The sequence below is a fragment of the Anolis sagrei genome, chromosome 1 (assembly GCF_037176765.1).
Source record: "Anolis sagrei isolate rAnoSag1 chromosome 1, rAnoSag1.mat, whole genome shotgun sequence".
NCBI lineage: Eukaryota > Metazoa > Chordata > Lepidosauria > Squamata > Dactyloidae > Anolis > Anolis sagrei.
In genome coordinates this window covers 175,593,125-175,665,213 of record NC_090021.1, presented here as the reverse complement: position 1 = coordinate 175,665,213, position 72,089 = coordinate 175,593,125, and the positions used below count along the sequence as shown (strand labels likewise).

General features: G+C 42.5%; 1 long non-coding RNA gene and 2 pseudogenes across 1 annotated transcript; 1 reads left to right on the top strand and 2 right to left on the bottom strand.

Annotated features, from left to right (window-relative positions):
• Positions 1-12,542: 12,542 nt before the first annotated feature.
• LOC137095934 (uncharacterized) lies at positions 12,543-19,829 on the bottom strand. Its single transcript, XR_010909081.1, has 3 exons — positions 19,762-19,829; positions 14,373-14,424; positions 12,543-12,590 (listed from the first exon to the last, which is right to left on the bottom strand). It is a non-coding gene; the product is annotated as an uncharacterized lncRNA (long non-coding RNA).
• Positions 19,830-35,580: 15,751 nt separating this feature from the next.
• Positions 35,581-35,921, top strand: LOC132761953 (NADH dehydrogenase [ubiquinone] 1 beta subcomplex subunit 1 pseudogene; annotated as a pseudogene).
• A 28,675-nt stretch (positions 35,922-64,596) lies between these two features.
• Positions 64,597-66,465, bottom strand: LOC137095933 (LETM1 domain-containing protein LETM2, mitochondrial pseudogene; annotated as a pseudogene).
• Between the last annotated feature and the right edge of the window lie 5,624 nt (positions 66,466-72,089).

Genomic DNA, 72,089 nt, shown 5'->3' with positions numbered 1-72,089 from the left:
TTCCAATGCCTCCCATATAGCATTCCAGCTAAAATAATAAAGAAATGGGATAACTCAATTAAAACATGGGCAGTAGGTTCTAGTAAAACCGGAATTGCAAATTCAATATTCTTTACTCCACAAGAAAATGAAGGAATTGAAAGCCCAGCAACAAAGCTCAACTAAAACTGTAAGGTATCTTTATGCTTTATGTGCATTCATTTTGACCAATATTGGTATGGAAGTATTTCTTCTAGTGTATAGTTTTACTTACTGGTGGGATGATTCTTTCTTCCTTGACTTCTGGCTCCGGGGCCGGCTTTGGTTTTGTAGGTTCTGAAAATCAAGAAAAACAATATCACTGCATTTGGAGTCCCCTTGACTTAATCAGTCCTCCTTCCTTAATCAGTTAGAAGAAGCTAATATGGCTGGCCAGGCCTCAGAGGGACAGAAGAAAGCAGACACAGCTCTATCATGCCCAGGCCAAGAAGCTGATGAAAATCTTTCCCATATCCCAACTGTCATTGTTCTAGACTCAGAGGAAGACAAGAACCATTATGTTATGTACCAGAAGCAGATGAAAAGTCCTCCATCCATTTCAGTTCCTGCTGCCATGACCTCAGAAGGAGAGAAGGCGGCAGTAGCTACTGAACTCAATTCTCTACCTTTGCCTTTTGTTTCATGTCTAAATTAGACTGTAAGCCTGTAGATAGGGGGACTATTTTCTTGTTCTCTTAAAGCATCAAGTACTATGCTGGCACATCATCATCATCGTCAACATCATCACCATCATCATTTGCACCTGCATCTAGAATGCAAGGTGGCAATATTTCAAATTTTTGACTTGTATTCTGTCTAGATGGGCACACTTGAATTTTGCACCTTTCCTCGGCTCTACTTAAGAATTCATTGCACTACCTGAGCCTAGACCCATCCTGATTCTGTTTTTCAGCCATGATATCGTTGTCATGTCATTGTTGTTGTTGTGATTGTGTTGTGTTTTTATCTGAATGTTTTTAATGCTGTTGTTTTAAATCTGTGATTCTCGGACTTGTCCCCATGTATTATTATTATTATTATTATTATTATTGTAACTCACTGAAACTCTGGATTAACACATGGAATTGATTAAGTTTAGTTTCACAGAAAGAAGGTGGCAATTGAGATTATAACAAGCCTGGGCCTACTTGGACCTCCAGGCATTTTGGACTTCAACTCCCATAATTCCTAACAGCCATGCTGTTCTGGCTGTTAGGAATTGTGGGAACTGCAGTCCAAAACGTCTGGAGGGCCCAAGTAAGCCCAGGCCTACACACATATACAAACAACACACACATGCACATATCTACACAAACACATATCCACTCATATATACATACACATACATAACACATATATACACATGCACACACATATACATATGCACATACCTAAACATATACACATACATATATATACACATGCAAACCACACATATATACATATACACAAGCACACACAACTATACACATATATACACATGCACACATACATACAGGAAATCTTTGTGGGGTGGTCTTCCCTAGCCCGGATTGCTTCATGTCCGCGATTCCTGTTTCCTGAGGCCACAGCAACACGTGCCACAGGAGACAAGGTGGAACTGTCTTCTGCCACCCCCCACCCCTTCTTCATTCTGGCCCAGAGCAGCAGTTGCATATGTCCCCAACGATGACATATGCAGGAGACAAGATGGAACTGTCCCCTGGCCCGCTTTCTAAATAAAAATCTAATGTTTGTTTGTGGGATTAACGTAACTCAAAAACACTGCACACCAAATTTGGACACTATACACCTATCAGGCCAATGAGTGACCACCACTCATTAAAATATTGAAAAACGCAGCAGAAGAGACTATAAAAGCAAAAAACAAAACAAAACATTACAACGCATGCGCAAACTACATATATACACAAACACACATATACAGAAATATATACACACGTATATGCATATATACACCATATACACAGAAAGCAAGGAAGTAGAGAAGGAAGGAGAGAATGAAGGAAAGAAAGAAAGGTAGAGAAGGAAGGAAGAAGGGAAAAAAGTGAAAGAAGGAAAGAAAGAGAGAGGGAAGAAAGGACAGAAGGAACGAAAGAGAGAAAGAGGGAGGGAACGAGGAAGGAAAGAGACAAGGAAAGATGGAACCAAAGAGCAAAGGAAAGGAGGAAAGAAACAGGTAGAGAAGGAAGAAAGAAGAAGGAAAAGAAAAAGAGGGAGGGAAGGAAGGAAAGAGAGAAAGAAGAAGGGAGGAAAGGTTGGCCACAGCAACACGTGGCGGGTACAGCTAGTATTTAATAACAGTGTATCCCAAAACAGCTAGTGCATTGTACTTACTGTCCATGATGTTGCTCACTCCCCTTGAAACAGGCACTACTGGCTAAAAGAAAAAAGAAAAAATGCCTGGCATTATTTATCATGCCGCTAAATAATCCATCTGAATGACGCATACATGTTCTTTTTAGTGGCTTTCTTTTAAAAATGAAATTAACTTTCTTGCTAAAGCAATTGAAATTCCCATTACAAGTGCATACTGAATAAAATTAATATTACAGTAATTTGATTTTTGTGAGTACTTTACAAAATGGAACTTTTTTCCTTATTAAAGTTGAAAAAAGCCTATTTAGCACATCTTAATAATTTTCTTTACAGTCTCATTGGTAAATCTTTAAACTTAATTTCTTTCCTGATTAGTATACTCAAGGAACCAGATTAATTGTTTACCCTTATTCCCAACACAGGTACATTCCAAAATATAACTAAATGTGAGCACCAAAGCCTAAATACCATGAAGGAACCAGATCCATCTGAACTTGGAAGTGAAGCAATGTTAGCCCTCATTAATATTGGGACAAAAGACCAACCATGAACACCAGGTATTTCATGCTTTGATTCAGTGGGAGGAACAGGCAAAACCACCTCAGAGTATTCCTTTACTCAGAAAACCCTATGAATCAAGGGATCACCATAAGTTGCCAGGTACATCCATGCAGCAGTAGCAGCAAAAGCTGGCAGATGATTCTGCCAAAACTGTCAACCCAGAAAGCATTTTGGGATATCAGTTACAAGAGGATCTGTCAGTTCTATATTCGATTATTGCAAGGCCATTTATATCCTGTGTCATGCCTTTCATGTTATGCCATCCAGGACATCACTTTATAACATTGGAAATGCTCCGTGCTAATTGTCACTTCTAGTTTGGGGAATGCCACTGACACGCATCAATGCAAGACACAAAGCAGACAATAGAAGACTATTGAAAAGACACTTAGAGGTTTTGTTACTCTCCTGAAGCATTTGCTGCCGTCTGTCATGGAAATCTTTCAATTTATGCAAAATAGATGTGAATATCAGACTGTAAGCCCAGGCATCCTTGCGTGGAAATATGTCCCAGTGGAAGCAGTGAGAAGAATTACTTCCAAATCACCTTGATTTATGTATTTAGAAGACCTATACCACCCAAGGCTAAGAAGGGCTGCCACAGGGGTTGAGAGTGGAAAGAGATCCACACCTCTCTGTTGCACATTGACAAAACAAACCAATATGATCTAAATGATTCCATTGTTACTTGCTTTTTATCTGTTTCTGTTACAACTTCAAGTAGGTTTCCATAACATGTTCACCATGCCTGATAAATCTGTACAGAAACCTTGAAGTATCTACTATGTTGTTACTTTCTTAGAAGTACAAAAAGAGAAAAAGATGTAAAGCAAGGCTGGGGGAGAGCTTGGTTAATCATAAAGCGGTGGAGATCTGACTCCAGGAGTAATCCGTGCCTTTGCCCTCCTATTGATACCTGCTTTTCACTAACCTCTACCACATCGTAACAGCCCAATGGGAGCTCACATTATTAAAGGGAAGAAGGGATGTGTCATGCAGACACGGTGGTGTCTTTCTGCTAGCTGTCCGTGTTTGTTTACTCAATGTCTTTATAGTCATATTAGTCATTTTAGCTCATGTAGATGCCAACTATAGATCAGGAACTCAACTTGCTATGTGTCTTTTGACCCCCCCCCCAAAAACCCCAACAACATAAGTTCTTAGCAGCTTGTTGAAATTTGTTTATATATCATATTTAATGTGCCAACAAATGTAATACACATTCCAATTTTGAAGGTGTGATTGCACAAAAAGGAAACGTAATGGGGCCAATGATGTAAGCATAGCGCATCAGGGAGGCTGGCAGCATAAATGAGGCCAGTTGGGAAGCATGCCCCTCCGTCAGGCTGAGGCTGACAAACACAAGGGTCTCATGCAGTTCCCAACTGGCCTCATTCATGAGGCCATCAAACCTGAATGGGAGTTTTTGAAGGCCTTGTGAATTAGGCTACTTGGGAACCACAATGAAAGCAAGATGAGAGGCCAAGCCCTGGTCTAGAGGGATGTGGCAAGGCTGATGTTTAATGCTCCTTTGACCAGAAAGAGCTGAAAGACTTCCTGGTGAAAGCGGCTAAGTGCAGGAATGATTGGGTCACCAACCAGGAGTTCCTCCTCTGGGTGCCGTGGAGCCCTGAGGCTGCCACCATCACCAGAAACAGCCTCTTAGGGCCCTTCCAGACAGGCCCTCTCTCCCAGGATCTGATCCCAGGTTTTCTGTTTATCCCAGATTATCTGGCAGTTCGGAGACATATAATCCAGTCTAAAGCAGAAAATCTGGGATCAGATCATGGAATATACGGCCTGTCTGCCTCCCCATCCAGCCTCTGGAGTTCCTGGCCTTTTCACAGAGGTGGGTTTACGTGTGCAATTCTAACATGCCATCAAATCTAATGTGCACTTCAATTTTAGTGATATAATTTAGCCAAAAAAAGGTGAGCATTAGACTCTTTTTAAGATGCATGTCATATTTGGTATAGGAGACACTTTAATAGATCAGAATACAATATCATACCATTTTATTTTAATAAAAAGTACACATCTCCTACACCAAATAGTTTTGCTCTACCTTATATCTTATCACTTGTCCATCGTCTCCAGGGATTCAGAAAGGAGTAAGAGCTTATCCATTCCCTGGTCTAGCAGCTCAACAGGAGGCAGTTGTGTCTGCTCAGCTCTCCCAGAGAATTGGCCTCATATACTAGAACTGGTCATCATCAGTGGACTTTAGCAGGTCTCTACTTTGAGCCTGGGCAGGGCTCCTGCTGTAGGAGCCAAGCTTATGCAAGCTCTCCCCATGGTTTCTACTTTTCTAGTTCCCATTCATAGCTGCCTGATTTTTCTGTCATACTGGACACCTGACTTTCTTGGCACTCTTTGAAAGACTTGATTGTCTCTGAAATATCTTCACAAACAGACCTGTATTTTCTAGATAAAAGCTTTCAGATTCACCTTTATAGAATCAAACACACTCTGTCTCATGTCCTAGCCCATGTCTGCTCTCTGACATGACGTCAAACATAAGAGCCCTGCTGGGTCAGAAAACATGCCGTACCAGTGAGCAGACAAGCAATGAATAGCTTGAAGGCTGGCTGGCTGGCTAGCTATAAGATGGGGACATGGTGATGCTGCGGTGACGTTTTACAGATTTCACCATGGGGTGATTGGCTGACATTCAGTGTCCCAGTTTGGGAATGGGAAGATTTCTGGCATGACATCTAGAAGTGTGTTGAGATATCTGAATAGTCAAAGGCCATGCCCCTCCACAGACCTATAAGCCCGGAGAGACCACAGTGGGCATTCATAGGATGGGGAGATGTCAGCCATCCTGCTGATACCTGCCATTTTTATTGGGATCAGACTTGGGAGTACATCAAGCTGTTGAGTCATAGCTTTGAAGCAGACCCAGTTTGGATTCTATAAGGCCCAATGTCCAGTTTATCATTATTTTGGGGGGGAGGGGATATTTGACCTAAATAATAATAATAATAATAATAATAATAATAATAATAATTTTATACCCTGCCTCCATCTCCTCTAAGGGACTTGGGATGGCTTACAAAGGGACAGGACAATAAGATAGCATCAAAACCAACCCAAATAAAAACATATCACAATAAAACATAACATCATAAAAACAGTACCATACAGAACGATAAAAGTGCTGAGTTCAGAGGGCTCTGGGTTTGTGCAAATTCCTAGAGAGAGCGAAGGGAAAGTGTATGCCCACATTACGGCACGAGGCCTCTTTAGAGCATTGTGGGTTGGCCTTTGGAACTCCAGTAGTTCAGTCGGCCTCCCCCATCACCTGAAGTTACGTGTAAAGGAATAGCTCTTGGCTGACTTGCGTCCTGCCATTTCATCTCATTCCCCAAAAGGCAGCATGGAATCAAAAGACAAGGGTTTCAAAAAGCAACAGCTGCTGAAGTTCCTGACTTGGAGGTATCCATCATCTGAGGTTGTTCGGGGATTGTTAGACTTTAGTGGCCATTCTGGTCTAGCTTATAAAAATCCAAGGCTTTCCAAAAGCCATCACTTCCTCTTCCCAAAAGGGCGCCCGGAGTATCTAACAAATGGAGGATCAATAATCAAATCTTTGCTGCTATGATACCTTAGAGAGACAGGGACAACACAAGGAGCCCACAGGACCCTAATGATGATGATGCCGTGATCGTAGTTTCATTAAAGGACTGCGCAGAGCCACTTAGACCTCAAGTGGCTTTACATAATGTTGCTGATCTGTTCTTCATTATAGCAGGCCCTGGGGATCATGAAGTGCTGGGGTAAGGCACCTTAATATGTTGGGTGCCAGCCAGGCATGTAGCCGGGGGGGGGGGGGGCTTGGGGGGCTTGGGGGGCTTGAGCCCCTCCTGGAATTCTCATGGTGGTCCGCGAAAAGGCCTTACTGGTACATTATTTTAACTGTTATGTTTATTCATATCATGATCTGATCACTATGCTCAATATATCTCATATGTATGGGGGTATTGGGGTAACAAAACAAAAGGTTTGCTAGGGTAGACCCTATTTCACATAGACTCAGACCCCCCAAATCAAACTCAGCTCCCCCCGAATCGAAATCCTGGCTACGGGCCGGGTGCCAGCACTTCTCCAGGAGCTTCAGGGATTGAACCAAGCACACAACCTGCTTGGGTATGGGCTTCACCTCAATGGGTACCATCAAATAATTAGGCCCTAGAATAGCAACTCAAGCATTGCAGGGTAGGGACTGAAGAACTAGGGTCACTTCATTCAGCAGACGACATAGAAAAGTTCCATTTTTGCCCATTAAGTATCTTGACCAAACACTCACTTTTAGTGATCATCTCCTTGAATCTACAAGGGAACTGATATTGCAAGGAGAATATATATATTTGTGTTCACCCTACTTTATCAGGCGATAGAGAAGAAAGTTAAGGAAGAAAAGAATTACAAGGAAGGGGAGAAGCTGAGATGGATAAGACATAGGCAAAACGACTGACCACCTTTTTCATTGTTCTGCTTTTATTGTTAGAGCACAGCCTATGCAAGCCTTTTCCTTTAGCAAGTACATAGATATTATTTATTACTCAGATTTGTCTTTCTTCAAAAGCTTGCATAATGTATTTTCTGATTCTCTCTGACTCAACTCACCTTGAGCGAACTCCACCACTCCAAATGGTGCTCAACTGTCCTAGCAAAGATCGGGGAATTGGGCTATGACAGCGATTTCCTGACCCTACTATCTTTTCCCGAGATTTTTACCCTCATCAAAAGGAGGCTGCTAGAAAGGGACCACAACCAATTGTTGAGCTTGGCAAACAAATCCTGCTCACCCATTAACATGGCAATTCCATACACACAGGGAAATCCAGCCTTTTACATCACAGAGCTCACCAACCCCTCTTACAGAAGAGCCTACATGCTGGCTAGATTTAACATCATGCCATCGCCGCTCCATAGAGGAAGACTCAATGGCCTCCCGAGCGACAAGAGCAGGGGTCCTCAAACTTTTTAAACCGGGGGCCAGTTTACTGTCCCTCAGACCGATGGAGGGCCGGACTATAGTTTTTTTTAAAAAAATCAATTAAAAAATTCCTATGCACATTGCACATATCTTATTTTGCTGTGTGGAAGGACTCTTAGAGGGGGTTCTTTCTAGACCTCTTTAGGCAGTAATTCCAGGAGCAGAGAATGGGAAATCTTCCTATTTCTAGTCTGAACAAAATCTAAAATTATAACTGTAAATAAAGAACAACACTCAAACATAGGGGAACTCCAGACAAGAAACAATCAGGGCCAGCTAATCACCTCTCAACAAAGGATTCTCCCTAAAAACTGTCAGGCTATGAAATGGCAATCAAGGTGGCCAATTGAAACATTCCTACCTACCTCCAACAGACAAGAGTTCTTTCTCCCACCCTGGATCTTCCAAGATTTTCCTGGTTAAAGGTTTTCCTCTGACATGAAGTCCAGTCGTGTCTGACTCTGGGGTGTGGTGCTCATCTGGATTTCTAAGTTGAAGAGCCAGCGTTGTCCGTAGACACCTCCAAGGTCATGTGGCCAGCATGACTGCATGGAGCACCAGGGCAGCCTCCCTTGGACAATGTGAGCCTGCCAAGGGAGGAGCTGGCCCGCGCGGCTTACTTGCGAGTAAAACACCTCGCGAGGTGCTTTACGCGCAAGTAGACCACGCGGAGCAGCCTCCCTCGGCTGGCTCAGGCTGTCCATCAGACCCGATGGACAGCGTGAGCCTGCCAAGGGAGGAGCAGGCCCGCGCGGCTTACTTGCGAGTAAGGGAGGCTGCTCCGCGTGGTCTACTTGCATGTAAAGCACCTCGCGAGGTACTTTACGCGCAAGTAGACCACGCGGAGCAGCCTCCCTTGGCTGGCTCAGGCTCCCTTGGCTGGCTCAGGCCCGATGGACACCGTGAGCCTGCCAAGGGAGGAGCTGGCCCGCGCGGCTTACTTGCGAGTAAAGCACCTCGCGAGGTGCTTTATACGCAAGTAGACCACGCGGAGCAGCCTCCCTTGGCTGGCTCAGGCTGTCCATCAGGCCCGATGCACAGCGTGAGCCAGCCAAGGGAGGCTGCTCCGCGTGGTCTACTTGCGCGTAAAGCACCTCGCGAGGTGCTTTACACGCGAGTAGACCATGCGGAGCAGCCTCCCTTGGCTGGCTCGCGCTGTCCATCGGGCCTGACGGATAGCGTGAGCCAGCCAATGGAGGGGCACTGTGTGTGGGGGGGGCGCTCCTCCTCCGCGGGCCGGATCAGGGCCCTTGGCGGGCCGGAAGTGGCCCGCGGGCCGTAGTTTGGGGACCCCTGGACAAGAGGGTCTGTCTCTGCAGCACAGGACAGCTAGACTCCATACCGCATATTCTCCTGCACTGTCCACTCTACCAGGAGCTAAGATCCAGCCTGCTAACACAAGCCATAGATTCATTGAAGAACCGCAGCGATTCTGACAAAGTGATTTTGCTTTTAAATTGCCAGGACTTTAGCTGCTGCCTTTCAGTGGCAAGATTCCTGAATGAAGTCTGCAAACTGAATGTGTAGCAAATGAGAAGCCCTTTTTTATTACGTGTACTATGTTTTATACTCTCTGCCATGTTATGCCAATAAAGGCTTTTGTATTGTTGTATCCTAATATGATCTGTGCATCACTTGGGAAGTGCTCTCAATATTCCTATCTCCACAAAAACAAAAATCTGTTCTAGAAGTGTAATAAAGAGAAGATGCTTATAGACTCTGATATTATCTATAGCAAAATATAGCTAAGATTGATTAATCGTTTTTCCACTTTTGTAAAGGACTGATACATGATTTTAGCCTCAGAAAATCTAAAGGGCAAAGTTGATGAATTTGTCTACATACATTACAATTTTTCAGCTTACACATGTCTTTGCCAAAATGTGGATAACAACATAACAACGTGTGTAAACTAAAGGACATTGTTGTAATGGTTCAGGATTTCCCCCCTTGTTGCTCACTATTGGACTGCTCTAATAGCACAGGGTTTGCATGTATAGTTAATATGAATGACAGACAGCTGCCCAGATAAAGCTTCTTAGAGAAAGAGATATGTTTGTCTGTACTTAGAGGAGGAGCCAATAATGAAATCCGGTTTGACGTCTCCTGAATGACAGGCAGCAGAATACATTCCCAGATGTTTGTACCAGACAGCTAAAGGCTGTGAGTGAGAACAAGATTATTCCCTACTGAAAGGTTGTATCATAAGCAAGTGTTACACCTTGTATCGCCAACGATCCTAAAATGAACTCCGGTGTCAGTATTATGCTACTGACATATCCGTCAGAATTGCTTATTGATTCTTGTGAATGCTATGGCCAATATCCGATTATTATCTACCAGTTCTGTCAAGAATCTCAGTGTAGTTGTTGATTTTAACAACCTATAAGGAATACATTAAACGGTCCATGTCAAAAGCTGTTTTCTCTATTTTGGAACATTACCCACTGGAGACCTTGTCCTTTTGTTATGGTTACAATTGATTACTGTAATTCTCTGTAGGCTGGATTCCTAGATCATGTTCTGAATCATTTTGGCTCGCATCTAACAATGTTGTTTAGTAAAAAATAAAAACAACAACAACAACAGGTACTAAGATTCATCTTGGTCTGATTTATCTAAAGCATCCTTAGCAATTTCATTTTTTTACATGCTGCCAGGACTGAAATTTCCCATTCTTCACTTCTAAGTGGACTGATTTGATAGATGGAACTTGTTTCTGAGATGCTGCAGAAATATGCCAAAGTCCACTGTGAAATTGAGTTTTAAAAAGAAAGGAATATCTTAAAGCTCTTTTTGAGCATGACAGTCAAAAACCCTTGATGGGTCTAGGTGACTATGTCAAATAAGACTTTTAAAAAATAGAAGGTGGGATAAAGTAAAAAACAAATTGCCCCATTTTATTTCATAGAATCATTGAGCCTGAAAGGACTCCGAGGGTTATCTGGTCCGAATGTCTGATACAAATAAACACACAATTGAATCACCCCCAATATGGCCGATCAAGCTCTACTTAAAGATATCCCAAGAAGGACACTCCACTGCTTTCTGACGCACTCCGTTCCACTGGAAAACAAGTCCTTACTATGAGAAAGTTATTTCTAATACTTAAGTGGAATAGTTTGTCTTGCTATTTCCATCTTTTGGTTCAATGGATTGGTTGTTTCGATGGGGGAAGGAGTCAGGTCTCCTATTACTGGATGTGCTTGTTTTTCTGTTTCTTGCTTTCTTAATAGTTTATGTTTGTCACTGGTTTTCATTTTTTCAGTTTTGATTATTTTCACATTCATATCAATTGTTGTAAACTACCTCGGTTCAGGAACTGGGGGAAAGCTGGAATATAAATAAATAGAGAAGGAGGAGCTGCTGTTTTTCATGTGAGTATGTTCCACCTCCTATGTTATATCCCTTCTGATATTTCAACATGACGATCATTATCAGCTCTCAATCTTCTCATTAAACTGGAATGGACGAGGATTGGAATGAGAGGATATAGCTCTTTTTGAATTGTCATTGCACTGTCTTTTTTGTATAATTGCACTTAACTGTTTTTGCTTTTGTATTATATTGATGGCATGGTGCCGATATGTAGACCGCCCTGAGTCGCCTGCGGGCTGATATGGGCGGGATATAAGTGATGTAAATAAATAAATAAACTACGTATCAAAGTACTTAAGCCATTCCTTGTAGAGCTTGGTTTCTATATTATTGGCCATTTCCCCCTCTCCTCTAAAAGTATTCTAGTTTGTCAGTATCGTGACACCATTACTTTCCTTGATTCAGATGCTGTATTCCTTACATGTATACATCCTGGATAAGAATAGAGTCCTTCTGACCAGACAATGTATACTGGTCTCTATTTCAGTGGGAGTTTTAATTTAATGATATTTTTTCCCCAAAATTAGAAAGATTTTGAAATGTGAAAAAGAGCTCTGGTATATTAAAAGAAAAGGAAGGAAGGAAGGAAGGAGAAGGGGAAGGGAAAACATATTGATTCACCTATGCCAAAATGGGGCTGAGAAGGAACTTTCACTTTTGCTCACATTTAATTTGGGTTGCTTCTAGTAGCAATATATGGATACAGAGAATCACAGTGAACAATTTAGCTGGTCCTACCAACCACCTTTAAAAATTAGCACATGATAAATTTAGAAATCCCATAAGTTCTCACTGCATTTTGAGAGGAGCTTTATGGCAAATCAACACAACAGAAAAGCGGAAGCCAACTAACCATCTTGTAAAACAGGGTTGAGCAACTTTAGTCTGTCATCTGGAAGGCTACGCCCTCACACCCAGGAGACCTTGGCGGGTACGTCTCACAGCTCCAGCAAAGAAAACAAACTAGATGTGTACTGAAATACTCTCTAGGGGACATGAGGAGCACTCTCTTTGCAGTTTGGGGCCTTTCTCTTCCATCTTAGACCCTAGAGAGACCCTTTTCCAACAATGAGAAGTGGCAGAAGTCCCTTTTTGTTCCCTAAAACTCACAATTGCACAAACAAATGAATAAATCAATTGAAAGCCCAGCAACAAAGATCAACTAAAACTGTAAGGTATCTTTATGCTTTACCTACTTTCATTTTGACCAATATTAGTATCAAAGTATTTTTTGTAGTGTAGGTTTTACTTACAGGTGGAGTGAGTGTTCTTTTGAGCTGGCCTACTTCACCCTGCTTTGATGTTTCGGGTTCTGAAAATCAAGAAAAACAATACCACTGCATTAGAGTCTTGCTGACAAACAACATAATTTGTAAAAGGTGTTAAAAATTTTTCCCATGGAGAATTTTCATACACAACTGAAGTCATCAATTTAAGCAATGATCTTTTTGAATAGCCAAGAAGTGTTAGGCATCATAGGCATCAGTGACACACCTGGATTGGAATGAACAGATTCGGAATCCCCGAATCTTGAATTTTGCACCTTTCCTCAGCTCTCCTTAAGAATTCATTGCACTACCTGAGCCTAGACCCATCCTGATTCTGTTTTTCAGCCATGATATTGTTTTCATGTTGTTGTTGTTGTTGTGATTTTGTTGTGTTTTTATCTGAATGTTTTTAATGCTGTTGTGTTTAATCTGTGATTCTCGGGCTTGTCCCCATGTAAGCCGCCCGACTTCCTTTGGGGAGAAGATGGTGGGGTATAAAAATAAAGTTGTTGTTGTTATTATTATTGTTGTTGTTGTTGTAATTCACTGAAACTCTGGATTAACACATGGAATGGATTCACTGCTCCACTCTTATTTCCAATGGTGTTTAAGTTTAGTTTCACAGAAAGAAGGTGGCAATTGAGATTAAAACAAGTGTTAAATTCAGGTGTTGTCCAGATGTATCCTTCACTTTCCTATCTACTGTATCACACTAGGCATATTAAAACTCAAGACAGCATGCAGCCTCACCCATGAGAAATATCTGAAAGTCAAAGTCTATTGGATTACTATCCTAGCAGCAATTGGGAGATCCTTTTCTCTAGACCAGGACAAAAAATAATCTGGAGAGCAGGCCTTCCTTCTTTGAAATGCCCTTGACCCTGCTCAGTCAAACGCTAGAGCCCGTTCTGCAGGGACAATTTTAGGGAATGGAGAGGAAGAGCTTCCGGCCACTTAAGAGAAGGAAGAGAGCTGAGGAGTATAAAACTGCTTCTAATAAAGATCCAGGCCAAAAGAGCAATGGACTGTTAGAAGATGCGGCAAAGAGACAACATGGAATCACAGAGGATAATTTGCCAGCTCTGGGTATATTCAGAATCAGATTTGACATTGCCAAGCATGGATGATTTCTAGCTAATTAAATTCCTTCTGGCATGAGAATGGACTGCCTGAGTCAATACAAGAACTGGCCCTTTGTCTCAGATAATGCGTTTTGAATCAGAATCAGCTTTGTTTTTCTTGACATGAACAGGTACTTCCCTTATTCTCCTATCAAACACCATTTAATATTTCAATGGGGTCTGGGGAGAGGGATACTCTTCACCAAGTACCAAACTTTCTACCATTATGTATGACTTTTGGAAAATCACAAAGCTGCTCTGCATTTTGCAGATTTTTTGTGGTTGTGCATATTCATGTCATGGATTCAGTAACAAAACATGAATTAAATACAACTGAAATTTAAACTGAGCAAGCTGATTACTCAAAATACAAAGCCAGTGTTGGCTCTGGAATTTGGAAAGGCAGAGAAAGAAGGCTGAGTATCCCTTATCCAGAATTTCAAAATGTAAAATACTCCAAAGCATGGCTGGATGGTGGAGAGAACGAACCCCTTTGGTGGTTCTATGCACACTGACTTTGCTTCCTGCACAAATTTATTGCAAACATTGTAATAAATGATAGAAATTAATTTCATGCCTTGTCTTTGATCCTGTCTCAAAAGTAATTCATTATGTACATATGTGCAAATCCAGGCATTCAAATATCCAGAAAAATATAAAAAAAACAAAATCCATAACCTTTCTGGTCCCAAGCATTGTACTTACTCTTATCAATGATGCGATAAGGATAAAATGTCCTGTTTGGGGCAGGAATGGGCTGAAAAGAGAAAAAAATGCATGACATTATTTATCATGCCGCTAAATAATCCATCTGAATAAATAAATGACCCATACATGTTCTTTTTTAGTGGGTTTCCTTTAAAAATGAAATTAACTTTCTTGCTATAGAAATTAAAATTCCCATACTGAATAAAATTAATATTAATTTGATTTTTGTGAGTACTTTACAAAATGGGACTGTTTTTCCTTATTAAAGTTGAAAAAAGCCTATTTAGCACATCTTAATGATTTTCTTTACAGTCTCAATGGTAAATCTTTAAACTTAATTTCTTTCCTGATTAGTATACTCAAGGAACCAGATTACAACACAGATACATTCCAAAATATAGCTAAATGTGAGCATCAAAGCCTAAATACCATGAAGGAACCAGATCTATCTTAACTTGGAAGTGAAGCAAAGCTAGCCCACATTAATATTAATATTTGGACAAAAGACCAGCCATGAATACCAGGTATTTCATGCTATGATTCAGTGGGAGAAACAGGCAAAGCCACCTCAGAGTATTCCTTGACTAAGAAAACCCTATGAATCAAGGGATCACCATAAGTTGCCAGGTGCATTGAAGGCATGTACACATCCATGCAGCAGTAGCAACAAAAGCTGGCAGAGGATTCTGCCAAAACTGTCAACCCAGAAAGCATTTTGGGATATCAGTTACAAGAGGATCTGTCAGTTCTATATTCGATTATCGCAAGGCCATTTATATCCTGTGTTATGCCTTTCATGTTATGCCATCCAGGACATCACTTTATAACATTGGAAATGCTCCGTGCTAATTGTCACTTCTAATTTGGGCAATGCCACTGACACGCATAAATGCAAGACACAAAGCAGACAATATCAGAACAATGAAAAGACACTTAGAGGTTTTTGTTACTCTCCTGAAGCATTTGCTGCCGTCTGCCATGGAAATCTTTCAATTTATGCAAAATAGATGTGAATATCAGACTGTAAGCCCAGGCATCCTTGCGTGGAAATATGTCCCAGTGGAAGCAGTGAGAAGAATTACTTCCAAATCACCTTGATTTATGTATTTAGAAGACCTATACCACCCAAGGCTGCCACAGGGGTTGAGAGTGGAAAGAGATCCACACCTCTCTGTTGCACATTGAAAAAACAAACCAATATGATCAACCTAAAAACCAAGACGGTCGACTACACTATGTCAACGTGTGTGGGAAGGAAGAAGTTGCAGGGTCGCGTAGCTTCCGGTTTTGTTGTTTCCTCTTGCGACCAAAAGAAACAGTTCAAGTTGCCAGACCTCATTGAGTGTTCGTCCATCCCTCGGAACAAAAAGCAAATTGTTACCCGAGAAGTTGTGGAGGCCCATCCTCATCTGCGAAGGCTGAAGAATGCCATGCCACCTTTTCTGCCAGATGTGGACATTGCCCTTTTGCTTGGTTCGGACTGCCCGAGCTTGTTCTGCGTGAACGACCAAGTTAAGGGACCTCCAGGTGCGCCTATTGCACAACTGCTGCCGTTGGGCTGGACAGTTATAGGCCCAGTGTGCATAAACCAGATGCACCCTCCATCATCGTTGGACTCCAAGCAAGCACACGTGCTTAAAGGTGGACGTCCCACGATCATGCACAGCTGTCTGAGCCACATCTCAGTTTACTGTCAAGGAATAACGCCAGAGTATTCCTCCATCTTCGAAGTCTCTGAGAGGGACGACGCCACAGCACTCTCAAAGGACGAACAGAGGTTCTTGGACATCATGAACTCTCAAGTCTCTCGAAGTCCAAAGGGAAATTGGATAGCCCCTCTGCCCTTTAAGTTAAATAGGCCCACTTTGCCTAACAACAGGCACGTGGCAGAAAAGAGACTTTGGTCTCTAAAAAGAAAGATGCAAAAAGACCCCAAAGTTAAAGAACAGATCGTTGGCTTTATGGAGGACATGTTTCAGAGCAACTATGCAGAGGCCTCTAACCAAGGTGAGGACGGGGAAGAACATTGGTTTTTACAATTCCATAAAGTCACGCATCCCCAAAAGCCTGATAAGGTCCGAATTGTTTTTGATGCCAGTGCCACATGTCGGGACGTTTCACTTAACAATGTTTTGTTAAAGGGACCAGATCTCTTAAACAGTTTGCTCGGCGTCATCTTGAGATTTAGAGAAAAGGAGTTTGCTGTCATCGCGGACATCCACAAGATGTTCTATGCCTTCTTAGTCCGCCCTGATCATCGCAGGTACCTCAAGTTTTTGTGGTATGCTGACACCCAGAATTTGAGTGATGTTCGAGTCTTCCAGATGCGCGTACACGTCTTTGGAAACACCCCGTCTCCAGCCGTTGCAAACTACTGCCTCAAAAGAACTGCAGACGAGTTTGGTCACCTGTTTAGTCCCGAGGTCGCCAGCATAGTCAACCACAATTTCTATGTAGATGACCTTTTGGTTTCTTTTGGATCTGTCAATCAAGCCATCCAAATAGTACACGAGGTGCAGACTTTGTTAAAGGGTGCCAACATTCGCCTGCACAAACTGCTGTGCAGACAAATTTCCCTCAGAAGACCTGGCGGAAAGCAATGTTTGTGAGTTATTTAAAGAGTTAAGTTCCCAGTCTAGTTTAGGGCTTCTCTGGGATGTGAAAACGGACCACCTTTCTTTGAGAGAGTCCAAATTTCAGTTTGTGAGCACTAAGAGACAGATGCCTTCTGTCATCAACGGGGTATTCGATCCCTTAGGCATAGCTGCCCCTGTTCTGATCACTGCTAAGCTTCTGTTCAGACAGGTGATTCAAGAAAAGACAGGATGGGACCAGGAGCTGACCCCATCAGTGAAAGCAGCCTGGGCAGACTGGACTTCCCAAGCTGAAGGACTAGAAACCATCACCGTTCCCAGACAATTTGTTCCCTGCAAGACGATGATAGAACCTACCACAGAACTTCACATCTTCTGTGATGCATCTGAGCGAGCCATAGCGGCTGTAGGATACATGCGGCAAAGGGACAAGGATGTTTGCCACGTTGGTTTCATCATGGCAAAAGCCAAAATAGCTCCTATGGGGACTTCCATACCCCGGCTGGAATTGTGTGCAGCAGTTCTTGCAGTCCAGCTCTGGCGCATCATACAGCAAGAAATAGGAGATTTGTTTCAAGACTTTCATTTTCACACAGACAGTACGGTTGTGCTTGGCTACATCAACAACACAACCAAAAGATTTAAGGTATACGTGGCTAATAGAATCAACAACATTCTATCTAGTTCTGCGCCTAGCCAATGGCATCATGTCGGCACCAGCGACAACCCAGCGGATATCGCTTCCAGAGGAGCTTCAGCTCAACGTGTTTTATGTTCCAGTTGGCTAACAGGTCCCAAATGTTTGACAGATGTCAACTTTCCGTTTGTTTTTGCTCCCTCAGAAAGCGTAGAATTGCCAGAGTCTGTTCCAGAGATAAAGGCCTGCAAGACGACCGCAGAGATTCAGTTGGGCCAAAGATCTTGCCTGGAACCACACCGTTTCGAGCGTTTTTCGGAGTGGCATAGTCTTCAGAGAGCAGTTGCTAGACTCATACATCGTTTAGCTTGCAAAGACAGTGAGCCTTTACAGGTCCAGGACATAATAAAGGCTAAGGGAGTCATACTCAGATCAGTTCAGAGATATGAGTTCAAACAGGAAATAGCTAGGTTAGAGCAAGGGCTCAACACCCCTAACCAGAGTTCTCATCATGAGTTAAACCCATTTTTAGACAAAGAGGGCATTTTGAGAGTGGGAGGGAGGTTAGCTAAGGCTAAACTCAAAGTGTGCATTAAAAACCCCATCATCATACCCCCCAATAGCCACATTGCACTGTTGCTCGTTCGCCATTGTCATGAGAAAATCTATCACCAGGGTAGAACCCTAACTGAGGCAGCCCTTAGAAATGAGGGTCTGTGGGTGGTTAATGCCAAAAGGTTGGTCAACAGTGTAATTTTCAAATGTGTTAAATGCAGGCGCCTTAGACGTAGCTGCCAAAGCCAGATAAAGCCAGATAATGGGGGGTCTGTCAAAGTCCATCTGAACATTAGGAAGAACTTCCTGACTGTGAGAGCCGTTCAGCAGTGGAACTCTCTGCCCCGGAGTGTGGTGGAGGCTCCTTCTTTGGAAGCTTTTAAGCAGAGGCTGGATGGCCATCTGTCAGGGGTGATTTGAATGCAATATTCCTGCTTCTTGGCAGGGGGTTGGACTGGATGGCCCATGAGGTCTCTTCCAACTCTTTGATTCTATGATTCTATGACAAGGGTTTCAAAAAGCAACAGCTGCTGAATTTCCTGACTTGGAGGTATCCATCATCTGAGGTTGTTTGGTGATTGTTAGACTTTAGTGGCCATCCTGTTCTAGCTTATAAAAATCCAAGGCTCTCCAAAAGCCATCATTCCCTCTTCCCAAAAGGGCGCCCAGAGTATCTAACAAATAGAGGATCAATAATCAAATCTTGGCTGCCATGATACCCTAGAGAGACAGGGACAACACAAGGAGCCCACAGGACCCTGATGATGATGATGATGATGATGCCGTGATCGTAGTTTAATTAAAGGACTGCGCAGAGCCACTGAGATCTCAAGTGGCTTCACATAATGTTGCTGACCTGTTTTTGATTATAGCAGGCCCTGGGGATCATGAAGTGCTGGGGTAAGGCACCTTAGTATGTTGGGTGCCAGCGCTTCTCCAGGAGCTTCAGGGATTGGACCAAGCACACAACCTGCTTGGGTATGGGCTTCACCTCAATGGGTACCATCAAATAATTATGCCCTAGAATAGCAACTCAAGCATTGCAGGGTAGGGACTGAAGAACTAGGGTCACTTCATTCAGCACACCCAGGAGACCTTGGAGGGTAGGCCTCACAGCTCCAGCAAAGAAAACAAACTAGATGTGTACTGAAATACTCCCTAGGGGGCATGAGGAGCATTCTCTTTGTGTTTTGGGGCCTTTCTCTTCCATCTTAGACCCTAGAGGGACCCTTTCCTAACAATGAGAAGTGGCAGAAGTCCCTTTTTGTTCCCTTCTATATTATTGGGGGGTGGGGGGGGGAGGCTATCTTGGGCATGAATTGACCCAGGAGGTCACAAAACATGGTGTAAATGTATTGTCGAAGGCTTTCATGGCTGGAATCACTAGGTTGTTGTAGGTTTTTTGGGCTATATGGCCATGTTCTAGAGGCATTTTCTCCTGATGTTTTGCCTGCATCTATGGCAAGCATCCTCATGAATGAATTGAAAGCCCAGCAACAAAGCTCAGCTTAAACTGTAAGGTATCTTTATGCTTTACCTGCGTTCATTTTGACCAGTATTGGTATGGAAGTATTTCTTGTAGTGTATAGGTTTTACTTACTGGTGGTGCTGGCGGCTGTTTTGGCGGAGCTGCCTGGACACTGGAGGAAGGGGTGTCCTCTGATGTTAATCTATCTGAAAATCAAGAAAAGCAATACCACTGCATTAGAGTCTTGTTGACAAACAACATAATTTGTAAAATTATTGTGAAGAAAGGTGTTAAAATTTATTCCCATGGAGAATTTTCATCAACGACTGAAGTCATCAATTTAAGCAATGGGGACTATTTTTTGTTCTCTTAGATCAGGGGTCCTCAAACTAAGGCCCGGGGGCTGGATGTGGCCCTCCAAGGTAATTTACCCAGCCCTCGCTCAAGGTCAACCTAAGTCTGGAATGACTTGAAAGCACACACAACAACAACAACAACAACAACAACCCTATCCATCAGCCAAAAGCAGGCCTACACTTCCCATTGAAATACTAATAAGTTTATATTTTTAAAATTGTTCTTCTTTTTTATTTATTGTATTGTTTTAAGTGTATTTGCACTACAAGTAAGATACGTGCAGTGTGCATAGGAATTCATTCAAGTTTTTTTCAAATTATAATCCGGCCCTCCAACAGTTTGAGGGACTGTGACCTGGCCCTCTGTTTAAAAAGTTTGAGGACTCCTGTCTTAAAGCATCAAGTACTGTGCTGGCACATCATCATCATCATCATCATTAACTGCACCTGCATCTATAATGCAAGATGGCAATATTTCAGATTTTTGACTTGTCTCATGACAAAATTGACAAAAGATTATTCCAGCTATGCTGGTAATAATAGCTCCATATTGATAAAGCAAATTTTACAGGCTTTTAATTAAAGTAGGAGAAATAATGGTTGGTGTGCCTCTAGTGGCTGCAGGTCGCTCCCATGTGAGAGAGGTAGAGAGATCCATCCAGGTTTCGGCTAGATTTAAAGGTGGACATTTTCAAGTGCTGTGTCTGTTTAGGAATATGATTCAGGACACCAAAGAAGGACTTCAAAACCTGGATGTTCTCTTGTGCCTTAGATTAAGCAGTCCACCAGAGAAGGACTTGACGCTATCTATGCTCCTGCACTTTGGTTCGGCTCACTCCACCAATCTCAACACTTTATCGCCGAGGTATTCTGTCCAGATGGGCACACTTGAATTTTGCACCTTTCCTCAGCTCTACTTAAGAATTCATTGCACTACCTGAGCCTAGACCCATCCTGATTCTGTTTTTCAGCCATGATATCGTTTTCGTGTTGTTGTTGTTGTTGTGATTGTGTTGTGTTTTTATCTGAATGTTTTTAATGCTGTTGTGTTTAATCTGTGATTCTCAGGCTTGTCCCCATGTAAGCCGCCCCGAGTCCCTTTGGGGAGAAGATGGTGGGGTATAAAAATAAAGTTGTTATTATTATTATTATTATTATTATTATTATTATTATTATTATTATTGTAACTCACTGAAACTCTGGATTAACACATGGAATGGATTCACTGCTCCACTCTTTTTTCCAATTGTGTTTAAGTTTAGTTTCACAGAAAGAAGGTGGCAATTGAGATTATAACAAATGTTAAATTCAGGTGTTGTCCAGATGTATCCTTCACTTTCCTATCTACCGTATCACACTAGGCATGTTAAAACCCAAGACAGCATGCAGCCTCACCCATGAGAAATATCTGAAAGTCAAAGCCCATTGGATTATTATCCTAGCAGCAACTGACAGATCATTTTCTCTAGACCAGGACAAAAAATAATCTGGAGAGCAGGCCTTCCTTCTTTGAAATGCCCTTGACCCTGCTCAGTCTTTCCCTGCTATAGCCCATTCTGCAGGGACAATCTTAGGGAAAGGAGAGGAAGAGCTTCCAGCCACTTAAGAGAAGGAAGAGAGCTCAGGAGTATAAAACTGCTTCTAACAAAGATCCAGGCCAAAAGAGCAATGATGCTGCAAAGAGACAACATGGAATCACAGAGGATATTTTCTCAGCTCTGAGTATATTCAGAATCAGATTTGACATAGCCAAGCATGGGTGATTTATAGCTAATGAAATTCCTTCTGGCATGAGAATGGACTGTCTGAGCCAATACAAGAACTAGCCCTTTGTCTCAGGTAATGCCTTTTGAATCATAATCAGTAGGCTTGGGTGATCCAAAAAAAAAAAAGGTTCAAAACCCGTTTCCGATGTAGGGGGCACTGGTGATTCGATTTTGAAATTATTTCCGAAATTTTCTTGAAAAAAAAGATCGGAAATATCAGGAAATACGAATCACTTCGTTTGCTTCGTTAATGGGAGGTGCCCCTCCCTCCCTCCAGAACCATTAAAATCTCGCAATTTCTCTTCCTTCCCTTGCGGCGAGCTGTGATGCAGAGGGACGAGGCGGGCGTGGCTAAGCACAGCTCTTCTTGAAGTCCACGCCCCCAGTGGCCTTCAGGAAGAGCTGTGCTTAGCCACGCCTGCCTCGTCCCTCCGCATCGCAGCTCGCCACCAGGGAAGGGAACTGCGAGATTTTAAAACTAACCTCGCAGTTTCCCTTCCTTGGGTGGCGACAAACGGTGATGGATTGCAGAGGGAGGTGGGCGTAGCTAAGCACAGCTCTTCCTGAAGGCCATGCCCCCAGCGACCTCCAAGGAGAGCTGTGCTTAGCCGCGCCCCCCTCGTCCCTCTGCATGACAGCTCGTCAGGGGAGGGAAGCTGCGAGATTTTAAAAGTGTTCGTCTTGAAATCTTGCAGCTTCCCTTCCCTGGAGAGCTGCCATGCAGAGGGACGAGGTGGGCACGGCTAAGCACAGCTCTCCTTGGAGGTTGCTGCGGGCATGGCCTTCAGGAAGAGCTATTCTTAGCCATGTCCACCTCATCCCTCTTTGCATCGCTGAGCGTGCAAAGCCACATCTGAAAATAATTCCGAACAACAGGCAAGTTGTTTCAGTTCGGAATTGCTCCTCCCACTATTCCTGCATGGCTCAAAATTGGATCAAAAGGTAATTTTAATCCAAATTAATTACGATTTTAGAAACTAACGAACAAATTTACCCAAGCCTAATAATCAGCTTTGTTTTTCTTGACATTAATAGGTACTTCCCTTATTCTCCTATCAAACACCATTTAATATTTCAATGTGGTCTGGGGAGAGGGATACTCTTCACCAAGTACCAAACTTTCTACCTTTATCTATGACTTTTGGAAAATCACAAAAGCTGCTCTGCATTTTGCAGATTTTTTTGGTTGCGCATATTCATGTCATGGATTCAGTAACAAAACATGAATTAAATACAACTGAAATTTAAACTGAGCAAGCTGATTACTCAAAATACAAAGCCAGTGTTGGCTCTGGAATTTGGAAAGGCAGAGAAAGAAGGCTGAGTATCCCTTATCCAGAATTTCAAAATGTAAAATACTCCAAAGTATGGCTGGATGGTGGAGAGAACGACCCCTTTGGTGGCTCTATGTACACTGACTTTGCTTCCTGCACAAATTTATTGCAAACATTGTCATAAATGAAACACATTAATTTCATGCCTTGTCTTCAATCCCGTCTTAAAAGTAATTCATTATGTACATATGTGCAAATCCAGGCATTCAAATATCCAGAAAATATATAAAAAAGCCAAAATCCATAACCTTTCTGGTCCCAAGCATTTCAGATAAAAGGTACTCGACCTGTACAACTGAAACGTGGTTGGGCTCCATTATAGCCTTTTACAAGAACTGTAAGCAAAGAGACCAGAAAGGGACACTCCCCCCCCCCCCCCGAGCATCCCTTGTTGGTGGGACAGTCTGAAGAGGAATGGCAACAATATTCAACTGATTGTACGTATTCCATGGAATAAGGAACCCTCTTTATATTTATGTTAGCATGTAAGAAATTTCTACTGTCCTAGTAGACTACCACTGGCAGAAACATCTGTTTGTAGAAGACATGTTGGTGAAGGGAGGGCAAGAAACAAGAATGAGGAATTGTGCCTCCTTTATAATTAATAACAGTGTACCCCAAAACAACTATTATTTATTTATTTATTTATTTATTTATTTAGGACTTTTATATACCAGTCTCAGGCCCGTAGCCAGGATTTCCTTTCAGGGGGGACTGAATTTTTTTCAGGGGGGTTTGGGGGGGGGCTAAGTTTCGGAGGGGGGGGCTGAGTCTGAGTGAAAGAGGGTCTAGCCTAGCAAACCTTTTGTATCATTACCCCAATACCTCCATGCATATGGGATATATTGAGTATGGTGATCAGATCATGATATGAATAAACATAACAGTTTAAATAATGCACCAGTAAAACCATCATGAGAATTTCGGGGGGGGGGGGCTGAAGCCCCCCGAGCCCCCCCCCCCCCCCCGGCTACATGCCTGACCGGTCTTCTCAACCTCCGCAGAGGGACTCAGTCCGATTCACAGCAAAAGATTCATAAACAATGATTTAAAACATTGCATCCCATAATTCACTAAAACATTAAAATACAATCATATAATTACATAATGCCAAAATGTCAAAAAGAAGTCAAAAAGAACTAGTGCATTGTACTTACTGTCGTCAAAGTTTTGGTAATAAACAATAAAGTCTTTTGACATTGGTGTTTTCTGAAAAGGAAAAAAAATGCATGACGTTATTTCTCATGCCGCTAAATAATCCATCTGAATAAATCAATGACCCATACATGTCCTTCCGCTCTTCTGCTTGCCTAGGAAAGAAATCTCATTCTAGGTTTCCCAAAACTGCAATTAAAAACTCAGTCATATTTAGCAAATTTGGATTTTAGGGGAATGTTTCACATGTTCCCCCCTTCTTTTCACTGATCAATTTCATTTTAAGGTCTAAGCCTCCCGGTGTTTCCAAAACGTGTGTTGAATCTAATTTGCAGGCTTCAAATGCAAATCATACCTGTAGCCAATTTTTAAAATGATAATGCTGTAGCGGTTTTTATGTCTACAAGATGACAGGGCGTATGCGCACAACACCCCCCCCCCCCCCCCCAAATCTTTGGGCTTCTTGGTCTCTTCTTCCTCTCCATGTGTCACGAAGGCTCCCTCCCAAATGCCGGATGGTTCTGTCCAGCGCTGGCCCAGCCCCTCCCCCCTCCCCGGTGTGCTCCCTGCCGACCACCGCTGCTGCCTTCCTTCCAGTCCACCCGGGCTGCCCCACTGAACTTCCCCGAGGAGCTGCACAGGCAGAGAGTGAGGCTCCTGGTCCCCACAACCCCAGATTGAGCCGGGGAGGGGGCACCCTCAGTGGGACGGAGACTGCTGGTCGCTTAACATACACCCCCTCCATTTTGTATATGGTTTTGCCCTCCTCAGCCCCCCTCCCTTTGGACATGTTCACCCTTCTTCTCTGTCTCTCTCTCCTGCTTTGCGCATAGGGGTTTGCCAGGATGTTTTACTATCCTGTGGGAGGCCTCCCTTTATATATCGATGGAAGATTCAGGCTGGGAGGAAGGACTCTTTTCTACTAGACCCAAGTGACACCTTGATTAACAATAAAGAGCCTTGCTGCTTCAAAGCCTGGCATCTTCCTGTCTGGGGGAATCCTTCCTTGGAAGATGTTACCTGGCCCTGATTGGTTTATGCTGGAATTCCTCTGTTTTCTGAGTGGTGTGCTGTTATTTACTGTTCTGATTTCAGAGTTTTTCAATGCTGGTAGCCAGAGTTTGAAAAACAGAGAGAAGGAGACACTGGGATCTCTCCCTGGGAGGGCCCTATGGCCTATCTCAGCAGGAAATAACACGGGGACACGGCCAACGAGGAAGCCACACCCCTGCTATTCTCCTGCTATAAAGGGTTAGCGGACAAAGAAAGAGATCCAGTGGAGCCACCACAAATATTACCTACCCACAACCATTACAAAATCACATCCAGTATATCTGAAACCTCCTCTTTCCCTATCCTTTCTCTTCCATTGAACCTGAGTGGCCCACAGGCAGGCCAGGCAAAAAACACCAACAAAGCCCTCCAGGTTGATGGCCAGCCAGCCACATTGACTCACATGCACACCCATGACAGGTATCACACATCTGAAGAGACCCCAAGAGCCATCCAGCCCAACATTCTTCTACCATACAAGAAGACACCATCAGAACCCGCCAGGCAGATGGCCAGCCAGCCACAGAATTGAAAACACACACACATATACATACCCATACATAGACACATGATAGAGAACATACATCTGGAAGAGGCCCCCAAAGACCATCTACTCCAACCCTCTTCTATCATGCAATAATACACCATCAAAGCCCTCCAAACAGATGGCTAGGCAGACATAGATATAATAAACCATATACCTATCTGTCTCTACATCTCCACAGACAATGGAACATCAAAAACATTGTATACCCACAAGCAATATCAAACCACATATATTAGAAACCAGTTATTTCTCTTTTCTTTCTTTCCTATTTCTCCACAAAGTGCCACGACAACACATGGCCAGGAAGGAAAAAGGGAAGAGGTAGAGAAGGAAGGAAGGGGAGACAGAAGGAAATAAGGGAAGGAAGGAAGGAAGGAGGAGTAAAGGAAGGAGAGAAAGGAGGGAGAAAAAGAGGGAGGGAAGGTTGGTCACACCAACGTGTGGCGGGTACAGCTAGTCATGAAATAAAATGTTAAATTAAGGCTGAGATCTTATTGGAAGCTGGCAGAGTGTACACCTTCACTAGCTTATTTATACTGGAAGTCCAGAAAGCTCCTTTTCTCTTAGTTGCCAGGTATGCCCTTGCAGTCAATGGGCATCTGTGTTCTCTCCATTGTAGAGTTGGGAGAAGTACTGCTTAAGGATGTACTGTATACACCTCCTTGTACGTGCCTGAGAAAGTACTAAATTGGCATCAATCGTGGACAGACCATTGTTAACCACCAAGAGGATCCTGTCCTGAGTTTGCCTACAGTTCAGCCTGCAAAACCAGTATTCAAACATAGATTAAAATGTGATCTAAAGCAAAACTTTCCATGAAAACTGGACAGTTTTGATAGCTTCTGGTAGCTCAAGTTCTTGACCATTCTTGATTTCCACACTTCTCATTAGTTCACTGCCTCTTGGCAAATATTCCAATTAGTGGGTTGTTGTAGGTTTTTTCGGGCTATATGGCCATGGTCTAGAGGCATTCTCTCCTGATGTTTCGCCTGCATCTATGGCAAGCATCCTCAGAGGTAGTGAGGTGACCTCACTACCTCTGAGGATGCTTGCCATAGATGCAGGCAAAACGTCAGGAGAGAATGCCTCTAGATCATGACCATATAGCCCGAAAAAACCTACAACAACCCAGTGATTCCGGCCATGAAAGCCTTCGACAATACATTATTCCAATTAGATTTTCTTTCCCAGCATACATTGGTAACTCATCTGCCATATCTAGAATAGTAGTAATTGATCTCAAATGCTTTCAAACACAGACCAACAATTTCCAAGTTTTTCATTTCCACCAATGCCTTACAAGAGAAGAGGAATTTCTTAACTGACCAAGGAGATTAAAAATGGGCAATTCTACTTACCAGCCGCCTCTCAAACCTCCTCCTTCTTGCTGGCAATTCAAGGTTTTCATCGCTACAAAAGAACAAAAGAAGATACTATAACAACACAGAAATCCTCCATCTGCTTCCTGATAAAGCCAGCAATAGCCCTGCGGTTTTAACTGGTTTTAAATGTGGAAAACCCAGAAAACTGGACAAAAAGTTGATTGGATAGTATTATTTATTAGTAACCTGTTGATGTAAACATTCACATGACAAAGCACTGTGATCCAATTTGTGTAGCTTTCTCAAGACTGATAGGGTAGTTATGTCTAGTGGTACTTTTGAGATGACAATTGCTGAAGCTTAATGCAGTACAAACCCTGGGGAAATAACGGTTTGAAAAGTACCTTGTGTTTCTAAGGAATTGTGACCCAATGCACTACAAAGAACTGGACGGTTTCTCGTTTGTTTTGAGACTCCCAAAGATAGAAAGAACACTGTGCCTAGTGCAGTGGTTCTCAACCTTCCTGATGCCGCGACCCCTTAATACATTTCCTCATGTTGTGCTGACCCCAACCACAACAATATTTTCGATGCTACTTCATAGCTGTAATTTTGCTCCTGTTATGAATCGTAATGTAAATATCTGATATACAGGATGTATTTTCATTCACTGGACCAAATTTGGCACAAATATCTAATACACCGACATTTGAATGCTGGTGGGGTTGGGGGAGGGTTGATTTCGTCATTTGGGAGATGTAGTTGCTGGGATTTATAGTTCACCTACAATCAAAGAGCATTCTGAACTCCACTAATGATGGAATTGAACCACACTTGGCACACAGAACTCCCACATCCAACAGAAAATACTGGAAGGGTTTGGTGGGCATTGACCTTGAGTTTGGGAGTTGTAGTTCACCTACATCTAGAGAGCACTGTGGACTCAAAGAATGATGGATCTGGACCAAACTTGGCACGGATACTCAACATGCCCAAATATGAACCCTGGTGGAGTTTGGGGAAAATAGACCTTGACATTTGGAAGTTGTAGTTGCTGGGATTTCCAGTTCACCCACAATCAAAGAGCATTCTGAACCCCACCAAAGATAGAATTGGGCCAAACTTCCCACACAGAACCCCCCATGACCAACAGAAAATACTATGTTTTCTGATGCTCTTCAGTGACCCCTCTGACACCCCCTCAGGGGTCCCTACCCCCAGGTTGAGAAACACTGGCCTAGTGGTATCTTCTGAGTTTAGGATTCTTTTTCACTACGCGATTGTAGTGCTATGATTTAATTTTACCTGGCATGGATCCATCCAATGGAAATCTGAGTATTTTAGTTTGGTGAGATGCTATATCTCTTTGACAGAGAGCACTAAGCATCCTACCCTCAACTGCAGATCCTGGGGTTCCACCAAATATTATCATGGAAGTAAAAGTAGGAATTTAGTGCTATAATTGTTTGGCTTGGTTGAGCCAAAAAAAAATGGCTCAAAACCCGTTTCGGATGTAGGGGGCGCTGGGAAACAGCGCTGGGAAACAAATCCCAGCTTGTTTTCTGCTTCCTTGGAGACTAGGACACGGAACAATGGCTTCAAACTACAAGAGAGGAGATTCCATCTGAACATTAGGAAGAACTTCCTGACTGTGAGAGCCGTTCAGCAGTGGAACTCTCTGCCCCGGAGTGTGGTGGAGGCTCCTTCCTTGGAAGCTTTTAAACAGAGGCTGGATGGCCATCTGTCAGGGGTGATTTGAATGCAATATTCCTGCTTCTTGGCAGGGGGTTGGACTGGATGGCCCATGAGGTCTCTTCCAACTCTTTGATTCTATGATTCTATTCTATGATTCAGAATTGAATTCCGAATTTTTCTTTAAAAAATTTAGAAACTTTCCGAATGTTTTGAAATTTCTGAATTGCTTCGTTAAAGTTGATTTCACACCTTTAGGAGAATATTTTGACTATATGGGATTTGTAGTGTCTTTTCTGGCAATGCAAGGCAAACAAAGGAAACAAACAGCAGAGAGAGGCCTTTGTGGTTTTGGAAGTTGATTTCACACCTTTAGGAAGGATAGTTTGTGTTCAAAGAGTGGCTTGAATTGATGGGAGATCTAGATTATTGAGGCAATGTACAACACAGAGGCCAGGCCAGAGAGACCTGCTACAACGCTGGTGCTTTGTTTCCTCCATGCTGTTCCTTCCTTCCACCCACCCACACCACGCCACGCACCCTCACACCCCAATACGGGTAATATTGGCCAAAACACCTGGGGACCCACAGGTTGAAAACCACTGCACTAGTACCTCCACTGACTAAACTTGGATCTATGCCATCAAATAATGCAGTTTGAACTGCATTATATAGGCACTGCAGTGTAGACCCATATAATGTAATTCAGTGCAGTTCAAACTATAACAGGTTTCCAACCTGTTTTTGACCAGGGACCACTTGACCACCGACCACTCTTCACCATTAGCACCAAAAGGGTTACAAATCAGTTTTTGGTCAACTTTAGATTTAGTTTGCTTATTTGTGATGCTGATTCAGAAAATTATATTGGATAGAGCACATCAGTTCTAGTTTCTGATACAGAACATATGCCATCAAGAAGTGGCCATCTGCTCGCCCACAGAAAACCATATTTAATCATCTAGAGCTAATGTGGTCTATCCAATGCAATTTTCTGAATCAGTAAACCAAATAACCCCAGGAACAGGCCTAAAAATGAAGACACCTATAAATTTTTTTGTGTTATTATCTATGGATTTTGTTAATGCTCATGTAAAAAAGAAAGTGGAGGGAGCCGAGGTTGAAAAAAAAAATACAAAAAGCAGAGAGCAAGACCAAAGAAACTGTCCTTAACAGTCCCTGGGGTTGTAGGGGTCCCCCCACCACCTCTGCTCTTGGGATGCTTCAGAGCCATGGCAAAAGGGAGAGGCACCTGACAAGCAGCCCCTGGACCCAAACATCAAGCCAAGACATCGCCATGCCAACCAATGACAGCCTGCCCTCTTCCCCATGCGCGGACTGACCCACCGGCTCCACGCTCTTTAGTGATGTGTCTCCATGCCAACCATGGGGCAATTCTCTCCCTCTGCTTCTCTCTCGCCCCCTCGTGCGTGTCACCAGGTGAGTCTTATCTGCCATCCGAGAAAGCATGGGCGAGGGCAATGTGCTGGCGTCTCCTTCCTTCCTTCCTTCTGTCCCTCTCACGGACTTTATTTTAGGTCTCACGGCCCACCTATGGGCTGGGGCCCACAGGTTGGGTACCACTGTACTACACTGACCATATAATGCAATTCAAAGGCCATTATTTGGCAGTGTAGATCCAACACAGATGCTAACATGCTGCCACTGGAAGAAAGCATGGTCTCTGCTGGAGAGGAGAACATGTGAGTGTGTATTTTAAGTGCTTCTTATTAAAATAGTCCTGCTGTTAAGAATTGTGGGATCTGAAGTTCAAAACATCTGGAGGAGAACAGTTTGAGAAACTCTGCTCTACTACACTGATGACATTTGATGAATTGTCTTGCTTTTCAGGATATGTGTAACAATATTAAGAAGGCTGCAAACCCTGCTGTGAAATGGAGCAACCACATGTTCAATATGATTTTTTGTGTGTTTTCCTCTTGATGTTACCCTTAAAAAACAGTGAGGTGAGTCAGTCTGAAACACAGTCACTATGCAAGGTTCACCTAGTGTGTTTCATGAGCCATCAGGGATTACAACTCCCAAGTACTCCAACCACTACACCACACTCGGACATATCTCAAGAAATAAAATAAACATAATCAAACTATGGTACTGTTCACGCTATTCTAAAAAATTGGGTGTGCAGAAACCTCCTGTATTGATGAAGGGAATGCAATTCTTGGGTGCAGTTCAAATTATTTATGATTTGCTGCTCATCTAGAAAAGAAGGGGGAAGTCATATAAGGGAATACATCCTCTATAACTACTACAACAACACATACACATACAAGGGTTAAGAAAAGTGTATAAACTTACAGAACCAGCAGATCGATGGCGTTGAAATTTTCTTTAATATTAAATTCCTCTAGGAGGCTTGGTGTTTTGCTGGGCTTGCGAGCCATCTGTAACAAAATATAGGGAAATATGTCAGCCCTGCATCAGCATCCCTTGTTATTTTCACTAATTTGTTTTTTAAAAACCTATAAGCTTATATAGGACCAAGCAGGGCTGCCCAGGGAATGAGAAGATAAGGCTGAGGCAATGGGCTCTCACAAAGCAAGCACCCTTCATGCATCACTTTACACATTGATCACCAGAGATGCTCCCAAAAACTTGTAACAAAATGTAGATAAACAAAATATAAAAATCTAGCCAAATTTAATACATTGGCTAATGAATGCACCACTTTCTTCAGCAGTCAGTGAACTGGCAAAAGCCAGCCTGAATAAAAGAGCCTTTCCCTGCCACTGGAGTGGATTTCCATAGTCTGGGAGAGACCACTCAGAAGGGCCTTCCTCTTGTCCATGTGAAATGTGCCTGTGGAGATGCTGGGCCTGAGCAAACCTGAAAGTCTGCACAGATTCATGTAAAGAAATGAAGCATTCATTATCAGCTGTGAACCTAGAAGATGACTTTAGTTGTGTTGTTACATACTTTAGTTGTGTTGTTACATATTAGCCCAACGCGACCATGCCTGCTGTGATCAACAGGGATCTGTTCCCTTGTGAATCAGGAAGTACCTGATTGACATTTCCATTCCCTTTTGTGAGTGACATCCATTATGACATGCAGAAGCAGGGTCCTTGCCTCAATTCCCCTCTCACAGTAGAAAATACCCTAAATAAGAACTGGATGACTTCCACAGTCCCTGTATAGTATCTAGATTGAGGGAAGACATGGTGTCCCTCTATTTGGCTTTGGTCAGATTTCACCTAGAGTAGTGTGTCCAATTCTGGGTACCACAGTTCAAAAGTGATATTAATAAGCTGGAAGGTGTTCAAAGGAGGGCAACTCAAATGATCAAAGATCTAGAGACCATGCCCTATGAGGAGCGTCTTAAAGAACTGGGCATATTTAGCCTGCAGAAAAGAGGTTGAGAGGCGACACGATAGGCAGGTATAAAGATGTGAAAGGATGTCATAAGGAAGAGGGTGCAGGCTTATTTCCTGCTGCCCTCGAAACTAGGACTCAGAACAATGGGCTGAAATGACAGGGAAGGAGGTTCTACATGCTCACAAGGAAGAACTTCCTGACCATAAGAAGAGCTGTTCAGCAGTGGAACTCTCTGCCTCAGAGTGTAGTGGAAGCTCTTTCCTTGGAAACTTTTAATCAGATGCTGGATATCCATTTTCTTAGGGGAACTTTCATTGTGTTTTGCCTGAATGGCAGGGGTTTGGATTTGATGGCCCATGTAGTCTCTTCCAACTCAATTATTCTACTATTCTTTGACCCAGTTATTGCCTACTCCCCCCTCTCACCAACAACCCTGCAATTTAGCGACCAGTGGAGTGTAAGGAAAGGGAACTATGTCCTGGCAGCTAGATGCAAAACAACACCATCCTCAGGACCTCTAGAGGACCCCAGGGGATGCCTTTATCACTGCATAGCCAGCTATAGAGAAATAGCTGGAGATTTCATCACCACCAAGTTCTCTCCACCAACCACTAAATGGTCATGCCAGTGATGTGTGTACTTCTATAGGTAACAGATGAGTTTCAAATGGTGGTGGTGGTGGTGGTGGTGTGGGGGGAGAGATTACACAAGGTAGGCAGCAAAATCCTCCCTGTTGTGGCTGGCATTGGTCACTCATAGAACGCCAGCCACTCGTCCCTTATATGAGCCTGCCCATATTAAATAATAATAATAATAATAATAATAATAATAATAATAACAACTTTATTTATATAACCACTCTGAATCTTGCCGAGGGGTCTCAGAGCAGTTCCCAGGTAACATCACAAAACATGCAAAGTAAAACAACATAACCATAAGATTAACAAAACAATATAAGCATAAAAATTATCGCCATAACAGACATACATTAAAAATAATCCTGCCTGTTCAAGGCAATTTAAAAATTTAAAAGTCCGGGCCAAGATTTGTGCAAGCAACAATAATATGAGGTACGGGTCTGTGGCTGTTCCTTCCGGGGCCGATTAGAGGAAGTGATCTGGGGAATTGGTAGGAAGAAGAAGGCCGTATTCGACAATGTGTAAGACTAAGTTAGAACTGGTCTTGTTGAAACCACTGTTGCAGCTACGGTGTTGCTGCTTTATAGTTGGGGTTGTTTTTCGAACATTCAAACCCCCTTCTTGGAAGCTGCGCCCCGTTGAGAAAAATAATACAATCCACAGAAGACAAACTTTCTTCCAATAAAGTAAATGTTTATGCAATAGTCACAAATAACAGTTTCAATCCATGGATCCCAATATTCCAGCAAACCTTCCTTGAGCTTTTACAGGAATCTATTCCTCTTCTTCTAGCTCTCATGAGAGTCTCTCATCTCATCATCACCATCAGCATTCTCTACTCCTTCTCTTCTCTACTTTCTACATTCTCAGTCTCTTAATTTGTAGTAGCTAAGCTCTCACAGGTGGCTTGACTGTTGCTGGTCATACAATGACTGGACATGATTCTTACAATCACTTACCCATTTTTCACTTAAGAAATGATCTAAATAATATAAAACTCTGACAACCACCAGGTCTTCAAGCTCTTACGAAAGGAGGGGAGGGATGGGGCCTGTCTTATTTCCTTTGGAAGGGCGTTTCAGAGGAGGGGGGCTACCACCGAGAAGGCCCTCTCTCTTCTCCCCACCAACCATGCTTGTGACGGAGGTGCAGACACAAAATATACATGGGCCATTATTCCTAATTAGAACTATGTATGTAAGACGAAGTCATCTCAGATTAATGCAGTACAGTCTGTCTTGCAATTGTGCAGATGAGCATTAATGTGTGAAACACCTTTCATCATCTCAGCATCAGTAGAAATATGAATGCTTCTACCATAATGTGTTTTGCCAAGCTTCTTATCTTATATACCAGACTGCTGAAGAGCATACGCAGAGAGGTGAAAGGGGAGATAAAGTTTTTATGGCACCAGCTGAGGCAATACGGAGCACTGGGAATGGGGGGGGGGGGCTTAAGGTCTGGTTTGGCTCAGACTGAGAAAGAGTTGGAAGCAATATTCTCCATCTTCAGCTGCACATACATCCCCCCCCCCCCCCATGCCTGCTTCAAACATATATCCACACATACATTCAACAGTGGAACTCTCTGCCCCGGAGTGTGGTGGAGGCTCCTTCTTTGGAAGCTTTTAAACAGAAGCTGGATGGCCATCTGTCAGGGGTGATTTGAATGCAATATTCCTGCTTCTTGGCAGGGGGTTGGACTGGATGGCCCATGAGGTCTCTTCCAACTCTTTGATTCTATGATTCTATGATACGTCCCATTGAATCATGCAGCATTCATTGGTAGTATTTCAGATTTATGGAAAATTTCAAAAAAATATTCCCCTTCCTTTATTTTCCTTTTAACAAAGCAAACCAAAGTTCAGTAGCTCAATGAATTTTGCAAATGCTCTTTGTCTCTCTCACACATACTCTCGGACTCCTATTTCCCACACAAAGAGAGTTGGTGTCTTTGGAGAAGGAGTCATAGGACCTCTTCACACACCATGCCGTTTCACCAGCAGGTGCCCAGCGTGCCCTCTCTCCTTTCCCCATCATATGGTGGGGATGGGACAAGGCACGTTGGCACCCTGTCCTCATCAGAGGACAGCAGCGCACATTGCCCCCTTCCCCATCCCAAAGAGGGGAAAGGGGCCATTAAAACCCGCATGTGAAGAGGTCCATAGAGTCACAGAACTATAGAATCTAAGAGTTAGAAGGAAGTTCTAGGGTCATCTAGTCCAACACTCTGCTCATTGCAGACTCTCCCTAGCAGATGTTGAGAGAAGGAGTTCAATGGTCCTGCTCTTAGGCAGAGGTAGGGATCTCAAGCAGCTGTTTTAGATGTTGTGAAGGACCAACAAATTAGTTTTTATTTAATCTGCCAATGTTGCATTTCCACTTCCAAGGTCTAAGCGGAAAAGTTTGGAGACTTTTTTACCCCACTCTCTGCTCCTCCCCGGTAGCATTTTGGCCATCTTCCGACCTGGGAGCCCCATCTTCCCATGGCATACCGACATATCTCTGGTTGTGCTGGTCCATTTAGTTTTCTTGGCAAGAATACTGGGGCGGTTTGCCATTGCCTTCCCCAGGGATCGCGCTTGGTCTGACCTCTCTGCCATGACCGACCCGTCTTGGGTGGCCCTTCACGGTTTCGCTCGTGGCATCATTGAGGTGCTCAAGCTCCAGCGCCATGACAAGGCAGCGATCCTTTGCCAATTGCATCTTCTGAAATATAGCCTACAGCACATGGGATTGATGATTTAGTGTCTCCCACCCAAGAATGAACCAGAGAGAAAAAGAAGGCCTGAAGGAGAGTAACTATGCTGAATATCCTCCAGCTTGTGCGAGATCACTGGGCCCTGACGTTGGTTCCGATTGGATTTGTGGTGGGATGTTACTTTGACAGGAGAAATGATGAGCTTCTTCAGAAACAAAAGCAAATTATATCACAGGGAATTGAAACCTGGAGAAGTCGTCACATGGAGATAATGTTTCAAATGAGATGATTGTGTCATTGAGTGAAACAAAAATTGTTAGTCCCAGGCCATCTATTCAATTCATGACTTTAGCAGGAGCTTAAGAAGTTACTTTTAAGAAGAAACACATAACATTTTTTTTCCCAATTATGAATGAATGTCATTGCATTTATTTTTCGTTAGAGTAAAATTCTAAAGTTTGCATTTCTGGAATTTCTTCTCTGGGGACATACACATGAGATCTTTTTTCCACCTTTAAATAAAAAGAAAATGACAACCAGCCTTAAAAAAAAGAAAAAAAAGAATGAACCAGAACTAATGTCAGATAGATATATACTAGGGCTGGGTGGTTTCGTTTCGTTAATTCGTAATTCGTTAAAAATTCGTTATTTTTTTTGATAACGAAGCGATAACGAACCATTCTGGAGCAACTTAAAAATGAAACGAATTTTTCAATTCGTTTCGTAAATGCTTCGGATTCATTATGTATTCGTTTCGTTATCGGTTTGAGGTCGTTTCGTTATTATTTCCGCATGTCTGGGGAAAGTTTTATAGTTGTTTTTTGTTTAATTAGTGAAAAAAAATTATAATATCACACCAACAGTCGACAACAGAGGGAGAGGGAAGCTTCAGAAGTTCCCCCTGTCCCATTTGGAGGTTTTTTAGCGTATTGCGCGGTCGCGTCCACCATTAACGAATCGATTCGTAATTGTTTCGTAATTGTTTCGTTAATGTTTCGTAATTTTTTTTAACATTTACGAAATTTTGTAAATATCGAACTTTTTAAAAGAAAAAATTAGGAATACTTTTAAATATCGAAACGCAAAAAACCCCATAAAACGAATCGATTTTAGAAACAAATTTTTCCGTTGTTACCCAGGCCTAATATATACCCAATTTGGGTGTTTGTTTTCCTGTGTCTTTTTCTGACTCTAGAATCATTTCACAAACTAAGACAGGATAGAGCTTACCACTTAAAAGGATGAAACTCTATATCTCCTATCCTCAGAATATTCGCTTTTCCTCAATGGGAAATACACTCCAACACTCGATACACTCGAAGGCAACCAATACACTCGATGGCAACCATCAACTGATATTTTTTTAACTGTCTTTCCGGTGTCATCAGTTTCCATGGCGCTCCAGCTGAGGTCACCATGTGTCATTGTCAAATGCTGTGATTTGCTGTAGTGAAGGGCCAACTGCTTAGGTAGCCCTTCACTCAAGAAGATGAATGAGTGTAAACCAATGTATTTGTTCATTCAGCATATTCAGGAAAACATTGGTACAGCCATGCTTTCAGAACTGACTGGCAGGCAGTGCCCCCACAAACCAGTACAGAAATGAACTATGAATGAATGATCTTGATTTTAACTATGAGACGAGATGAGATGTTATGATGTTTATTGATTGTTATAATGTTATTCTTTTAACTAGATTTTAACTGTTTTTATCATGTTTAAGTATTGGATTTGCTTTATTAACCGCTCTGAGGGCTGAGAAGAGTGGTATGCAAATATAGTAAATAAATAAATAATAAGTAAATGTGACTTTCTTTCTATCCCGCCCTATCTTCCTCAGGGGACTCAGGGCAGATTGCAACATACAGAGAGGTAAACATTCAATGCCATATAAAGATGCAAAACAACATAAACAAAAAGATAAAAACCCAATTTACATTCACACAAGCAATTACAGCTCAGGATGGACCCATTTTTATTTACTGTGTCTAGATCAACAACACATGTGACATTTCTTCACCAGAAAATGGTTTGATCTTATTCTGTGGAAATATTATCATTTGAAGTAATGTTTAAATCCTGGAATCATGATGTCAGGATCCAAATCTCAATGGATTCGGCCCAGAGGTGGATGAACAGAAGTTTCCCCATAGGAAGTAGCTTCTTGGTTATTTCACCCCACAACAGCCCACGGCTCTCACACCCAGATTGGTTCTGGGGTGTAAGGAACATTCTAGATTTGCAAGTCCAGGATACCGAAATCAAAGGAACGTAGTAGGTGGACAAGTGCCTTTCTAGTCAAGTAAGACAGCTCTGGATTCATATCAGTGTATCTTGTCCAAATATTGACATTGGACTTCTTCCTTTTGAAAGTTAGGCATGAATGAAGTGATTTAATTTTGTTTCAGTTGTGTCACTATTGAAACAAAATATTAGACTTTGGTGATCAGATTGCTTCAAATACATTTCACCATCTTTTTACCATAAAGGGGTGACATGCACGTCATCTGACACCCAAGACAGGTAATCTGATTATTAATCCTCAATTCTGCTTGGGGCCAGGGGCACCACGACACCAAACTGACATCAGAAGTGACAACATTTCTATTTTCATGTTTGCCCTTTTCACATTTGTGTTGGTTGTACGTATACTAAGGGAACAAAACTGCTGTATTTTGCAGTTTTGAGAGTCTGGGTCCATCTGGGAATGTCTCTTTTAAAATAACTTGAGCAATTTAAGGGGTGTTTTGAGCTGGATTCAGCAGCTGCCAAATGGGTATAAGGGGACTCATGTAACCCCCATGACACATTTTTCTCACACCATTGTGATCAGCCAGGCATGAAATTTGTTGATAGTTGAATAAACAGATTATTCTTGTGGGCTGTTGTAGGTTATTTCAGGCTATATGGCCATGTTCTAGAGGCATTCTCTCCTGATGTTTCACCTGCATCTTTGGCAAACATCCTCAGAGGTAGTGAGGATGCTTGCCATAGATGCAGGCGAAACGTCAGGAGAGAATGCCTCTAGAACATGGCCATATAGCCCGAAAAAACCTACAACAACCCAGTGATTCCGGCCATGAAAGCCTTCAACCAAACATATTATTCTTGTTATTGCTTTTCCACTGTGATGCATCAGCTCATTATAAAATAAACAAAGTCATACAAATAAAAGTGATTTTTTTCCTGTGTGTTACACATCTAATCAATTCAGCTTTGAAATTTAATTATTAAATGGTGCAAGAAATACAAGGGTTGGTCACGAAGTCTATCCCATGAGGGATAGAAGTTAGAATAGATTAGTATAGCCAAGATATAGAATTATAACACTTTTATAACACTTTAACTACCATGGATAAATGATATAGAATCCTGGGATTTGTAGTTTGCTGTGGTACTAGAGCTCTACATAGCTAACAAAACTACAAATCGCAAGATTCTATAGCATTGAGACATGGCTGTCAGTCATTTCAAGATGCTATAATTCTGCAGCTTGGCTACTAAGTGCCTTCTCTTCAACATAGGCAATCTGAAACACTGGGTTGTTGTAGGTTTTTCGGGCTGTATGGCCGTGTTCCAGAAGCATTCCAGAAGCATTCAGAAGTTGTGAGGTCATAGACAGACCTCACAAAATCCGAGGATGCCTGCCATAGATGCAGCAAAATGTCAGGAGAAAATGCTTCCAGAACATGGCCATACAGCCCGAAAAACCTACAACAACCCAGTGATTCCAGCCATGAAAGCCTTCGACAGTACGTCAAACGAAAACAGTTAACAGCAGTGCACTTTCTGTTTTTGTTATACTTAGAATTGTATTTGATTCAAACATATGTCTTAAAAAACATGATCAGAAATATTTTTTAATTCTCCATTGAGGTAAGAAGCTCTCCGGTTGTTTTCTATCATAATTTTCGGCAACCTAAATTTAGGTATTAGTTCCAACTCGCATAGGCTCATACAATCAAGGGCATTTACATAGGTGTCGACACTGTTGTTTATGTCTTCATATCATTTTCGAGTTTTGTTGACCCTACAGTAAACACATCGGAGGGAACAACCTTGGAAAGAGTCGTCCTGAGGGGGTCTACCATGACCTTCCTTTGAGACAGGCTCTCTATCCCAGGATATGTTCCCAGGTTTTCTGCTTTAAAGTGGATTATGTGAGTCTGCATTGCCAGATAATCTGAGATAAACAGAAAACCCGGGATCAGATCCTGGGATAGAGGACCTGTCTGGAAAGACCCTGAGACAGTATTTATTTATTTATTATTTATTGCGGTTACTTCTACCCCGCCCTTCTCACCCCGGAGGGGACTCAGGGCAGCTTACAAAGGCACAATTCGATGCCGGCATCAGCATAACAATAGAATAAAACAATATAGCAGCAATTCAACAATTAACACTCAGTTTCTGCATTACAACAATAAACCCAATAAACCCAATAAAACCAGTTTCATCTAATTAACGCTCAGCGTTCGCCATCTCATAGTCCAAATTCCAATTCCACTTTGTCAGTCCTGTCAGTCCAGTCGTCTGATTGTCCTTATCTAGTTGTCAGATTGCCCGAAGGCCTGGTCCCACAACCATGTTTCAATTTCCTCCTGAAGGAGAGGAGGGATGTTGATGCCCTGATTTCCCCCGGGAGTGAGTTCCACAGGTGAGGGGCCACCACTGAGAAGGCCCTGCTCCTCGTCCCCACCAACCCCACTTGTGATAGTGGTGGGGTCGAGAGCAGGGCCTCCCCAGATGATCTCAAACTCCGGGGTGGGACGTAGAGGGAGATGCGTTCAGACTTCTTTCCATTCCCATTTTTATTTTGTATGAAGTTGTGCCACTTTTTTGTTTTGTTTTTCTTTTGTTTTGTGCTTTAGGCAGGCATGTGTACTAGCGCATAAGCAAACGTAATTGTTTTTAACAAAGTAGTTAGCGCAATCTTGAAAGCTAAAGAAGAAATGGAAGGGTGGGAGAGCTGTGTAGAATAAGGTAAGAAAACCATCGTATTCTTCCTGTCTTCTATCTGGCTCTCATTTCCAGTAGAGATTGGGTACACTCCAGTGGCCATGGTAGGCATTACATTTTCTTGTCATTCATCCACTGCTAGAATTCTTTCTTTCATCTCTCTATCTATCATCTATCTATCTATCTATCTATCTATCTATCTATCTATCTACACACATATATATTACATTTCCATTTTTTCCACACACATACAAGGGAGAGAGGTGTAAAAGTCAGGTGAGAATGAAAAGGGGGAGAAAGGGGTTTGGGAATTCTCGTTAGTAAATTAAATCTTTACCATATATAATATTTCACAGGGGGAGGAGACAAGAGAAAAGGCAATGTACATAGTTATGATTATTACATCTAATTTGTCATTTCCATTACACTCATTTTCATTACTTAAAGCAGGGCTCCTCCAACTTTTTAAACAGAGGGCCAGGTCACAGTCCCTCAAACTGTTGGTGGGCCGGATTATAGTTTGAAAAAAACATGAATGAATTCCTATGCACACTGCACATAGCTTATTTGTAGTGCAAAAACATTTAAAAACAATACAATATTTAAAATTAAGAACAATTTTAACAAATATAAACTTATTAGTATTTCAATGGAAAGTGTGGACCTGCTTTTGGCTGATGAGATTGGATTGTTGTTATTATTACGTACTTTCAAGTAGTTTCATACTTAGGTTGACCCTGAGCGATGGCCGGGTAAATGACCTTGGAGGGCCGCATCCAGCCCCCGGGCCTTAGTTTGAAGACCCCTGACTTAAATATTACAGAGTTTGTTATGTGCTCTGTAGCAAAGAGAAAAGGGATATCAATTAGTTTCAGATCTGATAGTTGTTTTCTTATAGGTTCTTGTGGGTTTTTTCGGGCTATAGGGCCATGTTCTAGAGGCATTTCTCCTGACATTTCGCCTGCATCTATGGCAAGCATCCTCAGAGGTAGTGAGGTCTGTTGGAACTAGGACAATGGGTTTATATATCTGTGGAATGGCACTGCAGACTACTTCAACCAGAGAAGTCAGCCATAGCAGAGCACCTGAGGAACCAGCCTGGACACAGCATATTATTTGAGAACACAGAAATGCTGGACCACACCAACAACCACCATGTCAGACTACACAGAGAAGCCATTGAAATCCACAAGCACGTGGACAATTTCAACAGAAATTGTCCACAAGAGACCATGAAAATGAACAAAATCTGGCTCCCAGTATTAAAAAACTCTAAAATTACAACAGCAAAACAGCAGAGAGGAAACAACCAGGCACATCTTAACACCTCTCAACATAAGATTTTCCCAGGCTCAGCCAGGCCTTCAGATGCTAATGAAGGTGGTCAGTTGAAACATTCACACCTAGGTCCAGCAGAGAAGAGCTCTTTGCCCCACCCCAGCCATTCCACAGATATATAATAAACCCATTTTCCTAGTTCCAACAGACCTCACTACCTCTGAGGATGCTTGCCATAGATGCAGGCGAAATGTCAGGAGAAATGCCTCTAAAACATGGCCCTATAGCCCGAAAAAAACCCACAAGAACCTAGTGATTTCAGCCATGAAAGACCTTCGACAATACATTGTTTTCTTATATCTTCTTGTATTCTATCATATTGTTCTTTCTTCTTTTCCAGCTTTCCTCTTTCCAAGTTCATCTCGGTTATTCTGGTCAGATTGTTTCTTTTAAATCTTTATCTAAATCTAATTATTACTTAAGGAATCTAAAAATTCAAGGTACCGGACTCCCCAGACACCAACCACCCAAGGAACGCTTTCATTCAGAGACCATTTCATCCTAGATGTTCTGTTTTTTCTCCAGAATGGACATCCCAAGGTTCCTTTCTCTCTCCAAATTTGCAAGACCCTGCCCACTGCCTCTCACTTAACCTTTTCCTAACCATTCCTATGGCACACAGCAAACAGGAATTGATCAGCAACTGAACAAGAGGTTTGGGAAGAACTCACCATGATTTAGAGGAGTTGTACTTCACCTTCATCCAGAAAGCACTTTGAACCCAACCACTGATGAATCTGCACCACACTTGCCATGGATGATGGATTTACAGTACTGCCACTCAGTTCCAGAGATTACTGCAACCCCCACGAATGATGGACCTGGACCACATTTGGCACACAGACCGCCCATGACCCACTATACATCCTGGTGCTGTTTGGGGGAGGATGGAGCACAGAGGATGGGATATGCAGTACCTTCACTTGATTCAACTCCAATAGACGACTGCAACCCCCACAGATGACAGACCGGGGTCACACTTGGCACACTTGACTCCCCATGACCAAGAGGTTTGGGGGGGGAATGACCCATCCATGCGGGAGTTGTAATTGAACCTGAATCCAGAGACATTACCAAACTTCCTATAACAAACAATGCCCTTCTCAAGGAACCCGGACATTGACGGGTCCCCAAGCTGATACTGTATAAATATAATGGCTCAGAATATGTAACAAAAAGGTCACATTACAAATAATGTTGCAACTGGTTAGTAACTCTGATAAAATACTGCAGTAATAAAGAGTCCCTAACGTAATTACAAAGAAAAGACAAGCAGAAAGGACCAAGGCAGGCACAACAATAGAGCCGCTAACATCTTCTTTTTTAAAACTTATTTTTATTGAAAAGAGTTGGCAGAGTGCTTTCCTCTATATATATTACATTCCTACAAAACGTCGCCTGCATCCCCCCTCCCCCCCCCACAACGCATTACAATACCTATACACATATCGACATATATACATATAAATTACCCTTAACTTCCTGTTTTATTTCGTTCCCACCTTATCTTAATAATCTTTGACCTAATTTTAACATCAATTCCAGGATTCTTCTTTCCTTCCCCTTTAAAAATATTTAAAATTGATTTTCTTTAAAAAATTAACGAAGTTGTTCCAGTTGGTGTTATTTGCTATTTTTCTGTTTTTCCTTATTTTCCGTGTTGTCAAGTCCATTTTCATAATTTTCATAACTTTATTGATCCATGAAGTGAAGGTCGCTGTAGCCTTGTTTTTCCATATATGGGGAATCCATATCCTCGCTGCCGTAGTCAGGTAAAAAAAGGAAAGAGCCGTTAACATCTTGAAGTCCTCAAAATAAACAGCTCTTTACAGAAACAGGCATGTAGAAAATCCCAACTTCCCCAAAAGTAATGGGATTTTCAAGACGACTTAATTCATGCTCCTAACCCAGGATTTGGTCAACCAATACCATCTGCAGGCTTTGGGCATGAAGTCTCATAGGAGACTTAGTTCCTCCTTGAAGCTCTCAGCAATATTCATATGGATATTATACACAAGTACAGGCAGTCCCTGAGTTTCAAATGAGATAGATTCTGTGGGTTTGTTCTTAAGCTGAATTTAGCTGTAAGTTGGACTGGTACATTTGTTTTTCAAAATTTCACCCGGAAGGAGGCTCAGAGCAGCCTTACAGATAGGCCACAAAGTCAAAAATAAGGCAAAAATGTGTGCTCACAAGTGCCATCCAACCCAGCCTGCTACCATACAGGATACTCACTCAAAGCACTCCCAACAGATGGCCATCCAGCCTCTGCTTCAAAACCTCAAGGGAAAGTTGGCTAAAAATGATGCCTCAATGGTACCCGACCCCTCTTTACAGTCTCCTGTAACAATTAAATTAGGTTTTGGGAAGCGCGATTCTAACATTTCTATAAAATCTTCCAGTTCTGGCCAAGTACGGTTTAGCTCTTCCCTTTTGGGGTTGGGGGTAATATATACATTAACCAGGAGTAGGTGTGTGGGCCCATGTTCTATATGACAAGCCATCCTTAAGTGGCTGCAAGTGTCAACCAGTTTGATTTTAGCACCCAGAGAGGTAGCCAGTAAAACGTCCAGTCCTGCTTTCAGTCGCCCGCTGCCTTTGCCCATTCTTGCCGGGGAGCCCATTATGGCAAATCCATTAAATCTAAGGGCTATTTGCTCCACGCCTCGTGGAATGAGATCACATCAACATGACATCACAAATATACCCACCCCTTTCTCTTTCTCTCTTTCTTTCTGGTCTGCATCCTGCTATGGTCCAGGATAGACAATTTGGGTAAGAGGATTTTGGATGCAAGGTTTTCCCTTTGGCAACTTTGGGGGGTTGCAGGATTATGGACTGAGTGGGAGATGACTCGGTCTTCCTTTTGGACTTACACAGTCAGTTTCCACTCGGAGGGTGGCTCACAGATTCCGATTGTCGCCCTCCACTGACCCACCCTTGAGGCATTTCAAATGAAAGACTTCCTCCTCAACTTACCTACAGGTTTCAAAGCAAAATCTTCCTCTGTTGTGTTCTCGCTTGCTTCTTCGTAGCTGTCACGTTGCAAGATGTCACACTATTGCCAAAATACAAAGTTGCTGTTAGTCAAGTTCTCAAGTGAGTGTATGCCAGCCAGTAAAGACTGTAGCGTGCACAGGGATAATAGGAGTTCTCTTTCCTCTTTATGCCCTTACCATTTCTGCCTTTTCGTTTTTCTTAATATATCCCATGGCGTTGGTAGAAATCCCCATCTCAGGCACAGGCAGACGGGAAGCAACCATTTCCTTCTCCAGATTTTTCTTCACAACTTCTTTCTCTTCCCTAGATAGAAATGATGAAAACAGTCAAAAGAGCTGCTCACAATTAGGGAAATTCCTCCTGGGCTGGTATAACTAAATGCCTATGCAACCAAAACCAAATATTGCTATAAAATGCAATAGGGGCATCATGGGGAATATTAAAGGCCACCTCACATGGAGGCCAAAAAGCCGGAGAGTGGCAGGGGAAACCGTGGGCCTGTGTAAGGCTTTCTCCCTTTACTGTCAGTGGTTGTGGGATCCCACCCCATGATCTTTCCGTGCTGTCCCCAGCTTCTTCCCTCTTCCTTCCTTCCTTCCTTCCTTCCTTCCTTCCTTCCTTCCTTCCTTCCTTCCTTCTTCTATGAGGAGTGGCCGCTGTCTATCCAACTCCTCTGGGCTCTTTCTCTGTTGCCGGCACAGAGCCCAAGGGAACAACCCTTCTTCTCCCCATGTCATTTCCAATTCAGACTCCATTTGTTTATTTCTTTGAAACATTTCTATTCTGCCCTTCTCACCCCGCAGGGGACTCAGGGTGGAGCACAACATATATATGGCAAACATTCAATGCCGGGACATAAACCATAAATATACACAAACATTAAAATCTCTTCTATCCACTTTAAAACCAGTAACTTAAAAACCATCTCAGGACACCATTCTATCATTGCCACATTGCACTGCCCCAAGAGCTTGGTCCCACGGCCAGGTCTTCACAGGAGGGAGGGGGCTGATCTAATATTGCCAGGAAGGGAGTTCCATAGCTGGGGGGCAATCATTGGGAAGGCCCCCTCTCTCATCCCCTCCAAACGTGCCTGTGACAGTATCAGGACTGAGAGCAGGGCCTCTCCAGAAGATCTTAGTCTTCATGGTCGTTCATAAAGGGAGATGCGTTTGGACAGGTAAACTAGTTAAGGATAACCCCATGCCAAATTCACTTTACAGCCCTTGCTTTTTCTAGTGATTACTTTATGCCAAGATTGGGTAGACGGGAGCTTGGGGGAACGCAAACCATTAAGATTTGCCATTTTAGCAAATCACCCCAACCCTAAAGTGAGCACTCATCAACTGGGTAATCCCTTTACCTCATGTGTACTCTCTTTTGGATCACTGTTTCTACAATGTTTTGTTTTTTTTCATTGAACAGTTCCGCAGGGATCCTGGGTCCAGACATTAATTCTACAAGGAAAGAGGAACTGTGTTAGTGAGTACGAATTACTCAAAAAAACCATATACAGTGAGCTCTTGAAGCATCACCTCATAGAGCTCACGTCCAACCTGCAGTGGATTAACTGTCCCACTGATGTGGAAGCCAATAGCCCTCTGTGTGTGTGTGTGTGTAAACAGCTAAAGAAAGAGAGAGAAAGCACATTGTTGTTGTTCATTCGTTCAGTCGTTTCCAACTCTTCGTGACTTCATGGACCAGTCCACGTCAGAGCTCCCTGTCAGCAGTCACCACCCCCAGCTCCTTCAAGGTCAATCCAGTCACTTCAAGGATCCCATCCATCCATCTTGCCCTTGGTCGGACCCTCTTCTTTTTTCCTTCCATTTTCCCCAGCATAATTGTCTTCTCTGAGCTTTTCTTCCTTCTCATGATGTGGTTAAAGTACTTCATCTTGGCCTCTACTATTCTTCCCTCCAATGAGCAATCGGGCTTTATTTCCTGAAGTATGGCCTGGGTGGATCTTCTCGCTGTCCAGGGCACTCTCCAGCACCACAGTTCAAAAGCATCTATCTTCCTTCGCTCAGCCTTCCCTATGGTCCAGCTCTCACATCCATAGGGGTTGGCTATGGGGAATACTATTACTTTAACTATCCTCGACATGCGAGTGTGGAGAAGAGCAAACCACTGACCACCTGCTGCAATGCAACCTGAGCCCTGCCACATGCACCATGGAGGACCTTCTTGCAGCAACACCAGAAGCACTCCAAGTGGCCAGATACTGGTCAAAGGACATTTAATCGACTACCAAACACACAAATTGTGTATTCTGTTTTTTGTATTTTTGTATTTTGTCTGTTTGTTTGCTTTGTTCTGTTAGAAATGTAATATAACTGACTGGTTGCTGATGACTCGATAAATAAATAACTATGTGGATCTTTGTTGCCAGTGTGATGTCTCTACTCTTTACTATTTTATCAAGATTGGTCATTGCTCTCCTCCCAAGAAGTAAGTGTCTCCTGATTTCCTGGCTGAAGTCTGTGTCTCCAGTAATCTTTGCACCTAGAAATACAAAGTCTGTCATTGCCTCCATGTTTTCTCCCTCTATTTCCCAGTTGTCAATCATTCTTATTGCCATAATCTTGGGTTTTTTATGTTTAACTGCAACCCAGCTTTTGCGCTTTCTTCTTTCACCTTGATTAGAAGGCTCCTCCGCTCCTCCTTGCTTTCTGCCATCAAAGTGGTGTCATCTGCATACCTAAGGTTGTTAATGTTTCTTCCAGCTATTTTCATCCCAGCCTTGCATTTGTCAAACTCCGCACATTGCATGTTGTGTTCTGCATACAAGTTGAATGGGTTGGGTGAGAGTATACAACCCTGACAGACGTCTTTCCCAATCTTGAACCAGTCTGTTGTTCTGTGGTCAGTTCTGACTGTTGCTACTCGGTCCTTATACCGACTCCTCAGGAGAGGGACAAGGTGGCTTGCCATGCCCATCCCACCAAGAACTTGCCACAATTTATTATGATCCACACAGTCAAAGGCTTTAGAATAGTCAATGAAGCAGAAGTAGATGTTTTTCTGAAACTCCCTGCCTTTCTCCATTATCCAGCGGATATTGGCAACTTGGTCTCTCGTTCCTCTGCCTTTTTCTAAACCCAGCTTGAACATCTGGCAACTCTCTCTCCATGTATTGCTGGAGTCTTCCTTGCAGGATCTTGAGCATTACCTTACTGGCATGAGAAATAAGGGCCACTGTAGGGAAGTTTGAGCTGCCTTTAGCATTTCCCTTTTTTGGTATAGGGATATAAGTTGATTTTTTCCAGTCTGATGGCCATTCTTGTGTTATTCATATTTGCTGGCATATGGCATGCATCACCTTGACAGCATCATCTTTCAAGATTTTGAAGAGTTCAGTTGGGATCCCGTCATCTCCTGCTGCCTTGTTGTTAGCACACTAGACTCTTAACCCTCATATTACTATAATGAAAACTATTGGAAATACCCCACAAGCCATCTAGGGAGGGGAAGGAAGGGTGAGACTCCTCCACTTCTTCCTTAAAAGATTGGGGGGCGGGGATTGTGTTAGCTTCCAGCACAGAAGCTTTTTTAAAATGTTATTTAAGTAGACATACATTTGCAAGTGTTTGTTGCATACAGTGAAATACGTTCTATGTATTAATGTTCTATAATCATTTATCTGATAATATATATCTATTAAGGGGTCACAGTCTACTATCTAAATAATACATAAAAAGATATCATAGATTCTTACTTTACATCCACTTCTTCCTTGTCTACAGTCTTATAGGATCCTCTATATACATTTTTAATTTAACTTTACATTAAGGTGTTGAATCATTGGTTGCCATTCATTAACGAAGTTCTCTAATATTTCTCCTCTTAATAATACAGTTATTTTGTCCATTATCAACATATCTATTATATATTTTTCCCATTCTTCTAAAGGAGGTATCTCTGGGGTTTTCCAATATCTAGCATATACTATTCCAGCTGCCACTGTTGTGTAAAACAAATTTTTCCAAATTTTCTTTCTATTTCTTCCTCGAGCATATTCAAAAGGTACACTTGAGGTGTCATTTTGAAATTTGTGTTTAACATTTTTTTTCAAGAGATACATGGATCTGTTTCCAGTAATTTTTTACTTTCCTGCAAGTCCACCATGTGTGGTAGAATGTACCTTTTTCTTTCCCACATTTCCAACATTTGTTGGAGCAATTATACATCGTAGCTAGTTTCTCTGGAGAGAGATACCACCACAGGTGCATTTTATAAACATTTTCCTTTAGGTTTTGACATGCAATATATTTCATTCTTCTCTTCCATGTCTTTTCCCACTGGGACATTTTTGTCTCTTAGCCTATATTTTGGGCCCATCTAACCATAGAATCTTTTACTATTTCCTCTTCCATGTGCCAAGTCAGTAAATTTTTGTATATATATGATATAAGTCCTTTCGGTTTCTGAAACATTGTCACATCAAACCATGTTTTCGCTGTCTGGAAGCCTGAGGTTCTAAGTTGTTCTTTAAATTTCTCTCGCAATTGTCTATGCAGAAGCCAATTGCATTTAAGGACCTTTTGGTTCAATTCTTCTAGGGATTTCATTTCTGGATTTTCTAAATCAGTCTGGATCAGTTCCCTGTAGGTTAGCCATTTCCCTTGAAAAATGTTCTCCCTTTTATAATATACCTCTTGTGGGGACATCCACTCCGGTGTATTTGTGTAAATTCTGTTTTTATATCTGTTCCAGGTATTTAGAATTGGTCTCCATATATAATGACCATTAAATATGCCTGTTGGTTTGGCCTTTTGTATGTCCAAATATGCATGCCATCCAAATTGAAGATTTAGGCCTTCTAAATAGAGTAGTTCATTGTCTTCTAAGGTCACCCATTCTTTAATCCAATCAAAACAGCATGCGTGAAAATAGAGTTGTAGATTTGGAAGAGAAAGGCTGCCTCTTGTTTTATCGTCGTTAAATATCTTTTTACTCTTGTTTTTTTTCCAGCCCAAATAAACTTCGAGATATATTTCTGACAAATTTTGGAAAAAAAAATCATTGTTGATGATGGGTATGTTTTGGAACAAAAATAACATTTTCGGTAATAATAATAATAATAATAATAATAAGGCCAAGCCCACAGTACATCAATAAACAAAAGCAATAACAATAATCAATACAAAACAGTTAAAGTAAACTCAAAAACAGAAAATACACAATAAGCAATAGACAATAACAATATCAAAACATACAGCATTTAAAACCTATGGCCGGGCCAAATGTAATAATTCAAATTTAAAATCAAAAAATGCTGGGCATGAACAAGGTATGGCAAATTAGAATAGGATTTTCAGAGAAAGGCGAGGGTGCGCAGACAATCCTAAGTCAGTATTAAAGTGTATTTGAGGACATATTGCTAAGAGTTTTCTCTATTCTGGGAAGGCACACTGGAACAACCACATTTTCAGGTGCCTCCTAAAGACTGCCAGCGTTGGGGCATGTCTGATGTCCTTAGGGAGTGAATTCCAGAGTTGAGGGGCGACCACCGAGAAGGCCCTCTCCCTCGTCCCCACCAATTTCACCTGCAAAGGAGGTGGGAGTGTGAACAGGGCCTCTCTAGATGATCGAAGAGATCGTGTGGGTTCATACACAGAAATGAGGTCACGCAGGTAGGCGGGTCCCAAACCGTTCAGGGCTTTGTAGGTAAGAACCTGCTCCTAGAATTGGGACCGGAAAATGAACGGCAGCCAGTGGAGCTCCTTAAACAGGAGGGTTGACTGCTCTCTGTTGTCATCTTGATGGATGATATCCTTCCTAATAGGGAGAATCCTCGTTTGTTCATTCCTCTAATTCTTTTCTTATCTCTCTTCACACCTTTTCATAGTTATATTTAAATAGCTCTGCATTCTTTGTTGTTATATATATTTGACTTTTTGTGCAATATTGTATTCTGCATTTTCTTTTAATTCTTGTTTTTTTCCAATTCTGTCAGATTCTTTGCTAAGAATTGACATTTCTCTTGGTTTACTTTTAACCCAGCTAATTCCGAGAAGTTTGTGGGGATGTTGTTTAGTTCTTTCTTTGAGTCATTGGGATTTTCCAGAGTCAGTATTTATTATTTATTTATTTATTGCAGTTACTTATACCCCGCCCTTCTCACCCCCGAGGGGGGACTCAGGGTGGCTTACAAACAAAGGCACAAATTCGATGACTGTCAAAATATACAGCATATATAAAACAGTATAAACATTTAGCAGCATTAAAACAAATCACTACATAATATAATAAAAACAATTTCATGCACAGTGAAATTCAGAGTTCCGAAATGTCCATCAATGTCATCAGCAAAGGCACAGATCTTGTAGTCTTTGCTTCCTGCCCGTACACCCTTTATTTCTTTGTTCTCATTTACTTGTTTTATGAGCATCTCTATGCACATAATAAACAGGAGTGGTGATAATGGTCAGCCTTGCCTGGTACCCCGTCTAATTTCGAATTGTTGTGTTTTCTCCCCATTGATTATTAACTGTGTGCATGTTGGTCTTTGTATATATTTTAACTTAACAATGTGGGCCACAACAGCAGCCTTAGGGCCTGGCTACAAACTCTGCAACTCACGTAAGGAGATCCCCAGAATGAGTAGCAGTGCCAGGATACGCAGCTCCGTCCAGGGAGACTTCCTTGGATGCTTGTTTGGTTTTGTCCAAGTGGGGGCTAAGAAAAGAAAAGATTGGTTAGTCTCCGATGTTCATGTTTTGTGCCCCCAGAGGGGGATTTTATAATAAATACCTTTATCCCCAAAGTTTCTAAATCAGGGCAACAGACCACATGATCAGCATAGCCTTTGTGCCCATCTGGCAGTTCTAAGAGAAATAATAATAATAATAATAATAATATAATAATAATAATAATTTATTTCTCTACCTCCCTCTCTCCCTGAGGGGACTCAGGGCGGTTTACACATAAGAAGGCAGACATTCGCCGCCTAAGTGAGTACAAAACATATTACAAAACATACATGGAAAAGTTTATTAGTTTATGTATTGTTGAAGGCTTTCATGGCCGGAATCACTGGGTTGTTGTGAGTTTTCCAGGCTGTATGGCCATGTTCCAGAAGCATTATCTCCAGACATTTTGCCTGCATTTATGGCAGGCATCCTCACAGGTTGTGAGGTCTGTTGGAAACTAGGAAAATTGAGTTTATATATCTGTGGAATGTTTGTTCATTTTTAGATATTTGTTTATTTTTAGATTTACTGAAAGCAAACAGTTATTATCAAGATTTTTAAAAAGTAGATAACATTAAATATTTCTCGCTACGATCCACCTAGGGCCCTAAGATCATCCGGGGAGACCCTGCTCGTTGTTCCCCCATTGTCGCAATGGCACCTGGTGGGGACAAGGGACAGGGCCTTTTCTGTGATGGCCCCTCGGCTATGGAACTTCCTCCCATCTGCTGCATCCCTCTTGACCTTCCGGAAACAAGTGAAATCCTGGCTATGGGATGAGGACTTTGTAGAATAGGTTGACTTGCTGACATGACGTTTATAGAACTGACTGACTGGCCCTTGGATGATGAGTCAAATTGGCAACTGCTGACTGCCTGGTTGTTTTTATATTGTTTTATACTGTTTTATTTCTATACTGCTGTTAAATTGTGTATTTATGTTCTGGTGTGGGCATCATGGGGTGCCGATTTGTTAGCCATCCTGAGTCCCTCTGCGGAGGTTGAGAGAGGACGGGATATAAAAGCCCGAAATACATAAATAAATAAATAAATAAATAAGTTCTGAATGGGCAAATTCACCCCAAGGCCAGCAAACATACACTTACCACAGCAAGGGATACTGTCCGTCATGTCATACTCTTCGAAGACTCTTCTCATAGCAGAAGACTGGCTTCTCCTGTGGATCTTTTTGAAGACCCTGAAAAAGAAGATCCAGGTTTGTACGCTCAAAAGAACCTCAAGGTTTTCTTCTGCTTCCCTTCCAACACCCTCCTGCCGCCCTGATTTGGCAGAGACTGCCCCAAATCTTCCTCTTGTCACCCCCACTTTTCCCTCTCTTCTTCCAATTGTCCCTTTTGCTTCTCGGCTGACTTCAATTGCTGCCAACTGACTTCAAAGCCCAAAACTAGTTTGCACTCCATCATCTCCCCAGAGAGGAGAGTAGAGGAGCGTGAAATCTTACCCTTTGCAAAAGCTTCAGGCAAAAAGCAAACTGCTGCAACTTCTCCTAACTCATGGTTCTTCTGCATTAACACCTTTTGCTGTCTTGACCACACTCTGTTGCCTTGCCACATGTGTGTGGATTTCATAGATCAATGGAAGTACTGTGCTTACATGACTGTTCCTCAACTCTTTTCCTGTCCACCAACATTCTGTTTTCCGTTCTTGAGTTGGGAATATAGTATCTGCTTTGGGAGATGGTGATCGGGCATTTGGTGAATGGTAAGAGCTTATACTGTGCCAGAAGACCCCAAAAGAAGCACCAACCCCTCTACTCTCTCCACTGTTGTGGAGATGCTGGAGAAGCATATGAGAAGCTCGGCCTTTCATTAGACTTTGAGAAAATCGAGGTGCTCCTCCAGCAGTCAGCAGCCAATCCCTCTAAAATGCCAGAAGTACAGCTTAATAGTGTAACATTAGAATATGTTGACCATTTCCACTACCTTGGCAGCCACTTCTCCATTGACACCAAAATACAACACCACCTGAGCTCTGCGAGAGCAGCATTTTTCTGAATGAAGCAGAGTGTTTGAGGACTGGGACTTCCGTAGGGATACCAAGGTGTCAGGATCCAGTTTCCGGAGCCCAGACTTTGGCGCCGAAAACTAGACTCCTGACGTTTCACCCTGATAAGGAATCTGCAGCTGGTGGCCTTGGAGGGAGGCAGTTGTCTGGTGGCAGGAAGCTTTTGCGCGGGGTTTTGGGTTTGGCGGGAGTTCACCTTTTGAACTGGTGGGAGTGTATATAGGGGATTGCCTGCTGCAACCAGGCAATCCCGGCTTTTCTGTGTCTGAATATCTGATAGTAAAGTTCTTTGTTTGATTACGATGGAAGTCTCGTGTCATCATTGAGCCCAGCTGTCGTGAGCTGACACCAAGGTCCTTGTTTATAAAGCTATTGTCCTCGCAACCCTGTTATACGCCTGCAAAATGTGGATGTCATACTCAACTCCTGGAACGATTCCATCAGCGTTTCCTCTTGAAAAGACAGGCTGACAAATGTCAGTGTGCTGGAAGAAGCAAAGATCACTAGCATTGAAGCAATGTTCCTATGCCATCAACTCTTTTGGACCTGCCATGTTGTCCAAATGCCCAATCACCGTCTCCCAAAGCAGTTACTATACTTTCAACTCAAGAATGGGAAACATAATGTTGGTAGACAAGAAAAGAGTTATAAAGATGGGATTAAAGCTAGCCTTGAAAACTGTAGGATAGACACTGAGAACTGGGATGCCCTGGCCCTTGAGCGCTTTAACTGGAGGTCAGCTGTGACTAGCAGTGCTGTGGAATTTGAAGAGGCATGAATGGAGTTACCCTGGACAGTGCTCTGACCTACAAGAAGCACTGCTCGACTGTCAAGCAAAAAGTGGGGGCTAGAAACAATATCATACAAAAGCTGACTAGCACAACCCGGGGATCGCAACCCGATATAGTGAAGACATCTGTCCTTGCGCTTTGCTACTCTGCTGCTGAGTATGCATGCCCAGTGTGGAACATGCTAAAACAGTGGATGTGACTCTTAATGAGACATGCCGCATTATCACAGGATGTCTATGCCCAACACCACTGGAGAAATTATACTGTATAGCCGGTAATTATACTGTATACTGTATAGCCAGTATACCACCTGACATCTGCTAGGAAGCAGCAGCCAGTAATGAAAGGACCAAGGCAGTGACGTCCCATCCCGTTTGGATATCAGCCAGTATGCCAATGCCTTAAATCAAGAAATAGTTTTCTAAGATCTACAGAGATACTCGCAAGAACACCTCAGCAAGCAAGAGTCCAAAAGTGGCAGGAAACCTGGAAGCTCAACCAAATGAAGGGACTCTGTCCCCTCCCGCCCCTGGGCATACAGAAGGCTGGGCCAACCTGAAGAAATGGGGCTACAAAGTGGAATCCACAACATGCGAGTATGGAGGAGAGCAAACCACCTCTTCCAGTGCAGACTGAGCCTTGCCACATGCACAATGGAGGACCTTCTCACAGCGACACCAGAGGCACTCCAAGTGGACAGCTATTTGTTTGTTTGTTTCTTTGTTTGTTTAGTGTATTTGTATACTGCCTTTCTCAGCCCGTAGGTGACTCAAAGGACATTTAGTATAATGCTAAGTTTTTAAACTCTCTCTGTGTGTTTTTTAAAATACATTGCAACTGTACCCTTGGTTTGCTTCTGATACAATAAATAAATAAACAATTCTTACCTCTTGACTCCTGTTTCTCTGTAGGAAACCGGCTGGAGGGCAGCCAACCTCTCGCTCCGTCGTTGCATGTTTCCGAAGAAGCTGCAAATGTGAGAGATCCCGATCAGCAAGGTCCATGAAAACTTGAGTACCTCTCTTGTAGCCTTCATCAAGAAGAATGAGGGTACATCTACACTAGCCTTTTAGGTCAGCACCCACACAACACTTGCAACTGAACCTGGAGAAAGCCACTGAATGTGGCTGCGTCTCACAGAATGTGGCCTTTAAGGAGAGTCTGGATGGCTATTTATTGGGGGTGCTTTGAATGCGATTTTCCTGCTTCTTGGCAGGGGATTGACTGGATGGCCCAACTATGATTCAAGGCCTCCTGCTTTTATATTCAGAAGAGGCAGGGTTTTTTGTTGTTGTTTTTTTTAAAAAAAAACTAAGGATAAATATATTAGTTGCATTTCAGAAATTCAACTTAACCATAACTATTAGATCTGAAAAGCAACTTCCCAAGTTCCACCAAGCTTCCAAAGTTAAAAGTAAACTCCACACAGACAAGTTTGTGCATAAGGAAACATGAAAGCATTGAAAAGCCAACCAACTGGTATGACAATGTACCCATGGACCACACGCCTCCATCCGTTGCTTGGGCAGTCTATGTTATCAGGGACCTCATCCCAAGAAGGCGCCCAGAGCTTCTCCACACAAGGAGGAATACTGACTGGAACAAGGCAGTACACACACAAACAGAGTTCCTTCTTGCAGATGGCAAATGCACATCTGGCACACAGAACAAAGGCAAAGGGCACAGCTGCCAGGCTCAGCTATGCTACTCCCCATCCCCCAATTTCATCTGGACACCCCAAAGTGGACAGTGAACACGTCTAAAGAAACCAAACATAGTAAATACATATACAAAAGTAACACGAGGTTCGTAATTGTTTTACAATAGGCCCTCCAGTTTCATTATGCTGCATGAAACCCTCCTGAGTAAAATTATTATTTGTCCCTTCGTGCCTGCAGCAGAGAGTTCCAAAGGCTGCAGACACTAAAAGAGACTTGTTTGCTTTACACGTGTTCAGACAATCAGGAAACTAGCTACAGACTGCTGATGATCCCTTAATAAATCGGTTACCCTGAACTCTGTGCTTCTCTTGCCCCTTCCTTGCTGTAATCTATCTCTCCCAGCTATCATGTACCTCTCCTTGCTGTAATTCAGCTTTTCCTCTTTTCTTCTTTTTCCGGATAGCTGGTTCCCTCATTAGAAAGCCTTTGGCAGTTTAAGCTCTCTCTGCTCATTATATTTATCTCCTGCCACCCTCCCTGTCTCAGAGCACACTCTCTGGCCTCTTCTGGGGCCTAACTCAACCCAGGGATTCTGAAGACTATGCTTTCCAAGCCTGAGAAACTATGTCTCCCAGGGCTGCTGTTAAAAAGAACTCTTTACTTGCGGAATACTCATATGTTCTAAAGTTGTTTTCCTTATCTGTTCCCATCCTTGCAATGTATAACCTTCCTGCCTTTTTGTTCCAAAGTTCCACTAAAAGCCCGTTCTGCATGTTCTCTTTCCCCCAGTATGGAATTGTATTATTTCTATGTTTTTTCCCTTCCTCATGCCTTGATCTACATACAAGGGAGCCTGGCTTGGATATCTGTATGTACTTGGGAAAACTATGTCTCTCTTGTGCATGAAAAATGCCTTAAAATTCCCTGCCTTTTCCTATGTGTTCCTATGTTTTGTTAATATATTTTGTGCTTCTGAGATTTCTTGTTCCTTTACCTGGATGGGAAATTGTATTGCTGACCCCAAAAGGAAGTCCAGCGTCCCATATGATCATACGGCCTGTGAGAAGAGACTCCAAGCTGGGGATTCTTCAATCAATTCCCGACCTCACCCATATTATGGACATTATCTGGACATATGTAACACAATAGTCCAACGGACAGGACAAGATGCCCCATTGCCTTTTCCTGCCCGCCTCAGGGGAAGTAGCTACTCTTCACAATGCGCCTTTGTGTGCGGGACCTCTCGTCACGCAAGGAAACCTGATTGTCTTTTTTTAAGCCCATCTCCTCTGCCATTTGCATGATTGTGCCAATGTGTACTGCTTTTTGCTACCATGATCCAGACTTACTTAGGCGATCCCTTGTCGGCCAAGTAGGATAGTCTTCCAGGATCAGAATTCTTGTGGGTCCGTATGTGGCTGTGGAGCCCTATTCTTGCTCTGCATCTTCTTCCGCAGTGAGGGCATTGGTTTCCAGGTGGAAGGCGGTCTCGGCCGGGTTGGCTTGACGCGCCTTCCTCTTGGCACGTTTCTCTCTTTCACCCTCCATTCGTGCCTCTTCAAATTCTGCAGCACTGCTGGTCACAGCTGACCTCCAGCTGGAGCGCGTAAGGGCCAGGGCTTCCCAGTTCTCAGTGTCTCTGCCAGAGTTTTTAAGGTTGGCTTTGAGCCCATCTTTAAATCTCTTTTCCTGTCCTCCAACATTCTGTTTTCTGTTCTTGAGTTCGGAGTAGAGAAACTGCTTTGGGAGATGGTGGTCGGGCATCCGGACAACGTGGCCGGTCCAGCGGAGTTGATGGCAGAGGACCACCACTTCAATGCTGGTGGTCTTTGCTTCTTCCAGCACGCTGATGTTTGTCCACCTGTCTTCCCAAGAGATTTGCAGGATTTTCCGGAGGCAGCGCTGATGGAATCGTTCCAGGAGTTGCATGTGACGTCTGTAGACAGTCCACGTTTTCAGGCATAGAGCAGGGTTGGGAGGACAATAGCTTTATAGGCAAGCACCTTAGTATCCCTACTGATGTCCCGGTCCTCAAACACTCTCTGCTTCATTTGGAAAAATGCTGTGTTCGCAGAGCTTGGGCGGTGTTGTATTTCGGTGTCGATGTTGACTTTGGTAAAGAAGTGGCTGCCAAGGTAGCAGAAATGGTCAACATTTTCTAATGTTACACCATTAAGCTGTATCTCTGGCATTGGAGAGGGGTTGGTTGGTGTCTGCTGGAACAGCACTTTGGTTTTCTCGATGTTCAATGACAGGCCGAGCTTCTCGTATGCTCCTGCAAAGGTGTTCAGAGTGGCTTGTAGATCTTCTTCTGAATGCGCACAGACGACGTTGTCATCAGCATACTGGAGCTCTATAACAGATGTTGTTGTAACCTTGGTTTTGGCTTTCAGACTGCTGAGATTAAACAGCTTGCCATCTGTCCGATAGATGATTTCCACTCCGGTAGGAAGCTTCCCATCAACAAGGTGAAGTATCATATTGATGAAGATGGAGAATAAAGTTGGGGCAATAACACATCCCTGTTTGACACCTGATTCCACCTTAAATGGGACACTTTGGGAGCCATTGCTATCCAGGACTGTTGCCATCATGTCATCATGGAGGAGACACAAGATGTTCACAAATTTGTTTGGGCACCCAATTTTTTGAAGAATGGTCCAGAGAGTGCTGCGATTCACTGTGTCGAATGCCTTTGCAAGGTCAATGAATGATCCAGAACCGCTGGGTCAGCCCCCCCCCCCCCCTCCGGGAGGGGCTCTGCCATGATCATCCTGCATACAATAAACTTTTCCTGGGTAGGTCTAAATGCCCCCAATCATTATTATATTAAAAGACACAAAAGAAAGATTAAAATGTGTTGTCGAAGGCTTTCATGGCCGAAATCACTGGGTTGCTGTGAGTTTTCCGGGCTGTATGGTCATGTTACAGAAGCATTCTCTCCTGACATTTTGTCTGCCTCAATGGCTGGTGTCCTCAGAGGTTGATAGATCCCTCAGCCTCTGAGGATGCCTGCCATAGATATGGGTGAAACCTCAGGAGGGAATGCTTCTGGAACATGGCCATACAGCTCGGAAAAAATCACAATAACCCAACAATTGAAATATAGGATACGAGTTTACTATTCGTGATTTGTAGTGAAGATAAGACCTCTCTCTTGTTCCTCCAGGGTTGTGGAACACCCTGCCTGAAGAGTTAAGATCCGTCCCTTCTTTAATGGCCTTTCAGAAGGGGTGAAGACCTTCCTTTTCACACAGAGAGTTGTTTCAGTCGACAGGACAAAAAACAACTGCCGGGGTTCTAGTCGGTTGAGCCAACATAGAGCTCGGAACCCAGTGATGTCACCCATGAATATTCTAGAGTTGTGGCTGATGTGGTTGCAGATGCACAACACAGGCTGATCACAGGTTGAATATCCATTAAATGCAGAGGCGGCCCTAGGTAATTTTCAACGGTAAGCAAACAGTATTTTTGCCCCCCCCCCCCCCACCAATCACTGATATATATTTTCTGTTCGTTGGGGGAGTTCTGTGTGCCATATATGGTTCAATTCCATCATTGGTGGAGTTCAGAATGCTCTTTGATTGTAGGTGAACTATACATCCCAGTAACTACAACTTGCATATGTCAAGGTCTATTTTCCCCCAAGAGCGCCCCTGGGAAAAATCAACTATACTGCAAATGCTTACTTTGCGTAATGGGTTGAGCCGCCCCTGATTAAATGTAAAGCTTGGGACCAGAAGTGTTTTGGATTTCAGACTTTCTAATTGCAGAATGACTGCATAGAAATGATAAGCTACCATGGAGGTGGGGCCCAAGTCTAAATATGACATTTGTATGTGTTTCACATGTACCTTATACATCCTTGGACATGGAGCCATCAGAAAACAACGGTGTCACTGTCTCAGACACTTATGTGGGAAATCTTGGGAGTATTTTGCATTTGAGAATTGTGAATAAGGTGTCCATCTGTACCTATTATCATTATATTGGGGAAGACATAAAGAGGGAAAGAGAAGCAGATGTTCAGTGTGGGATTGCTACAGCGTGTCTGCAGTCAGCAAGGCTTCGGCTTGGAAGAAGTAGGCTTCTGCTCTTGTTGATCCTACTGTGAACTGTGTGCCAGTCTACAACTGATTAGGGAAACATCAGGGAACTGCCCAATACCCGATTGAACATGTGCAAACGGATAAAAAAAGGGGGGGGGGAGCAGAGATGCCAGCCTCACCAGCTACCCCGTGCATGTTTCCAAAAAGCACAGGCCTTAACGTTTGACTCTTAAATTGGAAGTCTTCACCAGACTATAATCTGGCGAAAGAAAGATCGATCAGCAGTGGATGTATTCAGGAAGAGTGCCAAGTGTTCTCAGGAGGGCACGCAGTGTTTGTGTCCACCTAGGCAAGCCATCCCTGTTCCCCCTTCACATGTGTCTACCGATCACTTTAAATAAAGGCCTGTTGAAACATGTTGGCACACTCATCTTTTTCTTAATGTAGGTTCTTATTCATACCCTTTCCATATTATTACCTCTTGTGGTACCACAGGCTCCATTAAAGAAGGATGCCCAGGAAAGCATTTGTTTACTCAACATCTCCCAATGACCGAGGAGACTCAGGGTGTATTGATGTGATTGGACCTGGAGCAGGCTGGCTGAGTCTCAAAGTGATGGAGGGAATACTTACCTGGAGCCCTGAGTCCATCCATAGACCCATGGCCTCGGGGATCAAGGCAAATTCACATTTTGGAGCATCCCATTCCCTCCCTGGAAGGCCTTGGCCTGAAGGTTATTTTAGGAACATCTTCACACTTTGCAGTTTTGTAGATCAAAGGAATCGGGTGTCTCATGTTTGTAAGCGATGGAGACGAGAAGGGAAGGAGAAAGAGATTCCTCTGGTCCCATCTACACTGCCAGATAATCCTGTTTATGAATCCAGATTATCTGCTTTGATTATATGGCAGTGTAGATCCAGTCTCAGAACACATACCTCTGGTGCCTTCTACACTGCCATATAAAATCCAGATTATTTGCTTTGAACTGGGTTATAGGGCAGTGTAGATTCATAAAATCCAGTCCAAATATGTAATGTGGATTATCTACTTAGATAATTTGGATTATATGGCAGTGTAGAAAGAGCCTCAGTGGCTTCTTTGAGGCCTTCCTATCTCGTTGGGGCTCTGCTGAGCATCTCTTCTGCTAGTCGTCTTGCTGGAGGGCTTTCCCTGAAGTACAGTCTGTAACTGGGATTCCCCTCATGGGACCATGGCTTTCCATTAATATATACCAACCTTCACAACATCTCTTTTCTTGGTTCTGCAGCTCAGCAAGTAGATCCTTTCCAAGTCAACAGTTTTCAGATATTGGGCAGAATTGACCAGAATTGGGGCACCATTGTATCCCATCATTCATGTGGAAAACATGAAGGACTGGGATCAAGTCTTGCTTTTGCTAAAAATGATTTACCTTCATGCCTAGTTGTGGAAGTCAGAGAAAGTGGAAGAAGAAGCCCCGAGTAATGGCTAATCAATATCTTCACATTTTACATCATAGTGCAGTTGTACTAGACCATTAGGCAAGGCAGAATATTTTAGCCATTCCCAGAATAGATCTCTAGTGTTTCAAGTTAAGCAATATCTGTATGTTTTTGCAACAGAACTTGTGCTGTATTTCCAGCAACCTAGCTAGTTTAGAAATGATATGTTGCTATGTTATTAGGTTTTCATAATGGGGAAAATATTCCAGTGCAAAATGATATTTTGATTGCACTGGGATCAACCTATCATTTTTCAGTGGAGCACTTTAGAATGTAACATGTCATTTGCTCCGACCTGGATGCCGCAGATACTGAAGTCTCTCAAGATGTAGCAAGAAGACCTGCTTGTCTGGTTTTAAGGGATTCATTTCACTTTGTGCAACCCAAGGACGTTGGCAAGATTCTTGGAGAAGCGAAGGCAACTACATGCATCCTGGACCCCTGCCCATCCTGGATGATAAAGGAAGTCAGAAGGGGTTTGGCAGAGTGGGTAAAGGTGGTGACTATCACTGGACCCCACTGATTTGATCACCTTTTGGCCAATTTTCAATCTCCCCTTTTTGCGCAAAGTTTTGGAACGTGTGGTCACCTCGCAGCTCCAGGGGTTCTTGGACGAAACTGACTATCTGGATCCGTCGCAGTCTGGTTTCATACCGGGACATGGAACTGAGACAGCCATGATTGCAGAGAGCTCAAGAGGGGAAGTATGTCCCTGTTGGTTCTCCTGGATCTCTCCGCGGCCTTCGATACCATAGACCACTGTATCCTTCTGGGTCGCCCTATGAGGATGGGCTTTGGGGATACTGTTCTGCAGTGGCTCCGGTCCTTCCTTAAGGATCATAGCCAGAAGGTGTTGTTGGAGGACACCTGCTCGGCCCCACAGCCATTGCCCCGTTGTGTCCCACAGGGCTCGGTATTGTCCCCCATGCCGTTTAACATCTACATGAAGCCATTGGGTGAGATTAGCCAGAGTTTTGGAGTTTGATGCCATCTGTATGCAGATGACGTCCAACTCTATTACTCATTTCCACCACATGCTAAGAAGTCTGTCCAGGTCGTGAACCAGTGCCTGGTTACACTCCCCTTGAAGGTGCAGGTTCTCAGCTTAGGAGTCCTCCTGGAACCTCAGGCGGTGGAACCTCAGGCGGTGTCTGGGGGGGCTTTCGCACAATTAAAACTTGTGCGCTAGCTGCACCTGTACCTTGGGAAGCAAGACTTGGCCACAGTAGTCCACGCACTCTTTACATCTTGGATAGACTACTGCAATGCGCTCTTTGTGGGGTTGCCTTTGAAGGAGGTTTGAAGCTTCAAAAGGTCCAATGAGAGGCAGCCAGATTAATAACTTCCATGTTACATCCGCTCAACAGGCTGCCTGTTTGCTATCGGGCACAATTCAAAGTGCTGGCTTTGGCCTATAAAGTGCTAAATGGCTCCGGCCCAATTTACCTGTCCAAATGTAACGTGTCAAATGCTGTGAGTTTATCTGATGAGACATGCAGTACTAATGAATGTTCATGCTATATGGCCATGGTCTATAGGCATTCACTCCTGACATTTCGCCTGCATCTATGGCAAGCATCCTCAGAGGTACTGAGGTCTGTTGGAACTAGGCAAAAGGGTTTATATATCTGGTGAGACTCTTCTCTGCTGGAGCTGGGTGTGAATGTTTCAACTGAGCACCTTGATTAGCATACCATGGGCTGACTGTGCCTGGGGCAAACTTTTGTTGAGAGGTAATTAGATGTCCCTGCCTGCTTCCTCTCTGTTGTTGTGCTGTTGCAATTTTAGAGTCTCATAGACTTAGCATGGGGATTTGGTTAACCAGTTAAAATTTATGAGTAAACCAGGTTTTTAAAAAAAAACCTGAAAAATTTCGGGGGGAGGGGGTTGAACCCCTTTCATATTCGGTTCACTTGGGGTGGAGGTTGAGTGTCATAGGGTCTCTGCTTTCTTTATCTACTCTAGATTTAGATGTAGCCATGTTTGCCTTTTAAATAGATTCCTTTCTTCCCTTTAATTCTAAAAATTACTATTCTCCGGTCTTCAGTTTAAGTTACTTTGTAGTTTGTTTAGTATACTTATATATGTATTTGTTTTATTTTTATTTATTTATTTATTTCATTTTTATCTATCAATCAATCAATATTTTTATTTTTTATTATTATATTTTTTATTTTAATTTATATATATATATATATATATATATATATATATAATTTATTTATTTTCTCCCCTTATCACTTCTTTATTATATTCTTTATTATATTTGTTCTATTTATTATTTTGTTTTGTTCTCTTCTTTGTTTCTTGCTTCAGCAGCTCTGTTAAACACTTCCTTTATTTCCCTTAGGGTGTTAATGTGGTGTCTTATTTGGTGTTTTATTATTTTATTATGCCTAAACTATCTTCTTTCTATCTTTCCCCCCTCTGCTATGGAGTCAAGGATTTTCTGTCTCCTTTGTTAGGCTATCTTTGGACCCTAGCTCGCCCCGGCACAATCCGCTATGCCCTGTGGACCACCTTTGCCGGGTCCTTTGGACACCACCCTTGAGGGGAGAGTGTCTCTTAGGACCGTCGGCAGGTCGCCTTGCGGGCTCTGCGGAAACCGTCCTGCAGCCGTCACGCCAACCCGGAAGTGGCAAATCATTTTTTCTTTTTCTGTTTTAAATATTCTTTATCAAGTTTTCATAGTACATAATAGAGAAAAGCACTTGTTAGGGAGAGAAAAAAAAGAAAGAAAAATGAAATAAAAGGGGAGGAGATGTAGGGAAGGGGAAGGGGTGTGTGGGAGTGGAGTGGTGGGAAGGGGGTTCGGGAATTTAAAACAAGAACCGGAAAAAGTGAGTCTGGAAGCTCTGAGAGGCTTCCAATTCCATCTCACTCTCTTTTGGCTGCAAAATAAATTCTTCATTCTTTCTTTCCTGGACTTTGGGAGCGGGATCCAACAAGGTTTCACGGTCGTCAGCACGTACTTTCTCGCTCTTTTTTTTTTTAATAGATTTTTATTAAGTTTTGCATATATAAACATATATAGACATATATTAACATACAATACGATACAATACAATACAATCGGGTGAACAGGGGGAGGAAGGGGGAGGGGAGACAGATCTATCTGTATTGGAATCCCCCTATTTCTAATATAGTCTTTAAACCCGGTCCAGTTTGCCCTTATATGCGTTCCTTTTAATCTTTGTGAAAGACAGTCCATTTGAATAATGTCAAAGACTTTGAGAACCCATTCATCCAAGCTTGGGACTTCTTTATGTTTCCAGGATCTAGCAAGTACTATCCTTGCCGCCGTACTAAGCAGGAACAGTATTCTTTCCTGACTCTTGTCTAATTTCGTATTCACAATTCCTAGCAAATATGTCTCTGGCTCTTGTGGAAATTTGTACTTTCTCGCTCTTGAAAGGCTCAGGTGCTGGAGTCACAGGAATCGGTATGGGCTTCACCTCCGTCAAATACAAGGCGCGGGAGAGCACCAACAAAGAAGGGGGCACATTCTCTCGAAGATTCAGGTCCAGCCACGGGTTGAGTTGCTCCTTCAGCTGCTCCTTCGAAATGCCCAAGGACCTCATGCCTCTTGCCCTGCATGCGGCCTGGAGCTCAGACGCACTCAGCCCATTGACACCTTCCCTGGAAATCATTTTCTCATCTGCTTTGATAGACCTGAGCTTCATCAGAAGCTGGAAGTGGAGGAGGTTGTTGGTGCCAATGGGCTGCAGGTCCAGCAGTTTGCAGAGGATGACCAACTGCGGCCTCTCCAGGTGCTCCAGGGTCAGTTCGTCCTCATAAAGTTTGGAAAACGGAATAATCTCCTGGGTGCTGGGCTGCTGGCCGCTGTGCCGGACCTTTTGAACATAGGAAGAGAATTGCTGTGTGGCTTCTCCTGTACTGGCTTTGTTCCTTCTGGCCAACTCTGCAATGGTCTCCTGTAAGAACTTGGCTAGCTCCAGCTTGGCACTCAGTTTCTTCCTTTGTTTTAATTCCTTTTTGGATTCGGTTTCAAAGGTTGAGGGAAGCATTTCAGGGAAGAGTTTCAAAAACACTGGCAAAAGTGAGCCGTATTCCAATGTTTAGTGTTGAAGAAAAGTAGTAATAACTAAAGTTATTATCAGGCAGTCTTCAACCTTTGGAAATATAGTTGGCATCAGAATAGCTTCTGTCCTCCCTCAGGATACTTGCCAGTCTATAGAGCATTCCAAACACTTTTCTTGAATAAAAGTTAACGTACTTACAATTTTAAGAGTATATTATTAACACTTTTACTGTTTTGTATTGGGATACTTCAAAGGGCTAATTTTGTATTAGACAATATTAACATAAAATTGGTTTACTGTACCCTCAACATTAGCCAAGACTATGAATAAATATGACATATTAAAAAAAACACTGGCAAAAGGAATTCCATAAAGGGTACGATGATGAACACCAGGAAGGGGACCAGGCGGAAGAGATCAGCAGACGTTCTCATCAGCCTTCGCCTTTTCCTCCGTGTGAGCACCTGCTCATGTAACAGTCTCCACACCATCCTACTTTGGTATCTATCCAAAGCAAGTGGAATCCGTTGTAATAGTGTTTCAGTTCATCTGCAATCCTCTGTCGGAGTGATTTCTTGGCAATGGTGGTGGCTTGGTCAACGGGGAACTTGGTCACCTCACTGTTTGTTTTTGGAGTGCTTTGATCAGGCGGAGGCTTGTCCTGGAGTTCTTGCTGCCAGTAAGCGGACGTGTGAAGCATTCGCAGAGACTTATTCCCCAAGTGAGGCAGCCCAACGCCCGGTCGTATTCTGCAGAAAGGCTGTTGGCTTTCAGAGTCCCTCCGAGGTGTGCAGTTAAGGTGGGAATCCACCAAATGGACAAATGCAACTAATGGGGGTAATGGAGAGCAGTTGGAGTGAACAAGCAGATGAGGTCCCCTGGACCTTTCATTTTTTCTTCATAGTTCTGAAATTAAAAAAAAACAGATGAAGACATTTAGTATGTTATAGCCAATGGCAGAGAAACACGCAAATCATGTCAGTCTATACATAAGTGGTACTTTTACAAGTAGAGACAATATCTTGCTCATACGTTGAAGAAATTTGGAGAATACCAATTGGTACAAACATGTAGGTTCTAACCTGAATTAAATCTCAGATGTTTGAGAGTGTGAGGCTGGGTGTGTTGTCTATCTCTTCCTTGAATCGGTGGTATTTAAAGAGGCACCGATTTATCCTTAAGCAACTGATTCAGTAGATCTATTCCAGCTGGATAAGAAAGTGGATTTAGGGTGATAAACCACCACCATAGGTTTAGATTAAGGTTATGAACACGATTTGTTAAAAAAAAAAATATGGGATCTCCCACGCCTTATCTAGTTAAGATGCTTTGGCTGTAATACCCATACATAGAGAAGCAAGCTCCAATGAACTCAACTGCACCCACGTCCAAGAAAATATTCCCCGAATTGCACTGCACCAGGGAAATGATCAACTGTTTAAAAGGGCATGATAGTTGAGTACAACTAAATGAGATTCAATCACTTCTGTGCTTTCAAGTTCTTTCTGACTTAAGGTAACTGTAAGGCAAAGTGATGACAGGGTTGGTGATTAACCCAAGGTCACCCAGTGGGTTTTCATGGCTGAGTGGGCAAACTGAGGAGAAAGCACGAGGAGAAAAACATAGAAGACGTATGCCCCAGTGTTAGTTCTCCTTTATAAATGGTATCAGCAATACACTTGATTCTGTGTTTTTGTTGATTGATTAGGAATTTGGGTTGCCTGAGTTCCACTTAACTGGGAGTCTTATGTACTTCCCTTCTCCTAAAGCCTGCAAAAGGAAACCCTTATTCACATAGCCCAGCTTAGTAAACTGCCCCAAGTCGCCTGCGGACTGAGAGGGACAAATGAACGAATGAACAACAACAACAACAAAATATTTATATACCATAAATATTTTGTTGTTGTTGTTGTTCATTCGTTCAATCATTTCCGACTCTTTGTGACTTCATGGACCAGTCCATGCCAGAGCTCCCTGTCGGTCATCACCACCCCCAGCTCCTTCAAGGTCAATCCAGTCACTTCAAGGATACCATCCATCCATCTTGCCTTTGGTCAGCCCCTCTTCCTTTTTTCCTTCAGTTTTCCCCAGCATAATTGTCTTCTCTAAGCTTTCCTTCCTTCTCATGATGTGGCCAAAGTACTTCATCTTGGCCTCTACTATTCTTCCCTCCAATGAGCAGTCAGGCTTTTTTTCTTGAAGTATGGACAGGTTGGATCTTCTCGCTGTCCAAGGCACTCTCAGAACTTTCCTCCAACACCACAGTTCAAAAGTCTCTATCGTCCTTCGCTCAGCCTTCCCTAAGGTCCAGCTCTCACATCTGTAGGTGACTACAGGGAATACCATTGCTTTAACTATGCGGATCTTTGTTGCCAGTGTGATGTCTCTACTCTTTACTATTTTATCAAGATTGGTCATTGCTCTCCATGTTTTCTCCCTTGATTTCCCAGTTGTCAATCAGTCTTGTTTCCTAATCTTGGTTTTTGTATGTTTAACTGCAACCCAGCTTTTGTGCTTTCTTCTTTCACCTTGATTAGAAGGCTCCTCCGCTTCTCCTCACTTTCGGCCATCAAAGTGGTGTCATCTGCATATCTAAGGTTGTTAATGTTTCTTCCAGCAATTTCCACCCCAGCCTTGCATTCCTTAAGCCCAGCACATCGCACGATGTGTTCTGCATACAAGTTGAATAGGTTGCGTGAGAGTATACAGCCCTGCCAGACACCTTTCCCAATCTTGAACCAGTCTGTTGTTCCATGGTTAGTTCTGACTGTTGTTACTCGGTCCTTATACAGATTCCTCAGGAGAGAGACAAGGTGATTTGGTATGCCCATTCCACCAAGAACTTGCCACAATTTATTATGATCCACACAGTCAAAGGCTTTAGAATAGTCAATAAAACAGAAATAGACGTTTTTCTGAAACTCCCTGTCTTTCTCCATTATCCTGCAAATATTCGCAATTTGGTCTCTCGTTCTTCTGCCTTTTCTAAACCCAGCTTGTACATCTGGCAACTCTCTCTCCATGTACTGTATAAATATAGTAAATAAATAAATAAATAAATAAATAAAGATGGAGGAGAGTAGTGGAAAGGCTGAGCCAACCATAACCTTGATTTGTATCACCTGTTTTATTCTCACCTTTGTCTTGGTTTTGCTAGCTCTTCTAACCGTGACGAGCACCATTTCTTCTTCGTCACTTTCGGAGCAGGGGGTTCTATTGGAGACATAATGGCAAAAAATAATCCACTTTGTTTTGCTGCACTTCGACACAATGCTGACTTGTTTTAGGGACATGGCCCCATGACTCCAGTGCCACTACAATTCTGACATTTCTTCAAATGTCAGAAAGTTTGTTTGTAAAAAGACCAACAGAATTGGTATTGCACCACCTCATGCACAAACTAACTTAAATCAAGGCAGCTGCTAGTCTTTCAAAAGCCTCTGGGCAGAATTGAAATGAAGGTGGAAAAAACAGACAGCTGGCCAGCTTAGCTGTGCAGGGAATCCACTGCAGGGAGAGGCAAGGGTCAGACAATGTGAATGGTTCAAGGCAGTAGAGAAGACCTTTGGATCTCTGCTTGCCAAGCCCCTCTTATCCTTCCCCACGACAATTGCAAACTGTATTCAGTCAGCAAATACAAAGCAAGCTCTCCTGCAGACTAAGTCACCTGTCGACAGGAAAAGAAGAAGATTGAACTGGGCGTGCTACTTTAACACGACCGACCGCAAGAGTTGCAATCCTTTCCTCTGGTATTTGCAGAAGGAGAGAGGGGGACTTCCATATAGTTGAACTTAAAAGCAAACTACCATTGTCCCTTAATTGTAGTGGTTTAGCATGCCAAATGTAAAGGGTATTTCAAAATGATGGACCCAGTTTCAAAGCAGTCTATTTCATGATGGACATATGTTAGAATTACACAAAACATGACAAGTGGAAAAGGTGCCATTCATGGACAGTTTGGGGTTGCAGAAATATAGTGATTTCAAACTGGGTCTATCTTTTTGAAGCACCCTATACTTTACTAACCAATATGTATAACGAACCTTTCAAATTACATAAGCTCACATTTTTCTGCCTTTTGGCCTGTTTGATTGCCAAGGGGATTGTGGTATGCCATAACGTATAGGTGGTGAGTCCTGCATTCCAGGTAGTGTGACATAATTTACAAAGCCTTGTATTGAAAGGAAGCTCTACCTTTCTATGGGAACCAAGAAGCTTGCTGTTCAGATAGGGCAGTTGTTCTCAACCTGTGGGTCCCCAGATGTTTTAACCTACAACTCTCAGAAACCCCAGTCTGTTTACCTGGTGTTAGGATTTCTGGGAGTCCCCTGCTTGGGATCAAGAAAGTGGAGCAGAGAAAAGTAATGCCCACAACATACTCAAAACAATATATATTTCTCCAATGTTGCTGCAGCAGGGCTTCTGATTCCTCTGAAAAAACTGGAATAAGACTTTTCATGGGTTTCCCCTGTGCATTCAAAGATATGGCCAAACAACAAGGGAAAACCAGAAAGCCATTGCTTTGAAATGGTATCATGGGATAAACAGTGTTAACACTCATTGTTAAGAATCTGCTAACACACATGCACCAAACCAACTTCGTGCAGTAATATCCTCATGCAACTAGCTTGGAAAATGCTACTCAGAATGTGAAAACATACTCCAAATATGAAAATTCAGAATGCATTTCGGACATTTCAATGAATTTTGAATATGGTCATAACTAAACAAATAAACATAGCGTAGAGACAGCTTAAGGAACTGAGGAAAATGGAGAAGAGGTGACTAGCGAAAGTTGGACTACAAATAGTTGGAATGCATGGACAGTCAGACGGGGAATTTAGCTCACACAAGAGGTAGCTCACACCACAGACCCGGGGGAGCCTCATATCTGACTCTAGAGCAGTGGTTCTCAACCTGTGGGTCCCCAAGTGTTTTGGCCTACAACTCCCAGAAATCTTGTTAATGTAACTGATTTCCAATATTTTAGCAAGTGTCTTTCCTCCCAGAAACACAGATTACATTTTTTAAAAAAATTACAGTTACAGATATGTCCACTTTGGAGGTTTAAAACAATTTTTTTAAGGGATGGAAGTGCTAATATTATTATGAAACTGTGTTTTTCCAGGGAGTTAAGGGAAATTTGGATGCTGTATTAATTTATTTCAAGGATAGTTCACTCCATCCAGATGGGGATTAAAACACAAGTTATTTTTAAACATAAGTCATTTGTAAAATGCTGTTTGGTATAATAATCTTTATTTTAGGACCTGATCGTACTGTGATTATTTATTATTGTGAGAAATAAATGCCTTGATGTAGAAAAGTCAATTTGTCTAATTTCTTTTCCAGATGTTGTTGCTGCTGTCATTCCAGGCATCAATTGAGAAAAGAAGAGGTCATAATCATTCTCTCATATCTGATGCACATATGGAGCAGCGATCACCTTGATAAACCAGAAGATGGGAGAACTGCTTATGAAATGTGGCTTCTCCTGTCACCCAGTATAAATAAATGGCCATTCGTGCAATGGTAGGTACATCACTCAAGGTGGAGCCGTTTTTTAAAATTTAGGGCCCTTCTACACAGCCATATAACCCAGAATATCAAGGCAAATAACCCACAATATTTGCTTTCAACTGGCTTATCTGAGTCCACACTGCCATATAATCCAGTTCAGTGTGGATTTCATACAGTTGTGTGGAAGGGGCTTAAGTCTTAAAGTGAGGGCCTTCCTCTAGGTTGCTTCTGGATTTCATATGTGACAATGAAAAATGAATTTGGTATTTTAAATGTGTAAATGTGAATTACCATATATACTCAAGTATAAGCCGACCCGAATATAAGCCGATGCATCCAATTTTACCACAAAAAACTGGGAAAACTGATTGACTCAAGTATAAGCCAAGGGTGGGAAATGCAGCAGCTATCGGTAAATTTAAAAATAATAATAGATACCAATAAAATTACATTAATTGAGACATCAGGAAGTGAAATGTTTTTGAATATTTACATAAAACTGGAATTTAAGATAAGACTGTCCAACTCTGATTAAAGCATTATTCTAAGCTTCTCCGATGTAAATGTGCTTAAGTATCCTTCCAATTATTCATTTTATTTATTTACAACATATGTATCCCGCCCATATCAGCCCGAAGGCGACTCATAATAATAATAATAAAGAGAGGAAAATCATAAATGTTATAAACTTAATAATAATAGAGTAAAATAAGGGAAACATAATAACAGTAGTAATAGAGTAAAATAATAAATGTAATAATAACAATAATAAAGTAAAATAATAAATGTAATAATACAAGAGTAAAATAATAAATGTAAAATAATAATAACAATAACAGAGTAAAATAATAAATAACATTGACTCGAGTATAAACCAAGGCGGACTTTTTCAGCCTAAAAAAAGGGATGAAAAACTAGGCTTATACTCGAGTATATATAGTAAGTTTATATATAGTAAGCTACTGGCACTGCCTTTAAAAAAACGGATTTGTAGTGATACTG